The 60040-nt window shown below is 47.5% G+C and overlaps 2 protein-coding genes across 5 annotated transcripts; both read left to right on the top strand.

Annotated features, from left to right (window-relative positions):
- Positions 1–14682: 14682 nt before the first annotated feature.
- EPHA10 (EPH receptor A10) lies at positions 14683–43838 on the top strand. Of its 2 annotated transcripts, XM_053399169.1 has the most exons (17): positions 14683–14771; positions 17012–17076; positions 18163–18832; positions 25489–25644; positions 26011–26346; positions 29383–29507; positions 30709–30877; positions 32866–32977; positions 33910–33965; positions 35879–36004; positions 37360–37545; positions 39337–39398; positions 39516–39719; positions 41578–41727; positions 41948–42141; positions 42309–42473; positions 42786–43838. In XM_053399169.1, the coding sequence occupies exons 1-17, from the start codon at positions 14711–14713 to the stop codon at positions 42898–42900; spliced, it is 2952 nt and encodes a 983-aa protein (XP_053255144.1). In that variant the 5' UTR covers positions 14683–14710; the 3' UTR covers positions 42901–43838. The 2 variants fall into 2 exon arrangements, 1 of the variants encoding a protein (XP_053255144.1); XR_008331793.1 differs by lacking the exons at positions 35879–36004; positions 37360–37545; positions 39337–39398; ... (3 more) ...; positions 42309–42473; positions 42786–43838 and having other exon boundaries at positions 30709–30858.
- Positions 43839–49551: 5713 nt separating this feature from the next.
- C8H1orf109 (chromosome 8 C1orf109 homolog) lies at positions 49552–54962 on the top strand. Of its 3 annotated transcripts, none has more exons than XM_053399166.1 (5): positions 49552–49769; positions 51819–52100; positions 53030–53209; positions 53827–53945; positions 54743–54962. In XM_053399166.1, exons 2-5 carry the CDS (start codon positions 51820–51822, stop codon positions 54889–54891), a joined length of 729 nt encoding a protein of 242 aa, XP_053255141.1. In that variant the 5' UTR covers positions 49552–49769; position 51819; the 3' UTR covers positions 54892–54962. The 3 variants fall into 3 exon arrangements, with proteins under 3 accessions (XP_053255141.1, XP_053255142.1, XP_053255143.1); XM_053399167.1 differs by having other exon boundaries at positions 49553–49721; XM_053399168.1 differs by having other exon boundaries at positions 49561–49769; positions 54768–54903.
- Positions 54963–60040: the final 5078 nt, after the last annotated feature.

The raw sequence follows: 60040 nt of genomic DNA, 5'->3' as shown, positions 1-60040 counted from the left end.
TAACAAAAACAAAACAAAAAAGCCGCAAAAACAAAAACGCAAGATCATTAACAAAAATAGACAGACCTCAGTGTAACACTCAAAACGGAGCATGTCCAGGTTTGCAGTGTTTGGGTTTGAGTTCCAAGACATTTGAGAATCAAGGTACCAAAGGACTCAGTTTAATGCAGCAGGAAGGCATGCTTTATGCCCTTACTATAACCCTGGAGTTCCAGATACAGTTGGACAGTAGGCCAGAGGGCTGTTAAGCTCTGCTCCCAAGCCTTGGACACCTCTAAAAGCAACCTTGAGATGGAGGATCAGTATTGGGACCAGGGCTTTTCAGTTTGTTCATAAACCATTTGGAGTAAGGAATGAGCAATGAGGCAGCCAAGTTTGCTGGTGGTAGTAAATTGCCCAGCCTGGTAGCTGTTGTGTCCTTTTGAGGTGGCAGGTAGTGGGGTCCGCTGGTGCTGGGAGGTGGACTGCGAGCACACCATTTGTCTCTGTGCTCTGCACTGTGCCTAGTTTCCACAGCCTCCATATGAATCCAGAAGTCTGCTGCAATCCTCTGAGGGCTGTTGATCATTGTTAAAAGTCTGTCAGCATCGCAGAGATGTGATTTATACTTGGTAATTTAGATCATGAATTGCTTCTGAAACATCAAGCTGTTCTTATCCCAAGCCCGTTGCACAGTTTTCAAGGTATTAGGAATTAACGATTCATATAATATTCCCAACCAGTAAGGAGAGATGATGAGTCTAAAGGAGGCTCCCTTATGGAGCCCCTGAAAACTGAAGGCTCTTGTCCCACGCATGGGTGTGAGTGGTTGCATGCTTGCCCCATGTTTTCTAGGCATGGGTTTGAGCAGTTTTGCGTTTGCTCTCAATGCTTTCCTCTGGAAAAGCCATTCTTTAGTACTAAATAGGAGCAAACATAAATCCAGAGAAAACCCAATTGACGTTTGCTCTGATTCAGTGAAAAACAGTGTGTTTTCTTGGGTGAAAGTGATGGGGCAACAGAAGGATGGGTGAGCTCTCGCAGGAGGGCGTGCTCACCAGTTCTCAGGCTGTGCATGGTTAAACTATGGAACTTGTTCCCAGAGGAGGCCATGATGGCCACCAACCTGGGTGGCTTGCAATGACAAATTCATGGAGAAGAGGGCTATCAATGGCTGCTAGCCATTATGGTGGTGCTCTGCTTCCACAGTTAGAAGCAGCAATGCTTCTGAATACCAGTTGATGGAAATCCTGCTGGTGGACATCACTTTGGGGCATCTTGTGGCGGGAGCAGGATGCTGGTCTAGATGGGTCATTGGCCTGTCCCAGCAGACTCTTCCTCTGTTCTTATGTAATGCACTGTGTAGGTTGCCACTGCGTCTCTTACATCTGGGTGGTGAAGACATAAGGCAGGCATTGTGCTGGCAAGTGAATTATTCAGACTTCCAGAGGAGACATGCAGCAAAACGGCAACAGCTGCCGAACGGACGAAGCAGGTTTTGCATAGCTTCATGAATGAATCATGAAGTCCTCAGTGAAGATCTTCAAAGGTCTACATCCGACTGACCCGGTTGTCCAAATTGCCTGCTCAGCACATTTCCAGGGCTTTCTGTTGCTATCAGAATTATCATATGAGTGTGTGCGAGCAATAGCACTTTTTGCAGAAGCATAGAGCAACCACATCACCTGTATGAGCCTGCCCAAGTGCTAAGAGAAGCCCCAGAAGTTCTACTTGAGTGACCACCAGGTGGGATTATTATAAGTAAAGAAGTTACATAGTTTGAAAAGTTCCTTTTGGAGTTCCTCACAATCTCCTTTTGTGTTTACCACTCTGAATATATCCCAGATATTAGCTAGATTATGACATTCATTAATTTATTGGGTTCAAAACAGGAAGATCTTTGTGGTGCAGCAATAAAAGTGCTAGCACGTTTAAGCTAGCTAGGGTTTCAAATTGAGTGGGGAAGGTTGGACTTGGGGTCCCTTCCAACTCTGTGATTCTAAGGAAGAGATGGCTCTTCCAATTGGCTGCAGCATTTCTGTTTAAATGTAACGGAAAAGCAGAATGTATTGTGCGGCATTATTGTCTCTGGGAAGCAATTATATCCCCTAATGGAAATTAATTGAAATCTAAAGCGATCAGCTGAGCAGTTAATTGCAGCTCTCTTTAATAAAGGTGGAACAAGTGAGAGAGAGAGAGAGAGAGAGAGAGAGAGAGAGAGAGAGAGAGAGAGAGTCATCATGGAGGCTTTCCAGATCTAGTTTGGCATATCAGGTGGGATATTGTCAGTCAATACCCCATTAAAATTCCTGCTCCCCGAAGCCCCTTTTGGAGCTGTTCTTGCACAACAATAATTCTTGCCAGCCTCACTTTTAGCTGTTGCCTGTTAATGGATTATTGCAGAAGGGAAGTCAATTCATTAGTAACACAAGACAGGCATTAGAGGGGTGAAGGAAGAGGATGTGTGAAGCAGCAAGGGACCAGTTCTGCTGAGCCTTCATGCCTTTGGGTAGAGGGTGTTTGAGCTCCGAACTGTCATGATCTGGAGCACAGGAATCAGGATCAGGGCCTTGAATGCTGTGCTCTCCACTCTGGGTCCAGCACCTCCTGAGATCAGGTTGACTTCTTCCCATGCATTGCCAAAAAAAAGAGGACATAAATTTACATAACATTTGCATATGCTGAATAAAATGGTATAGCTGCAGATTTAGGCAGAAATGCCAGGGAGACAAGGAATATCTCCAAATGCTACTGTCTGGAACTGACGCTACAGGTAGGACTGGAACCACTGTAAAACAGGACCTGGCATCTGAAAATGAGCCATTCCTGGAGGACTCCCTGACCATGGAGAGATCAAGCAGAACCAGCAAAGTCACCCCTCCCCCTGTCCCTCTCCCAATAAAGATCCCCCAAAGGCTGATTTGGTCCACAAACCACATCTGAACCCAAACTGAAATGGGTCTATGTAATGTTTTATTAGGCCGAGTTGTTGTCTATAACGACTAGATGTTGTTGTTGCAGGTGTGTGAGAGTGTGTGTGTTTTAATGGTAACCTGTCAGAATAGTCCTCTGGGTTGAAAACACAGTGTAAAAAAATAATTTTAAAAAAATCTGAGTGGTGATAATAAAAAGAGAAGCAGGAATTCCACAGTGGCTGTTTCCTCCTCTTTCTGCATCTCATAAAATCATAGAATTGTATAGTTGGAAAGGGCCTTCAAGATTCATCTAGCCCAATTCCTTGCAGTACAGGAATCGCAGCTGAAGAATCCCTGACCAACAGCCATTCAAACACTGCTTAAAAACCTCCACTGTCAAACTTACCACCAGAAAGTTCTTCCTGATGTTTAGTCTGAATCTCCTTTCTTGTAACTGGAATTCATGGGTTCGGGTCCTCCTCTCTGGAGCAGCAGAAAACAAGCTTGCTCCATCTTCCATGCGGTAGCCCTGGAGCTCTCATATCATATTGGCATGTGTGGAAAAGCTTTCCTCACTGGTTTTGTCTATATATTCTGCTTCTGATGATGCCTCTCTGGTCCCCTGCAAAAGCTGGCTATGAAGGGCCTCCCCCCCTCCTGTTCCTGCCTTTTGCTTCAGCTCCCCTATCTGGCAACTGCTCTGAAGTGGGGATCATGAGGCAGAGGCTGCCTGATGTCTCCTTCAGCAGCAGGGAAAGGACGGGCGGACTCTCCCTGTCCGGGCTGGTGCAGGTGCTGCTGGGTTTACCAGCTTCAGTCTGGAAGGATATCCAAAGGGCTTGGCAAGCCATTGCATCTAATCCCCTCCAAGTGGCAGGAGATTCAAAGGGCAAAGCAACCAGTGCTGGCTTAGGCAGGGATCCCAAGAGGGGAGTGACTTTCCATCATCTTGGCATCTTGAGCAGCTATCAGAGGTAGCAGAGCCAGGGAGGGGATTAAGAGCTTAGCAAAGGAAAGGGAGCAGAGCAAAATGGATTAACATGCCCCCACCCCACGCCACAACCTGGTTCTGTTGCCCTGCGCCAAGAAGAAGAGCCCCCTGGATCATGGCTGTTTCCCCAAGGCTGCAATGAGCGGAGAAGGGCCGCAGGACAAATTAGTTAAACCCACATTTTGGCATGAATTTGGGGTGTTCTGGCACCCCAAAGGCTGCCTGGAACAAAGCCATTCCTTCTTATTTGCTTTCTCATTTGGAGGAGGAGACTGATGGTGCTCTTTTTTTGGCACCACAAAATAATGTTCCATGTTATGGAGAGAGAAAGAGACAGAGAAGGAGCTAAGTGCAAGGCTTTCAGTTTTGTCTTTCCCGTGACAGCCCCTCTTTTCCTTTGCATATGTTTTTTGCTCTGTTGCTACTGAGAGGGAGGAACTTTGTCTGCCATAAGTGAAATATGGGCTAGGTGTGGGAATGTTAAGGAAGGTAGGAGAGGATATATTGTTTTGATATTATCCCTCATCACTCATGCCAGTGAGTAAACAGCAGAGCACATTCCCTTTGCAACTTATTGGAAGCAAGTTGTTGATTTGTAATTAAGCAATCCGGTCTGGCTTGTCCAGTCTGGCTTGTTCCCGGTAAGTTTCCCCTTTATTTCCCTCTTAATATAATACTGTAACAACACAACACAGTCTTCTTTAAAAGTAAGAATAAAGTTATAAGATTTTTACTTGCATTCAGTTCACAGCAGTAATCTGAAGGCAGGCTTTATCTTGTGGTTACAGTGAAAAGAAGTCTGAGCTACATCTTAGACTTTCTGCTTGTGGGCTACATCCTATGTGAAGATTGAGCCATGCACTGTTTAGAAGCCAGGAGAGCAAGAGTCCAAGACCAGGAGAGAGATGGTTGCATGGCTAGCCTTTTTATTTGGTCAGCTAGGGTCATGCCCATCTACCTGGTCCCAAAAAGGGGAGGAAGCTCCAGAGCAGGTATGACAGGAAGTCCTCCCTGTCTGGAGCCACAGACCCCTGTGTGTCCATTCTAGGCAACAGGGAAATGATGTACTTGACTGCTCTAGTAATAATACATCCTCCAGTAGGAACAGTTGCCAAACCCATGGGGTTGTTTAATCTATATCAATTTGCGTGATCTTTTTTGTTGTTATGTGGGTATTTGGTTAAATTGGAAATATTATTTTTTGCTGCTGTAGTTTTGCTTGCTTGGCATATGATAGAATCATTTTGCTGTTTCTTAATCCTGTTTATACAAGTTTGTAATTTTTGTACATTCTCTGTTTGTTCATCTTTTTATTTTCCTCCCCACCCTGGGATTGAATACATACAATTAAGAGTGAGCCATAAATACTGTTACTAACTAACTAACTAACTAACTAACTAACTAACTAACTAAATGTTACAGAACCTCTTTTTATAGTAAAAATAAATAACTCAGGCATTGCTTTCCAATTCACTGCTGTAAACAACTAAGTTTCTCAAAACTGAGTGGATTCCTGAAAAGGAAGCTGAAAGGGCAAGTCAAGAGGGTCAAATCACTCAAAAGCGCTTGGGAGTTGGTTTTTTAAAAATACATACATACAATATTACAATCTCAGCTGGAATGTAAACCTCAGATCAGGAAGGGGACAACCAGAGCCATGAGGATACCAGTCAAAGAAGTCATTAGAGGCAAGAAGGCTTCCTTCCAAAAACAAACACTGTAGGAGTCTGGCCCAAACAGGAAAACAAAAAGGCACACAAACAGGCAACCCCCCCCCATAAAAACCCCACATGCAAACAAATAGTAAGGAATGCTTTTTAAAAAATGAGAAGCATGTTGCTAGAAAGATAAAGTGATCGTTTTAAGGTATGCAGCTAGTCACCTTGGGTTCATTGAGGAAAGGTAGGGCAATGAATGTTTAAATAAAGAAATCAGCTCCCAGACTTGTGGCTCCACAGCAACATTGCTCAACTCCGGAGTGTGCACAGATCAGCAAAACTTTCTCTGGATTTAATCCATTAATGTGGAGCATCTCCCTTGGCTTGGCTTTCAGATGTTGAAAGTCAAACTCAGCCTCTCATCTCTGAAGGAGAGCGCTGAGCAAATGGTTCCTCTTGGGGAGGAAGAGCTCAGCTCCCTGGCCCCGTCTCCTGACCTTTGCCTTCCTGCGGAGAACATCACCGATACGCCCGCTTTTCCTCCAACCTCCTTGACATCCTTTGCGAGTGAAGAAAGAGACTTGTTAATTACTATCTCTTTTGCAGGCTTAAAAAACTGGATCATCTCCCATTTGGCAAAGCAGGAAGAAAGAAAAAAGCTCAGCTCTTAGATCATGTCACTTCTGCAGGAAGAGAGCTGCCTAAGCGCCTCGCCGGATTTTGCCCTCCTGAGGGTTTCAGCGGCCTAAAGGTGGCTGCGCGTGAGAAGGAAGGAGGAGGCAGCAGCAGCTGTTCTCCGGTGAAAGTCAGGAGCTGGGGATGAAGGAGCTGGAGACCTTCGGGTCATTGTGGGTAGTTCAGTGAAGACATTAACGCAGTGTGCAGTGGATGTGAAAAAAGTAAAATCCATGCTAGGGATCATTAGGGAAGGAAATGGAAATAAAACTGCCAATGCCATAATGCCATTCTACAAATCTATGGGGTGTGACTGTGTTTGGAATAGTGTGTTTAGTTCTGGTCCCCTCACCTCAAGAAGGATATTGTAGAGTTGGAGAAGATTCAGAAAGGGGCAACCAAAACGATTAAGGGGGTTGAGCCACTCCCCTATGAGGAAAGGTTGCAGCATTGGGGACTTTTAGAGAAAAGGTGACTAAGAAGCAGCGTGATAGACGTTTCTACAATTAGTCATGGCATGGAGAAAGCGGAAAGAGAAAAGTCCCTCTCCCCTCCTTCTCATAACACTAGAACTCATGAACATCCAGTGAACTGGATGGTGGAAGATTCAGGACACATAAAAGAAAGGACTTCTTCATGCAACAGAGTTAACAGAGAGTGTGGAACTTGCTCCTGCAGGAGGCAATGATGGCCCTAAACTCAGATGGCTTTAAAAGAGGATTAGATGAATTCATAGAGGAGAGAGATATTGATGGCTGCTAGCCATGATGGCTATTCTTTGTCTCCACAGCAGTGCTTCTGAATGCCAGTTGCTGGAAACTACAGGAGGGGAGAGTTGCTCTTACGTTCAGATCCCACTTGTGGGTTTTCCATAATGGGCATCTGGTTGGCCACTGTGAGGAGAGGATGCCGGACTAGATGGGTCATTGGCCTGATCCAGCAGGCTCTCCTTATGTTCTTATGAAGGTTTCTGAGAGAGAGGGAGCTGCCTGTTTGCTTGGGTGCCCTGTGTCCTGTTGTCACTCCAGGCAGATGCTTCATGCTTCAGCTGCAGGTGGTCCAGGCCTATAGGTGGTGGAGGAAAACTGTATCTCCCTAAAGTCACCCTTCTACTGTTTCTGGTGGAATTGTAGCCATAGCAAAGAAGCAAGCCCTTGCCCAGGGACAGGCTCTCTTGCCGACCTGCCAAGGTCCCTCTGCTGATTCCTAGAGAGATACCTAGATGAGGGCATGAGGAATCAGAGCTCTCCTCTCATTCTAGGTCTGCTGTTGTCATTTGCTTTCACCTTGGGATAAATTCTGGCACTACTGCTCTTGCCGTGATTTCTTTGATTCTTTATGTGTTTTATATGCACACATCAAATGCCCCCCTGGCCCATCCCCCTAGGTTGCTCCCATTCATTTGCCCCAACGCTGACTTTCATTTTAGCCTGGGCTGTGCTCTGTCTGATGCTATCAAAGCCAATGGTGCTCACCACCCCTCTCCTGGGTCTTTTTGTGCCAATAAACACCATTCAGGCTCCAAGTGTTTACAGCTCCAGCAAGAGAGTCCTGTAGGAAGCAGCTCAGCTGGGCACAGAAGTACTGCTGCGCACTGCACTTCTCATTGCAAAATCTAGCAATTAGCATTATATTTGCAAAACCTCCATTAGAACCTGCCACAGGCTTCCTAACTCACAGACATACAGGAAGGAAGATTCAAAGGAATGCAAAGGCAATGTAAATACAGCCTCTTGTAAGGGAAGGGAGGAAGGGCCACCAGACCTAGGAAGTGCGGGTGCTAATTATTTCTCTTCATTAGGCAGCCACTGGGGCTGTCTGCTGCTTAGGGACCCCCTCCCATCCCTCTAGGTTGCAATGCCTGCTGCAGGCTGACTTTTCAGATGCTGAGAAAGCTTAACTGGGGAAGGGCTGTCATATCTCACCTGTTCTGTATGCAGAATGTCCCTCGTTTAATCCCTGGCATCCCCAGGTAGGACTGGGAATGGCTCCATCTGAAATCCTGCAGATCTGCTGCCAGTGAGAATAGACATTACTACACTGGATGGACTAATGGCCTGGTTCAGTTTAAGGCACTGTCTGTACCCCCAGTGTTCAGTGGAGAATGCCCATCACTATCCCTTGACATATTACATCAACAGGTTAGGTTCACCTGAACTTTGGAAAGAGAATTGGTGGTGGTGGTGGGGAATCCTTACAACCATCAGCTGGTAACTCCAGAAAGCAATTGCAATTGTGCTTCATGATCTCTGGGCCCCTTAAAATTGTTATCCCAATAAGATGTAGAACTGTAATAAGTTGCTTTTGGGGGGCCCTTAAGGTTACTAGCTGTAGGGACATGGGGCAGATTCCTCTTAAACTATGGTCCCCACAGGTGTCTTGTACAGGCTGGCAGAGAGAGAGAGAGAGAGAGAGAGAGAGAGAGAGAGAGAGTGAGTTCTGTAGCCCAGAATCCCAGCTCCTGTCTAAATTGTGTTAGTCCTAAGAACACAAGACGAGCCTGTGGGCTCAAGCCTATGGCCCATCTGGTCCAGCAGCCTGTTCTCACAGTGGCCAACCAGATGCACCCATGGGAAGCTCACAAGCAGAACCCACGCACAAGAGCCCTCTCTCCTCTTGTGGTTTCCAGCAACTGGTAATCAGAAACACTGCTGCCTCCCACTGTGGAGCCAGCATTGCTAGTAGCCATTGATAGCCCTCTCCTCCATGAATTTGTCTAATTCTCTATTCAAGCCATCTTGGTTGGTGCCCACCACTACCTCCTGTGGGAAGGAGTTCCATAGTTTAACTACACACACAGCATGAAGAAGGACTTTATTTTGTCTGTCCTGATTATAGTCCCATATGGCAGCAGTCAGGGTACCAGTTTCTGGCAGATAACTCCCTCCTCTTGCCTTCTGCAATACTGGGCAGGCAGGAGCTGTCTCAGGTAAGGATGGAATTCTCTCTTTGATCCATGACACAGATAATTTTGATTCCATTGTGTGTCAGCACCTAAACCCTCTTATCAGATAATTGATTCCCTTTGTTTACCCCTAATCCCTGTCAATTGTCTCTCAGATACCAATTACCTGTCTGGGGATTGCATTGTCTCATGTCTCTTAGGGCAAAGAGCTCCCCAGAGAGGTTCATTCTCTTCATTTCAATCGGGGCTGATTCAACAGAAGCAGCACCAGTCAGTCATTTGCCCAGGGAGAAAAAAGTGTGAGTCTTATTTTGGGATGGATGCAGCTACAACAGGTAGACAACAGAAGGCAATGCCCTAGCAAGTGAAAATAGGGCACAAACACCACAAATTCCTAGAAAAATCTGGATCTCTCTGGAAGCTTAATCCAGACTCCATATTCACCTTGTATCTGTAGCACTGAGAGGCCTCCCAATATGTTTTGGATGCTCTCTGCCTTGTCCCAATTTAATTCATTATTCTGGTCTGAATTTGTTCTGTTAGATCTGAGGCTCTGTTTTGCCCATGTTTATTGTAAGAGGGGATCTAAAAATGCCTGCATCCTTTTTTCTTTTCAGATATGCGGGTGAAATTTGCAGGCAAGGAACCTCTAGAGTGGATTAAGCCTGTCAAATCCTGCCTCCTGGGATTGATGGGGGGGGGTGTCTCTGAGCCTTAGTAATGGGGCTTCCCTGTCCTGCTTCAACTCTTGTTCTTATACCTAAAGGAGCGTCTCTACCCCCATCATTCAGCACGGACATTGAGGTCCAGCTCCGAGGGCCTTCTGGCGGTTCCCTCACTGCAAGAAGCGAAATTACAGGGAACCAGGCAGAGGGCCTTCTCGGTTGTGAAGACCGCCCTGTGGAATGCCCTCCCATCAGATGTCAAGGAAAGAAACAACTATCTGACTTTTAGAAGACATCTGAAGGCAGCTCTGTTTAGGGAAGTTTTTAATGTCTGGTGTTTTATTGTATTTTCAATATTTTGTCAGAAGCTGCCCACAGTGGCTGAGGAAACCCAGCCAGATGGGTGGGGTATTATTATTATTATTATTATTATTATTATTATTATTATTAATGCATTACTCCCTAAGGAAAGGCAGGTGCTCATCTGCCTCTATGATGATGTAGCCTAGAGGAGATTTGGGGGGTGTCAGGCTGTCTGAGCCCCATTTTCTGCTCCTCCATAGCCCCACCATCACCAAGCTCACTTTGTACCCTTCCTCCCTTCAAGGCAGGCCTCTACAGCTGCTTTACCTGGCTGACTCATTTTGCAGCTCTTACACTTGTTAGGGGAAAAGTCATCTGTCAGCAAAACTAGTCAGTTTAGTTCTGTACTCCCGTGGCTTCAATTTCCCTCTTCTCCCATGGAGGCTTTCAGCTCCTGTCTCTGGAATTTATGTCCTCAAAGTCTCCTAGGGGTTGGTATTGATTTCTGAGTGTTATTTTCACAGTTGTTTCAAACACTCTTTCAGAAGCAGCTTAGAAAATCTGTGCCTATGGTGGGGGTGGGGAGCAGAGGAGCTGCTCTTGGTCTCTTGGGTCTCCATGCCACCCTCTTAAGAACACAGGAACATTACGAAGAATGTGCTGGATCCGGCCAATGACCCATCCTAGTCCAGCATCCTCTTCTCATCATGGCTGACCAGATGCCTGTGGAAAGCCCTCAAGGAGGATTCAAGTACAAGAGCCCTCTCCGCTCTTGTGATTTTCCAGAAGCTGGTATTCAGAAACATTGCTGCCTCCATCTTATAAGGCTATAACTATTGACAGCTACTCGTCGTGATTGATACATCATTTTATCTGTATGCCACCTTTCCATATTAAAAACCCTGCTCAAGCATGATACAACATAAAAAAACAACATAATTACAAACATAACCAAAGCAGTCATAAGCAATATATGATGGCTATGCTCTCCCTCCATGTTCAGAGGCAGCAATGCTTCTGAACAGCAGTTGCTGGAAATCACAGTAGGAGATAGTGCTCATGTGCTTGGGTCCTGCTCTCTGATTTCCCACAGGCATCTGGTCGGCTACCAAAAGAACAGGATGCTGGACTAGATGGGCCTGATCCCAACAGGCCCCTTTTGTTCTCATGCAAAGAACTGACAGTAGAGAATATCAGAGCAACTGAGAGATACAAAAATCCATCCCTACCATGCGGTTGCTGTGTTAACCCAAGGGCATCTTTTTTGCCCATCCAAAAATGAGGTTTCTGTCCAAACCACAGCATGGCACAGACATCTGCATGGGTTTCTAGGCAGGTATTCCTCAGGTATGTTTAATCAAATGGGGCCCCAATGAAAGGAGGAATGTAAGCCATTTAATCTGGAAGTGGCAGTTCATCACAGCAGGTGGACTGCATTTTTTATCCTGAAGTGAGAGTAGCAGCACCAGGGTTGCTTATTTTATAGAAATATAATCATTATTCCTGCCTTCTCAAAAAAGAAGTTGCTCAAAGAGGCAAAGGAAGCCTAAAAACAAACACCATTATCTCATAATTTAATGAAGTTACACAAAAAACCCCACAAGACTAAAACAGCATCAATAAAACAAAGCTCTCCAGAGAGGCAGAACGAACCACAAATAGATTCAAATGAAATTAAGATGCAGCAGAATCAAATGTTTGTTTTAAAAGATATGCTTTCAAAGGCCAGCAGAGAACAGATGGAGAGGAAGGCTTGGACCCTCATGATCTCCCAATGCTCGCCTCCACGCCGACCCCTCCCACCCCAGCTTCAGCCCCTGGAAGCAGATGGGCTGCTTTCCTTCTTTCCCCTCCCTGCTGATCTGGGAGTCCTTCCACAAAATCCCCTGGATGTGTGGAAAGTGTTTTAACTCACTCAGATGGAAATGCACTCTGTACTTGCACACACGATTATGCAGATGGTGGATGTGAAGACCAGATCCCCAAAGAGCAGGTCATGTGAGTTTACTGCAGTGGAAAAAGACGGATCAATTTGTATGTGATGACTTCAAGGGTGGATGGATTAAACGGCAACTTTTCCAAAGCTTCATCCTACTTGTGATGTTATCTCAGTACAGCTTCAGCCTGCAAAACCCACTGAACGATTCACCTCTCTTGTCACTCTGACCACAGAAGCTTAATGCATCCTGCCACTGGTTCCCTGCTCACTCCTGGATCCAGCGCAGTTCAAAACCCTCCTTGGCAGGGTCTCTTTATTAAGAGATTTGTTAATCCTCCTCATCAAATAATCTTTGTGTTTGTTTGTTTTTTAAAAAAATATATGGATGAGTTTATTCTATTGACAGTATCTGAGTACCAAGACCAGTGTTTCTCAACCAGGGGAGTATATGTATGAAGATCGGCAGGGGAGGATGAGTGCTTCCAAAAAATATGTACAATATAACTTAAAAAAAAAAAACCCATCCAAATTAAAATATGAAAGTGTGAAGTGGTATGTGAAGATCACGTGCCGCTTATTACGTGATCAGCATGCCATCATGGGTGCACAGGAGTTCAGCATTACCTCTCGGTTGGTGTGATGTACAATATATATAGCACAGCAGTGCATCATGCAGGCTGCAGTGAATTGTGAGAATTTCACACATACTATATATGCCATTGCTATTACCTATAAAATTATCTTTGATTTAAGGGAGATATTTTTAGTGTGTGGTTGAAACAACAATTGTGCAGCTGGAAAAGTGGGGAGGAAATTACACATGCCAGGTGGATGTAGATAGGAAGCACTTCAACGACTGGCAACAGCTGTCATTCTGGCATTTCAGGGGTTGGACTAGATGATCCTTTGGGCAACTTCCAACTCCATGGTTCTATGTTTCTATAGCTCAGGCACATCCAACTCCCAAGAGACTGCGATCTACTCCCAGTATAAAAAACTGGCAGTGAGCTTTTTTGGGGGGAAGGATTGACCAGAGTTGTTGAGCTTTTTTGGGGGACCAATAACGATCACCCAGAAGATCACTAGTATAAGTGGTACCGTGATCAACCACAAACATCCCCGCAATCAACCAGTAGACCGTGATTGACTTGTTGGACATGCCTGCTATAGATGATTAAATCAACTTAGCTTCCTCTGAGTTAAACTGCTGAAGCCATGCTAATATGTGTCCTTTTTCTTTGGGGCAAGAAAAACAGCCTCTGCTTTACTTACACCTTCAGGCAGGCATTTTCCCCTCATATCCTTCTCAATACTTTTCAAGTCCTCCTGTTTTTGCACCGTTGCCTTGTCTAGCACCCCATGTTCCTTCTTCTGCAGACAATGCAAAACAGAGCTAGTCTAGGGTCCTTCTCAGCCAATGGTGGCATATTATTATAGATGTAAAGTTAATAAGTTTTCTGTTTCTACAGGTAGTTGGGCCCTGAACTAAACATTTTTTTTGTTTTTGTTTTCTTAGAAGAGTACTACACTCACAATTCCCTCCCCTGCCACTTCAGCTGGGCATGAGAGACAGAGGAGCTCCATTAGCAAGCCAATCCAGGAAACTCATACTAATTTATCAATTCCTTTTGGCTTCACTCACCAAATGCCTCCATCTCCTAGTCAGGCATCTCAGAGTCACCAGACCTGGAGTGAGACCATCTAGAAACCCTCAGGGAAAGCAGCCTAGGTTGGCAACTTGATTCTGCACACAATGAATAGCTCAGTTGGTTAGAGTGTGGTGCTGATAACACCAAGGTTGCAGGTTTAATCCCCATACAGGACAGCTGCATATTCCTGCATTGCAGGGGGTGGACTAGATTACCACCTAGGTCCCCTTCCAGCTGTATGGTTCTGGTAGAGGGAACTGAACAGATCAACCTGCCAATTGTGCAGCACCAGTGTGAGGAAGCCTTTCATCACTACCCTTCAGTCCTTGCTAGAGCATCTCCAAAAGGAGTTTTGGGGAATCAAGTGTGATTCAGCTGTCAAAGACGTTTTGATCCAAATGTCTTTGTGAAGCTGGTCTTCCTGCTCTTATGGCTATTAAAACAAAGGCATTTGACAAGCGTGCAACATCTGTGCACAGATTAATAATAATTAAAACAGACTCTGAAAATTAAAACTTCATGTGAAGTTTTTGATTTTTTTAAAAATTGTAAGCACTTTGATTCATTGTTATTTTTAAAACCCCAAAACATTGGAAGGCGGCGGATTCTCCTCTCTCGGAGGTTTTTTCAACCGAGGCTGGTTGACCATCTGTCACGGATTCTTTCGTTACGATTCCTGCATTGCAGGTGGCGCGGCTGGGCTAGATGACCTGGGGGAGGGGTCCTTTCCAACTGTGCAATTCTATGATCTGTAATTAAAACTCCCGGTATTGCAGTCGTTTAACCTAAGGGGAGCTAGGTTTCAAGATGGGGGCGGGGGATTTTTATACTAGCTAAAAGGGAGAAACACTGACGTAGCCAAACTACTGACCACGCCCCCGGGCAACCCCGCCCGCCAGCCCCGCCTCTCTCCTTCGCTCGCCGACCCCTATTGGCCGGTGGGCGTGGCGGCGCGCGGAGGCAGTTGCCTGGCAGCAGCGGGCAGCTGGAGCGGGCTGGCAGCATGAGGAGCCTCGCCGGCGCGCGGGGCCATGGCACTGCCGCGCCTCGTCCTCCTCGGGCTGGTCGTGCGCGCTGCCTCCGCGGAGCAAGGTAGGGGGGAGGACTGCGCCTAGCCAGGGAGGCTCCACCGAGGGGACGCCGCCCTCCGCCAGGGCCAGGCAGTCCCATTGGAGAAGAGCCACCTCTCGGAGGTAGAGTGCCCATGAGCATAGATGCTCTGCTGGGTTATCAGCCCCCTTCTCCCCCCCCATGGGGGGTAGGCGGCGGGCGAGGCTTTCCTAAAGCTCACCCCCCGCCAGGGTACCCCAGGAAAACCCCTTCCTCTTCCTCTTCCTTTCCTCCCCTCCCGCAACCTTTTCTTGGTGTTTCGTGGCCCAGACGGGGTAGACTGACCCGGGGTAGACTGCGGCGGCACATGGAGGCTCCGCTCCGAGCGCTGCGCCGCCGGAAAGCCCGTCTCCTACGTCGAACGTCCGGAGGGAGTCTGGGGGGCGGCTGAGAACGGGGAGCCCGTCGGGAGACCCACCGATCGTCGGGGGTCCTTAAGGTCGCTCGCTTGCTTCGGGAACCCTCTTCCGGGCCCTGGCAGGAAAGTGGTTGCGGAGGAGCGCCATCTCTCCTCAGTGGGCTCGGCGCGCCCCTTCTCGCCCAGTGACCCTGGCAGGGACGCCGCTGCCCAACGGCGCTCGGGGGGGGGGGGCGGGCACACGACCGCACAGCGCCAACAGGGCTCGACCTCGACGGCTTTCGGATGGACTGACTGTCGGTGGGCTAGGCTTGTCACTCCCGCAGGTGTTTAGAAAGCTTCCCTCCCGGGCTCAGGCAGGCAGCTCTCGCTTGCTCCTTGTTCCTTCCTGCTGCCTCCGACACCCCCCTTTCCCCAATCCCAGTCTTTGCCGGCGGGCAGGGACAGTCCTGGATGCTGCACAGAGCTGAACCTCCCATGCCCAAGAGAGGCTGCTTCCAGAGATGCCGGCCCTCAACTCAGGGCGGTTTCAATGGCAGCTCCTAGCAAGAGGGTCCAGTAAGGTTTCCTTCAAGAAGTGAGAGTCCTGTTGGGGAGGAAGATGGTCCTCCTGCCAGGTAAAGCCTCTCCTTTGTTGCCTGCTGTCAGCTGTGGGTTTTGCTGCTGCCTCCAGATGAGCTTTTGACTGCAAATATGCTGCCTGCTATGGCTATCATCTGTTCCGTTTGGCTCTAGAATTGCTTTTGATAAAACGGGCTGGTGTTTTGTTTCCTTTTGTTTTTTGCCCTGAGAATTTTATTTATTTTATTTATCAAATTTATATCCCACCTTTCCATCACAAGATCGCAGGGCGGTTTGCAGAATAAAATACAAGATAAAAACACAAGTAAATAATTAAAACTAAAACAATGACCCAATCCCCTCCCCACAAATTTAGAAGACCGTGGAATATTAACCAGCAAAAGGCCTGGCTGAAATGATTTTTATTATTTAAAGAAAGAAGTGTGTTACAAATAGGGAATGAAATAACCAGAGCACGCTGCTTCTGTTCCTGCGCTAGCTGCCGTCTGGCTTGCAAAGAGCAGTGTCCCTGGCAGACGAAAGCATTCACTGCTTGAACATTGCACTGCTTTGGTCTTGTGGGAACGAACTGGCTTGGATTGGCAGGAGCGTCCTACGAAATCTTTATTATAGTCACTGTGGCAGCTGCTGCTGCTTTGCTTGTCAAGGGGAGGATGTGCCCTGAATCTCTTGGTCAAACAGCTTCTTCTGTGAGATACCTGGGCAGGATAATGAAGCTGTCGTTGGATCAAGATGACTCTTCTCTTCTCTCCACCAGTCTCTGCCCCGCAAAACTGCCACTAGGGGACGGAGGGGATTGATTGAGAAAAGGAGCCTTGGCTCAAAGTGGGAGCATCCATGTTCAGGGTCACAGAGCAGAAGCAGTTACCGTAAATCACATGACTGGCACGTCTGGGCATGTAAGGCAGTCAGGGCTTCAGAGCAATGAGCAATTGGCAGAAAGGAAGGATTAAGCCGTTTGGGGCCTCACCACAGAACCGACTCTGGGTGGCCTAGTCCTTCCAAGTTCTGGGCCTTCCCTCAAGTACTTTCCGGCTCTGAGGGGACCTCTCAGATATTAGCAACAGGCCTACTGGGAGTTCTCAAAAGCTCTGGCAGGCAGCAGCTGAGCCCTCAAGCCCAGCTCTGGTAGGCAGCAGTCAGGCCATAGATTTGCTAGTTTCCTTTTGGATTCCTTCCCTAAAGATCAACCAGAGTGAACCCAAGGGTGCCTGTAAGGAAGAGTTCAGGGAAAGGCTCCACTGCATAGTCTCCTTCTAACGTTTCTCTCTTTCTCTTTCAGTCATTTTGTTGGATTCTCAGGAATCGCAAGCTGAACTGGGATGGACGTCACACCCTTCCAATGGGGTGAGTGGCTGTTCTGCTGCATTTGTGGTTCTGCAACACACTTGCTGAGCCTGGCCTGGTAGGCTGGCTTGGGAGTGGTGGTAGTGGTGCTGCCACCAGCAAAGCCACTGAGGACACCCAGGCCCAATCTCTTCTCTTTGGCCAGCTGGTAATCTTTCCCCCCAGGTTAGTTTTGTTTACTGATTAAGAGAATGGCTGCTTTGCATCTCCCTCAGCAAGGATCCTGCCTGCTGCCTGAAGTCACTTTGGTGGCAGAGAGAAGGGCACTCATGGTCTCCCAGGGTAGGCAAGCTGTTTCACTCTACTAATGGCCAGGCAATTGCAAGAGGATGGCTCCCCATTGGCTTTAACTGTTGAAATCTGGTTTGAGAAGCCCCAGGTGGCCTCAGAAGCCTGCTAGGCTTTTTCTTTTTAATTTTTAATCTTTTAAAGTTTGTTATTAGTAAATAAAATAAACCAAAGAAAAATTGTGTGAAGAAGTACTCGTAATATTACAGCAGGGTGAAAGCATAGAGTCATTATAGTTAAATTTATTGCTCCAAAACATTACATAATATACTCATTTCTCCCCCATAAATCTGTTAGGCTGGTTTATATGTATTAGTTTGTAATAAGTTAGCTTTAGTTACTATAGCCCAAATTTAGCAATCTATTTGCATGTAGCAGGAAATATGCCTCCCCCCTCATTTTTTAAGCTATCATAATCTTAACAGCTGTTATAATCATTCTGCAGAATAACATTTTATAGATAACCAAGTAGAAATCTTTGAGGTTCTAAGGGTATACAATACCCTAGCTTCATTTAATCACTTATCTTCCTTTTTTCTGCCAGTTCTCATGGATTATGAAACACCAGGCCACCAGTGCTATTTTTCTAGAAAAAAGAGGTGCTGGAATTCACCATGAACACCTCCCTTGTTCTCTTATAAGGGCAATGGAGCCCACCTGAGAGGTACCAGAACTGAGTTCCAGCTGGGAAAAAAAGCCCTGAGTGGCACCAATGACAGGTGGGCTCCTTTGCAGGGAGGACCCCAAGTAGCCATTTCCATGGAATAACAGGTGTGTCCCCTTTCATATTCTCTGCAGTGGGAAGAGATCAGTGGGGTGGACGAGAAGGACCGGCCCATCCGCACATACCAGATCTGTAACGTCATGGAGCCGAACCAGAACAACTGGCTGCAGACCACGTGGATTTCTCGGCAGGGTGGCCAGAGGATCTTTGTGGAGGTGAAATTCACCCTCAGGGACTGCAACAGCATCCCAGGGGTGGGGGGCACCTGCAAGGAGACCTTCAACCTCTACTATGCAGAGTCCGACTCCAGCCTGGGCCCCAACGTCAGCGAGCAGAAGTACGCCAAGATAGACACCATCGCTGCTGACGAGAGCTTCACCCAGGGGGATCTGGGCGAGCGGAAGATGAAGCTCAACGTGGAGCTGAGGGAGATCGGGCACCTCAGCAAGAGGGGCTTCCACCTGGGCTTCCAGGATGTGGGCGCCTGCGTGGCACTGGTGTCCGTGCGGGTCTATTACAAGAAGTGCCTCTCCACGGTGCGGAACTTGGCCGCCTTCCCCGACACGGTGGCGGAAGCTGCCTTTGCTACCCTGGTGGAAGTGAGGGGGGCCTGCGTCAACCACTCTGAGGTGGAGGCAGATGGCCCTCCCAGGATGCACTGCAGCGCAGAGGGGGAGTGGCTGGTCCCCATTGGGAAGTGCGCCTGCAGGGCTGGCTTTGAAGAAAAGGGCAGCAGGTGTCAAGGTAAAAGGAACGGCTGTCTGTACCCTTTCCCTTACGCTGAGGCTGCGTCGTCCACCCACCCATCACCTGGTTCTAACGGGCCAATCATGTGTTTTGTAGAACTCGCCATTTGCTGTAACCAGCCCTTACTGTGTATGTGCACCCAGGGCCTTTGGGCTAAGATATGATGGCATCTAAAGGCACCTGAGATTGTGGAGCCTCTTCTCTCCATGCCAATAGCAATACTCCCATTGTTGGATTTTTCTCTCTTGAGTTGTGGAATCCCTGAATCATTTAACAGCCATCCTTAAAAATATTACGAGACTGGACATGATCTCATGCGCTGCAGTCTTAATGAGCCTGCAGATGTAATCATTTTCAGGATCAGCAAAAGCAGGAGAGTCTTGTCAAGGGGCTTGGTTAAATTAAAATTACAATAATTTAGAAACATTTTTTTTGAGAGAGAGGGAGGAAGTGGAAGTGGATTTCTTTCAGTCTTTGCTCTCTTTGTTGATTTACCCGCACGCTCTGAGGGCAACTGCCCTAGGTCCACCATGTGAGGCTGACACATCGTCCATCAACTGCCCAGCTTCTCCTGTCAGGGTGACCAGAAACCTGAAGGGTTTGCAAGGTGGTTTTTACCCCTGCCTGGTGTCCTTGCTTCTCGCAGTTGATCTCAATGCTCCAGGCTTGTGGGCTGCTTTGTTTTGCTTCTGCCTTGATGCTCTCCTTGCTTCTCTTCATTTGGAAGTGGGTCCAGAACCTGAGCAGGAAGACAACTCTGCCCTTCCAGATGTGGTTGGTTGGACTCAGATTTCTGCTGAGCTCCATTCAGTCCCAGCCAGTGATTGGCAATGATGGGAGTTGTAGTCCAGCAACATCTGGCCTAGAATGAAGGTGCAGGGCAGTTTAGGGGACTTGCAGCATTTGCTAAGGGGGGTGGAGTCAGGAAGGGGCAAACGGGGTGTTGTCCCTCAAAGTTATTCTAATTGGTTGAGAGTTTCCACAAGTCTTATCATTGAGCAACTGTAGATGAGGCATTAACTCCAATGACATCTTTGGAGAAGCTTAAATTATCCCAGGGCAAAGTGGTGATTCTGGCCTCAGGGCCCCCCAAGTCCTTGGCAGGTGTTGGGCAACAGCCAGTTCTAACACACAACTTTGACACAACACTTACGGGTTGCCAGGAAGGCTTGAGAAAAGCACACAGTCTTCCCAGCCCCTCAAATTGGCAGCAATCATTTTTCTCTCTCAGTGGAATGTGACTTTTGTGCATTTTAATTAAAAATGGCTTGGCCAGCCCACCCCACCCCCCTCATTTCTTTTCATGACTGGCCTGGATTTGTCTGCAGAAAAACTGTGTTTAATAAGCATTTTTCAGTTTTGCATATTTGGCTACTTGGGAAGACACTCCTCATTTAGTTTTCTTCTCTCTTTTTATTTTGACTTCTTCCAATTTGGGAGCCTGCTTGCAAAACCCAATGCACCAGCAGTATTGACCGTCTCCTGGTTGGTTTTCATGCCCTGCTTTGACCTTGTGGAGATGATGGGTGTCTCTCCCCTCCCCCCTTCGCCTCCCCTGCTCCATGCAACAGTTCCCCCCTAATGACATGATCAAACACCCCTGACACATGTATGCTAACTAGGGCAATTTCCTGATTAAAGAAAGTTGATTAACTGATTAAAACTGCATATATTTGAATATGAATGAATGAAAATAGCCCTGAAAGAGAGGCCCATTATTCCTTCCACTTTTTTTGGAGGCTATATCTAGGAGGTTTGAGGTGGGATTGGAAGAAGGGAGGGAGGTGTCCAGTTCTGCATATTGACAAGCTAGAATGTATGCAGAAGAGGGTGGCCAAGCTGATCAAGGGTCTGAAAATCAAGCCTTGTGAGGAACAGTTGAGGCATTATTAGGCTTGACAAGAAAAGACTGAGAAGGGGATACAATTGACATCTTCAAATATCTGAAGGGCTGTCCCATAGAAGATGGAGCAAGCTTTTTTTCCAGCTGCTCCAGAAGGTAGGACCTAAACCAATACAATCAAATGACAAGAAATGAGATTCCAATAAGCATCAGGAAGAAGTTTCTGATGGCATGAACTATTTGATGAGAGATGGGCTCCCTTGGAAGGTAGTGGACTCTCCATTGGAGGTTTAAAGCAGAATTTAGATGGCCATCTGTCAGGGATTCTTTAGCTATGATTCTTGCTTTACAGGGGGCTGGACTAAATAATTATCGTGATCCCTTCCAAATGTACAATTCTGCGATTCTGTTCCCATGATCATGAAGTGAAGTCCATATCCTGAGGACATTGGCAAAGCAGGCATTAGGTGCCCTGATGGTGACAGCTCCTCCACTAGCTCAGCAGACCAAAAAATTTCCTGCAATCCATCTATTTTCACAGTTCTCTATAAAGAATGACATATGGAACCTTTTGTGGAAATGTTTGCATGATATTGGTTCAGCTGTTTACTGTTTTAAAACTTGTCTCAGTTGGCCAAAGCAGCCACCTTAAGGATGTGGCAAGTTTATTCCCCACTCCCCCCCAAAAAAGTTAAGAGGAACTCTGTGACTGTGTGTTTGCAGGCAAATGCTCCTCTGTGCTTATTTGGGTCTCAAACCTCACCCTGGTTCCCTTGGAATGTAGGGGGCGATGAGCCTGCCTAGCTTTGTGGCTGCTCATCTGCTGGTCTCTCTCTCTCTGCTGAAGTCACTGGCTGTGCTTGGATGTTACTTCATGATGAAGTACAGTGGTACCTCGGGTTACAGATGCTTCAGGTTACAGACACTTCAGGTTACAGACTCCGCTAACCCAGAAATAGTACCTCGGGTTAAGAACTTTGCTTCAGGATGAGAACAGAAATCGTGCTCCGGCGGCACGGTGGCAGCGGGAGGTCCCATTAGCTAAAGTGGTACCTCAGGTTAAGAACAGTTTCAGGTTAAGAACGGACCTCCAGAACGAATTAAGTTCTTAACCCGAGGTACCACTGTAGATGAAGGAGAAGCCTCCCCTCCCTTTTGAGTTCTGAACTCCCACCTGACTCTGATGCAGTCACAAGGAACCTGAAAGATTCAACTTCACTTATTGATTACCCATGGTTTAGCATGTCATCTGAAGTTGATAAACTGTGGTTAATCTTAATTATAGTTTTAACTATGGCTAGTGCAAAGGAGCCAAGATCATATCATACATGGTTTACACTAGCCATGGTTAAGACTAACCATGGCTCTGGATGATTTGTTAAGCTGCAGTTAATATAAAACAGAAGCAAAGTCTTCTGGTCTTGTTGCAGCTGTGCTGGAGGGGAGGCACACAAGTCCCAAAATAGGATAGGGTCATTCTCATGCTAAACTATGGTTAGCAAGCTAGCCCACTGGGCCTTCCATCATTGGCTATTAGGAAGAAGGCGAGAAATGTTTTCGCATCCTGCTGGGCACGTACTTTTGTGAATCTGGAGCCCTCCAGCACAAGAAGCAGCTGACAACTCTTGCAAACACTGCCCATCTTTCTCACACCCTTCGCTCAGCAGCAGCAAGGAGACTTCCAGCGAAGTCCAAGGTTAATATTTATCAGCTGGGTTTCTTGCAAATGAGACAACTTCAACCAGCCATCAAATTAATATGATGGAGATCCAGTTCCAAAAATAACTGTCAGCCACTTCTCCTTGACAGAGGCATAAATTGGTGCTGCAGGAGAATTTCTATTACAGCATGTTCCTCTCTGGCTTTGACAGCAGTGGTGGGAGGCTGTACTGTGTTAATATTCTGCTGGCTTTGTGGCAGGCAGGCGTGGCTGAGGAAAGTGGCCGCTTTGCAGGGAGCCTCTGTTGCAGAGGCAATTGCCAACCCTGTGCCAAGAAATGAAGAGATAATTTGTTGGCTGTGCCTCAGGCCTCTGAAAATCTTCTGAGCAAAGGTAGTGGAAGAGCCTGAACTCATTTCAGGGTAGACTTGGAAAGAGGCTCAGAAATTAATTTCTTTCCTTTGGGTTAGGGAAAGGAGTTCTGCTTATCAAGTCCACCTTCTCTGCGAGAAGCGCTTGCAGGATTTGCCCCTCCTGTGACGTTACAGACAGAAGTCGACTTGCTGCTCACAAAGGAAGGACTTCCTCTTGTTCTGCCTGCTGTTAAATTTGGCACTAGACAGTTGGAGGAGGGGGGAGAAGGAGGAGGAAGGATCCTGCCTCTTAATGGCTCCTGTGCCCATTAAACCAGGGGACAACTTTAATTGGCTGATGGATTCTACAGAAGTGTCCAGGAACATAATTAAGCTGCATGGTGTAATTGGGGTTAATAATAATTAGGCAAGATGGAGTGAATGGCTGTCTGGGCCCTTCTGTTTCTCTCTCAAACTTGACCTTCAGTAACTGATAGCAGTCTGGAATCTGCATAATCCTCTCTTGCAGAAGCCAGTGTAGCTGAAAGGCCCTGCTGGGGCAAACCAGGGTTCGTCTGCTCTAGAAGTTTGCCTGGTATCAGTATTGAACTCTCTGGTCTGTAGTTTCTGCACTTTTCTCTTTTTTGCAGTTAGAGAGTGGAGGACATTCACCCATCTCCACTTCTCAGGCAATTCTCAAAGGCTACAGTCAGTGGCTCTGAAATATCATAATAGCCACAATCTGCTTTCGCAACTGAGGGTGCAATTCATCTGGCCCTGTAGACTTAAAAATCATTTGTTAAAATTATCAGTATACTACCTTGTCTTTCAAAGGACTATCAAGGCAGTTTACAGGGCAAAACAAAACTAAACACAGAGCATAGTATAACAACAAAAACCATGTAATTTATAGTAGTCTGGTTTCTCTAACAATCTCCCTATTTATTCTGGGCTACAAGACCCTCATTGTGTCATTCCTTCCACTTTCAAGATCAAGGCAGGATCTGGCGCTAATCCCTGGTGATTTGTCTATCATTCCATCTCCTGCCCCTCTCCCATCTTCCTCTCAGCTCTCCTGGTCAGATTTCCTGGTCAGGTTCATGAAGCTTGTCTTCTAGGAGAAAAAGCCATTCAAAGCACCTGCTTCCTCTTAGGCCCTGTCTTCATAATTGTGCATGTGTGCAGATTAGACAGTGGAAGAAGAGCTGTCTGCTTTCTCTGTGTCTGCCAGATGGTTGCAAGAAAGGCACCCCTGCGACTGTGGAGCTTTCCCGTTTTCCCTCCTGGACTTGGCAATGCATGAATTGGCCCTGCCAGTTTGTGTGAACCACAACTCTGCATGTAACCATAGCTGCTCTGATCCTGCAAAAGACCAGTGGCCTGTCCCTTATGGAGGAGTTTCTTGCATGTCCAGACAATGGCAAGTCTTGCCTGATGTATCAACCATGTCGTTCATTGGAAGATCAACAGGAGCTGCAGCTCAGGCCTCATGCAGCTAGACTGTGGACTCAGAACAGCTGAAAGAGCCACTTCTCATCTCAGAATTGCATGAGTGACGTCTGCCGCCCGAGAACTCTGTAATACCAGAGCAGAGGCATCAGGGACCTGCTGCTCGCTTTTGCAGCATCTCACTGATCCTGCCACTTTCTCTCCCTCTTTGTCTCCTTGGCGCATCCTCCCTCTCATAGAGTCCCTCAAGCCTCCTGCTTCATTATTGTGCTGAGCCACATATTACATTGCCTGTCTGAAATAATTACGGGTATGGAAATCACAGCAGAGGCTCACACAATTTTCCCCCTGACACTTAATTTTCAAGGAGACAACTCTGAAAATTACAAGCATTGCTACTTGTTTTGTGCAATCCTTGTCAAGCGAATGGAATCTTTGGCTGCCCTGGGGGGGACCCATTTGTTACACAAGCGCAGGGAGCAAATGTAGTGGGTACCAAGTGAGAACAAAATTGGTAGGTGATTTTCTTCGGGGGATTAGACCTATCCACACCAAGAGCTTGCTATTTTCTCTGCCATGCTACATATTGCATGCAATGACTTGAAGAGGCAGAAGGAGAAGTTGCATTTTGTGTGTGATCTTCCTCTCCTGACATTTTGCTGAGAACTCTGTGGAGAGTGATGTGTCTATGCTAGGGTTGCCTGATTTCTCCCATAACCAGAATACCTGAAGCCAGCCTTCTGCACTAACTCTCCACAATTTGTTTCTCCTGTGTAAGGTCTTGGTAGAATGGCAAGGAAGATGCATTATCTAGTAATTTGTCGCTGTGATGCACAGTTTTACAAGGGACAAACCTTAAGGAGGTTTTGCATTCAAATATTTGGAATGTATAGCTGAAAGACCACTGGCAGAAGTTTTCATAGTTTCCCCCAGATAGTAAGTTGAAAGAACCATTTTAAATGGAGACCCTGTGATGGGCAAAGGCATCTCTGACTCTTTTGATTGCTGGTTTGTTGTCCTCTTTCTGCAAAGCATGAAGAGAAGGAACAAGGTTTGCCTTCTCTACTGCTCCGTGGGGTTGCAGGGCTGGAAAAGTCTTCTGCCTGGAACCCACGAGAGCTGCTGCCAGCCAGGGTAGGCAGTCCTGAGTGAGATGAACCAATGAGCTTCATGTGTTCCTCTAGGTGCAGCAAGACTTTCCCCAATACACCTTTTAAATATATTCCCCTCTTTGCAACTCATTGCCTGTTTTGTGCTGGGTCCTTCCCCAGGAATGCCTTTGCCTTTGCCTTTGCCTTTGCCTTTGCCCTTGGCCTCAGCTCTGTTGCCTCTTGCTTTCTCCTTTCAGCCTGCTCCCCTGGATATTACAAGAGGTCTGCTCGGATTCTGCGCTGCTCTCCCTGCCCTCCACACAGCTTTACACAGCAGGAAGGTTCCACCTTTTGCTTCTGCCAGGCGACCTACACCCGGGCCCCTTCAGACTTGCCGTCTGCACCCTGCACCCGTAAGGCATCCTTTTCTTTCTGGTAGTAGAGATTGCAAGGTTGGCTCATCCATCAGTGAGGGGTGCTAAGAGGCATCCTCAATCACACAAGCACCTTTGTAAGCAGGTGTGTGTGTGTGTGTGTGTGTGTGTGACCAGTGGGGTTGTGGCTTTTCTGAATCTTGGGCCTGGAGTTGCAGCATGCCATGATGGCATTGCATGACAGCTCCAGAGGTGGAATAGCAAGAAAACTAGTCGCAGAATGGCCACCTGTTTTGCTTATTTAAAAACAGGGCTCTACCATTTTAAGTGCCCTTTGAAGTTAGGGTGCCATGCAACATCCCCACCCCTTGTCGCTGATATGCCTAACCACCGTCTTGTTTGCAGGACCCCCATCGGCACCTGTGAACCTCGTCTACCGCTTGAAGCAGTCCACCCTAGTCCTCGAGTGGAATCCCCCAGTGGACTTGGGGGGGCGCAGCGACATCTCCTATAACCTCCTGTGCCTTCACTGCTCCCCCTCTTCTCAGTGCACACCCTGCAGCCATGGGGTGAGCTTCGTGCCCCAGCAGAGGGGCTTGGTGGGCAGGACAGCCACCCTCATGAACTTGCTGCCCCAGGCAAACTACACCATCCGTGTGGAGGCTGTCAATGGTGTCTCAGGCTTGGGTAGCTCATCTGAGCAGCCATATGCAGAAATGACCATCTTTACCGGGGTGACAGGTAGGAAAGCAGGTGGGGTGTTTTGTGTGTGGGGGGGGAGGTATTCTCCCTGCTTGATGTGCCTGCCTTTCAGCCTACTGCTTACGAAAGATTTTATGGTCTATTTATTTAATGCATTTATATATTTCCTTTGAGAAGCCTAAGGGGACACACGTGGTTCTTCCCCCTTCCTCATTATTCCCCACAACAACCTTGTGAAGTAGGTGAGGCTGAGAAGCAGTGCCTGGCCCCCAAGGTCTCCCAGTGAGCTTCATGGCTGAGTGATGATTCGAACCCTGGTCTCTCCCAGGTCCTCGTTTGACACTCGAAACACTGTGCCACACTGGCTTTCAAGATGGCTTGTGGGTGGAGGGGAGAGAGATGGCCTCAGAACTAGCTGCAAGTTATCTTGAGAAACTAAGTACTGATCTTGTGGGGGGTAGGGGAGGGAAATCAGAGGCTGAACCTGGATTTACCTACCTGGCTTCTGCAGGGCCCTCACCACTTTTACCCTGCACTCAGTACCTATTTGCAGGGCCACAACAGGGCAGCAAAGAGAGAGAAAGAAACTGTTCAGAGTTGCCTTGAGTTCCTCTCTGCCTGGAAAACAAGGTCATAATAGATTATTAATAGACAAGGTTGGGCATTATGGGGGGGGGGAGCTCATTGCCCTCTTTTCAGCTTAGTGGGGCCCATCCCTGAGGCTCACCCCACTGCTGAGCCAGAATCCTCCTATGGCCTATGTGAAACCAGTTCACAGGCAGGGTCAAACTCCTTATGAAACATTTCTTCAGGTCTCTGCAGAGCAAGAGATCAGAGTCTTCATTGGAAAGTGGATGAGAAAGCAGCGGGGAGCTGTTCAAAATCAGAGTTGAAAGAGCCTGTGACACAACCTCTGCTTTCTCGGCCTGTTAGATAGCAGTTGGGGTGGCGAGGGGAGAGATTTGGTTTGCACTTCCTGGAACAATATGTGAACTGAAATGCAGCTCCCTTTCAAAATTTGCTATGCCGATCTTCAACAGAAAGGCTGGACTCGCTTCCTGCGAAGCATCTTAAAGTGATTTCACAACACAATAAAAACATATATTTTAAAACGGCATACCTAAAAAACCTATTTCAAGTCCAATATTAGTGAAAGCATTATGCAAATACGCATTGGAAGAGATTCCTTTCACTAGTGTGCCTCTGCTTGGGGAAATGAAATGCTGACAAACGCTCAGGCTTGACATTAATAAATTGCAAACTGATGTAGAGAAAGAATGAGAAGCTGAAATAGGCTGTCCTTTGCCCACCCTGAAGGCTGCAGCTGCCCAAGCTGCCCAGAGTGGCTGCGGCAACCCAGTCAGATGGGCAGGGTACAAAAAATAAATTTTATCATCATTTTCCTCTGCCACCCCTCAAAGCTAGGCTCACTTGCTCAGTTTGTTTCCTTTCCCATTCATGCTCCTATGCTGTCCTTTTCCTCCCTCTTGGTTGGCTTCTTAATTAAGGAGAGCATTGGTGTCCCAGGGAGCCGGAGTGATCAAATCAAGCCATGGGGTAGTGAATAATTTAATGTTTGCTTTTCCGGGATATGGGCAATGTGGTGGGAGGGGGAGGGGGAGGGGTGTGTGTCTGAAATATGAATGAGCACAGAGTGTATTTACAGCAGTAGTTCACAGCATGAAAGCTTGTGTGGTGGTTTTAGCCTCTTTAAAAGAGCTTGCATACTTTCTGCTTTCCAGCTTGTTGGTGTACGTCTGTCTCAAGAGATAGTGGAGTGCACCTCTGTGGGTGAAGTCAAACCCGATGCGTTAGCAGCCCCAAAGTGACCTCCCTGGGGTGCAAGCCTGGGCAGTGTGTATGGAGGCTCTGGGCTGCCCAGACAACAAGACTCCCCTCTTGGCGATGCTGATGTGGTTCAAAGGAAAGCAGAGCAATACGTTTGGCACTAGCTTGGCTGCAGGAGCTGTCAGAGGCATACGAAGCGTCTTAGGGACTCCACTATGGGTTTATGTAGGGTTTACTGCAGGGGTCAGCAAGCTTTTTCAGCAGGGCCACTGTCCCTCAGACCTCGTGGGGGACCGGACTATATTTTGGAGGGAAAAATGAACGAATTCCTATGCCCCACAAATAACTCAGAGATGCATTTTAAATAAAAGCACACATTCTACTCATGTAAAAACACGCTGATTCCCGGACTGTCCACGGGCCTGATTTAGAAGGTGATTAGGCCAGATCCAGCCCCCCGGGCCTTAGTTTGCCTACTTTACTGCTTGGCCTTTTCTTGTCCCAAAGGTGTCCCGCAAGGCAGTGGAGGTTTAAGATCAGAGTTTTTCTCTTGGGCTACCTTCCCAGGTTGAAGGGCCCCCTCACCCCCTCACTTCCTTCTACAGCATGTGCAGAAACAGCCTTCTTAACTATTGGTCTTATCTGCTCAATCCTTCACAGCTTGTCTTCACACACAGGGGAAGTCCCTAACTTACTGATGGTTTGAAACCCATCATCTACCCTCACTTGGTTTAGCCAGCCAGCCAGCCAAAACCATTCCTTGGGTTTGGCCGCTATCACATACTGACAACTTCCAGGAGCCACAGGTGAGAGCTGAGTGCAGAGTGGGGACCAAAGGAGGACTACCCCAGAAGTAGCACAATGTGTCCCCCCCCAGAGATACTACCCCCTCCCCTAATACCCCCCACCCCATGCTTTCTAGATTCTCTTCAGAAAGTTTTGTTCCTTTTCAGACTGGACTTTTGGAGCCTTCCAGCACTTTGCTCCCAATCCTGGCACAAATAACTTTGACTGGCACTAAACTTGATTTATTTATAGGAATAGCAAACTGGACTAGGCTTGTGGGTTATGCAAATTGCCATTCTGAATAATGGTTTTTATGGGGTTGAATAGGGGGAGGAGTTTATGGATCCAAGGGTGCAGTGAAAAAGTTTGGGAACAACTGTCCTACAGCTTCATGGCAAAAATAAGGAGCCCTACAGGGGCTGCCTAAGGTCTTGTGGGCCAGTCATGCCCAGGCAAAGCTGCTGGCGACCCACCTGCCTTTCTTCTCTTTGGCTTTCTTAGCCCAGAGGCTCGTCACTGACATCCGCGCTGAGAGAATTGAGCAGAAGAGCATCTCCTTGTCCTGGCAAGAGGCCAGCGCCCTGAGCGCCAATGACACAGAATATGACATTAACTTCTATGAAAAGGTAACTGTTTCAGGAGGGGTGCTGTTGTCTTCAACTCTGAAAGGCAGATCCCTTCATTTTCTGCACTGGAGCTGCTCTTTGGGGCATAGTCTCTCACCACCCCACCACCCAGCACTTCCACCATTGCTGCTTAGAAGAGTTCAGGGATGGTGAGAAAGAATATGGAATCCACACACTAGCAGGGTGGAGAGGGACAGCACCTCCATCTCTGCTTGACTTAAGCTAGTTCCTGGTTTGTTTTTTGTTTATTTACAGCATTTCTGTACCGGCTCTTCACCAAATTCTTGAGGCTGTGTACATATTAAAAGACACAGCAATATACACAGTAAATATGTTATTTTTAAAAAAAGGAAAATATAGCTGTGCGCCACCCCAATTTCCGAGCAGAGAGAGACCCTGGGGGTTCCAGGCTCTTACCCAGGTTCAATTTTCTTGGAATGAAGGTTGGCAGAGACAATGTCCTTAGGATATGTGGTTTTATTTACACATATATACAACCTGAGCATAAGATGGAGGGGCTTTAAGCATCAACACCCCAACAGATCTTCCTTCTCCATTTCACTGTGTCTCCAGATTCCACCTTGCTTCTGGCTCAGCTCATACACAACCTCTGGCTATTGTTTCCCTACCTAGCAGCTGGATTGGGGTGGGTGGGTGGAGAAAAGGCTCACCCATTAGCCTGGAGGGGACCATCACTTAGTTGTAGCTCTCACAACCTAGCTGATTCTTTCGGAATGTTGATGAGGACACTTGTGGCCAAAGAGACTTTTCTGACCAGTTCAGCTATAGAATCTTCTATTAGATTTTAACCCTCATTTGATACAGGACTCCAAGAACTGGAAGGGACTCAGGGCATCATCCAGACTGACCCCCCAAACTCACAACTATATATAGAATAAAATGCAGCTGTAGGAGGGCAGAACACAGAGCCCTTTCGTTTTGTAGCTTGCCTTGGCTGGAGCCTCCACATACAGCCTCTTGGCTGAGAGTGTTAGACCTTAATTTAACAAAGCCAGACGCCTGTGTCTTTTCCTTGCGGATTTGATTTACATTTGGCTTCTAGCAAGGCCCGTCCCAAGTGCCTTCTCCCTTCTTAACAACCTAGAGTGGAGCAAAATACCAATCCTAGAAGAATGAACTAGTCTCTTCTCAGATCTGGGGAGCAGTGTCTCACCTAAACTGAAACTCTGGGGTCCCACAGGGTCAGAAAGAGCAGAGCTACTCATCCCTGAAGACCACCTTCCCAGCCGTGACAGTGGACAACCTGAAGCCCAGCACACTCTATGTCTTCCAAGTCCAGAAGTCGTCTTCCGCTTTCCAGGACCACGGGAACTGCAGCCACAGCATTGAGGTGGAAACGCTGGGGGAGAGTGAGTGTGCAAGTGTCTCTGGAGAGGCTGCAACAAAACCACTTGGGAGGCTTGCACCCTCTGTGACTCCAACTGGCTTACTCTTTGCAGCTCTTACCTGGCCTAGCAGCCCCTCAGTCCCCCAGTGAACGCGGGGGGGGGGGGCGAGAAGACCAGGTTTCAGCTTGATAACTCTGCCTAGCTGGAAATGAAAGCACTGGGGTGATGCACCCAGTAGGAATTCTACAGGCTGTGCTTAATGGGGCTTTAAATTGCATCCATTTGCCACACAAGATGCTTTTGAAACAAACTGAATTGAATAAAAAATTTCTCATAGAACGTAGCCATTTGCAAAAGCCAGAAAGCCAAGTCTTAAAGTGTTGAAGGAAAACCACTTTGTAAGCCATACATTTTAATGCTTCTCTTCTAAAGAATATTTCATTAATGCTGCCTAACAGACCATGAGGCAGGGGGTGGGAGGATGAAAACAAGCTCCTGGCTGCTTGCCCACAATGCTTTCACACTGCCCTTTGACCCATTCATGAAGTCACTTACTCTTGAAATTAAATGAAAATAGCAGAGAAAGCAATAAGTACCGTAACTAGTTTATGCCAAAAAGAGTTTCCAGAGGTAGAAGGAAATAAGTCTGCCTGGGTCAAAAAGAAGAGGGTAGGAGCATTAAACCAAAAGTCCTAAAAGGCTCTGACTTGCATTTCCTGATGCATCCAGTGACTTTTGCCCACTGTGAGTTTGCCCAGAAGTCAGTCCTTAGTGGCAAATGGATTCCTTTCCCACTCCTTTAAATGCCATAAAAGCCCCTTGCTGAGAAACTTCTGTTTCTTGGACCACCAACTACAGCAAAGTGATCTTGGTTTCCAGGGGCAACATGCCTGATCTTTATTTATAAAAAATATTTGTGCCATAAAATATATATATCAAAGCTGTTCACAGCAACAAAACCATACAATAAAAACTATAAAAAGTTATAAGCAGACATCAACTAACCATTATGAAAGGATGTATTCTTAGCTGCCTGCATAGGCTTGGCAGAATAGGAAAGTTCTCAGAAGGAGAGACATACAAAGATGTCTCCTCTCCCAAGGTAAGGAAGAAGAAGGAAATGAGGAAAGAAAGTATGAGAGTATCAGTCTAGCACCCAGGGGAAGGTCAGCACAGGTTAAAGGGCGGTCTGGGAAGTCTGGAGGTTCCTCTTACTCTCTGATTTCTCCCATGTATTCCAACACCTCCAACAGTCACAGCTTGCAACAAGGAGTGGGAGCTGAAAGCTCAGACCGTTTCTGCATCTCCATCCTCTTGGGACTTAGGACCAGGCCAGATATGGCTTCCATTGCAGGACTAGCAGTAACATTGGGAGATTTAAAAAATTATGTTAAGGCTGCAGCATGCAGAGAGGGGCGTTTTATCACCTCCAACCCCAGCTGTGATCTTGACAAAAATGGCCTCTTTGACAGTGGGAACTTTTCACTATAAAGCTAACTAGGGCATGGGGTATTTCCATCAGGATTACAAGTGGAGAGGGACAGAAAAGCAGAACTGTGGCCCTAGGCCTAGAATTGTACAGTCGTACCTTGGTTCTTGAACACCTTGCGACTCAAATGTTTTGGCTCCCGAACGCTGCAATCCTGGAAGTGAGTGTTCCAGTTTGCGAGCATTTTTTGGAACCTGAACGTCCAACGCTGCTTCTGCGGCTTCCGATTGAGTGCAGGAAGCTCCTGCTGCCAATCAGAAGCCGTGCCTTTGTTTTCAAACGTTTTCGAAAGTCGAACCGACTTTTGGAACGGATTAAGTTCGAGAACCAAGGTACGACTGTATTGTTAAAGTGTCCCAGCTTTGCTGCTTGCCAGCCAACCACACAATTAAAGCAAATGAGGTTGTCTTTGGCCCTTGAACAGGCAGTTGCTCAAGATAAGCCAGGCCCTGCCGCTCTTGGCTTCTGTGGGTCTAACTCCCATTTCCTTCTATTTCTCCCCCCCAACTTCTTCCTGCAGCCACTGCTGTCGCTTTCCATGAGCAGAGCCCCATAGTCCTTGTGGTCATTGTGGCGATTGCTGGGCTGATTGTGTTGGTCTCTGTGATCCTGGGCATCCTGACCTGGAGGAGGTAAGCACATGACCATCCCATGTTGACCACTCCCTCCCACTCCTCTGCTAAGAGGTTTCTGAGTAGGGCAGCTGGAGCACGATCATACTAGCTTAAAAAAAGAGAAGCACATACCCTCCAACATTTCTCTGATGAAAATAGGGACGTCCCATTTCATAATGATAATTTTTCTGTTTATACACTACACATCTTACTGGGTTGCCCCAGCACTCTGGGCAGCTTCCAACATATATAAAAACATAATAAAACATTAAACATAAAAAAACTTCTTTATACAGGATTGCCTTCAGATGGCTTGGGGGTCGAATAATTCCATACCCTACAACATTTCTCCAATGAAAACAGGGACATCCTAAGGAAAAGTGGGACATTCCAGGGTCAAATCAGAAACCAGGACGGCTTCTCTAAATCAGGGACGTCTCTGAAAAATAGGGACACTTAGAGAGTGTGGAAGCAGGACTTCTAGCAAGGTCTGCCTGCTAGAATTTTGCTCTCCAGAGTTAGGAGTCCTTTGTGACCTCTGCCCTTTTGATTCTTAGATCCAGGTTTCTTTCCTGCTCCTTGGGGACTATAATGCAGAAGCCCTTGTACTCTGTGGGGCAGGAAGTTGCATCCAAGAAAGCCCCCCTGCTGGAGGGCCCCTTTTGCTTGGGGCTGGTGGCCCTGGTGGTGGGAGCCTTGCCCAGCATGCCGGGGGGCTCTGTTCCTGGTGTTCTGTCTGATGCCCTCAGATAGGGCCACCTTCTTTGTGTGTATCCTGCCTATATTTTGAGCAAGCAAACAAGTGAGTCGGGCTGGGGACACATCCCACAGCTCTTTTTGGGACTTGATGCCTTTCTTCATAGCTTACATTGGGGCTTTGCTTGAGGCCACTTCTGAGGCAGGTCCTGGCTGAGAGGGTATAATGTGGCTTTTGCTTCTCCCCCTTGCAGGCAGTGTGACTACAGCAAGGCCTACCGGGATGGAGAGGAGGAGCTGTACTTCCACTGTGAGTTGAAGGCAGAGGGAGGAGAAAGGGTAGGAGGTTTCCTGCTACTAGTGATGTAGGAGTGGCAAGAGGCTCTCCTGGAATCCAGCTTCTGAGATGAACTACAGTGGTGCCGTTTTAGACTCCAAACATGACAGCCATCCTGGGTTTCCCTCCTCTCCTCTCTAGACTGACTCTGAAGTGTGCATTTGCAGGGCCCCCTCTTCATTCTGCCCAGGCAGATGCCCTAAGGAACTGCTCCTGCAAGGAAGCCTCCAGGGCCTTATGAGGCCCTCGTGAGGCTCTCGTTTTCATGTACTCGCAGACGGCTGCAGGTCCCCAAGTGGGCACATCCTGCTCTGGGTTAGGCTTCAGCAACTGCTCTGAGCTCCACAAACTGTGGCACTGGAGTGGTAGAAGGAAGGCACCAGAAATGCACGCTGGATTCAATACTAAAGCTCAGGCAGTAATGGCCACCGACTTGGATGCCTTTAACAGAAGATTGGACAAATTCATGGAGGAGAGGGCTATTGATGGCTACTAATCATGGTGGATATGCTCTGTCTCCATGGCTGAAGGCAGTAAATGCTTCTGAATGCCTATTTCTGGAAACCACAGGAGAAGAAAGGGCTCTTGTGTGCAGGTCCTGCTTACATGTTTCTCATAGGGGCATCTGGTTGGCCAGGATGCTGGACTAGAGGAGCCATTGGCATGATCCAGCACACTCTTCTTATGGTCTGATGTTAAGCTACAGCTTGGCCCTTCAGAGGACTCCAAGGCAGATGGAACAGAGGCCATCAACAGTCGAGTAGCAAAAGCATCTGATTTCTTGGCTATATAGAAAAGCAGGAGACCAAACAGTAGGGCTCATGAATTTCAGACCCCCTCAGAGGGTCCAGGCCAAAGGGAACCAAGGCCGGTGGGTGAGACTAATGGTACCTTTTCTCACCAGTTCCAAACCTTCCTTCAAAGTGTGTCCAATGCAAGTTAAATACCGTATTTTTCGCCCCATAGGACGCACTTTTCCCCCTCCAAAAATGAAGGGGAAATGTGTGTGCATCCTATGGGGCGAATGCAGGCTTTCGCTGAAGCCTGGAGAGGCTTCACGCAGATCTCCGCAAGGCGCGGGAGCCCGGGGCTGGGCTCCCGCGGCTTGCGGAGAGTTGCCTGCATGCCGAAGGCTGGACGCGCTGAGCTCAGCGCGCCCAGGCTTTGCGCAGCTCTCCGCAAGGCGCGGGAGCCCGGTGCTGGGCTCCCGCGGCTTGCGGAGAGTTGCCTGTTCTGAGGGCTGGGGTCGGGGGAAGCTCGGGCTTCCCCCACCCCAGCCCCGCGCCTGGGGGGAAAATAATCCCCCCCCTTTATTCCCCCCCGAAAAAACTAGGTGCGCCTTATGGGACGGTGCGTCCTATAGGGCAAAAAATATGGTACTTAAGTTTGCCAAGGCATCAAATATAAACTAATTTCCTTCATGAACTTGCAAGTTTTAATACAGTCACTTACAGGATATTTTCGGTAAGTGGTTAAACTACAGCATTGCTCACACACATGTCTACCTGGTCTGTGCAGAGATGTCTGTGTTCCAGCCAGGAAGGAACTGTTGCTATGTATTAACTCCCTAGAAAGATGTTAAATGAGACTGGTTTTCCCTTTCCCCTCAAGTAAGGAGAGAGATCCTCGCTTCTTGTCTAAACTGCCACATTAGTGGGTTTCTTTCTACAGGTCCAGCCTCAAAAGTAGCTTTATTCTGGATGAGTGACAAAAAGGGCTGGACATGGAAGGCAGGTTTCCACGATGGTGAAGACATAGGGAGGGGGTGGATGGCAGGAGCAGGGGGAAATATTTGTTTAATGGCTGGATTCTGCCAGGTTGGGGAAATTTGCAGCACCTCAATGTTGGCAAAAGGCCTTAACGCCATCTCTGCTGCCCCATTGTAGTCAAGATACCAACCCGGAGGATGTATGTTGACCCCAAGACCTGTGAAGACCCCCTACAGGCTGTCTCTCTCTTTGCCAAGGAACTTGATAGCTCCAGCATCAAAATGGAAAAGCTGCTTGGGACAGGTGAGTGTTGTGGATCCAGGCCTTTTGCTTTTCAGTGGGCCTGTGGGGCAAGCTGCCCGACGGTCCCTTCCTTCCATGCTTCATTGTGCTGGGGAAGCAGCTGTGCACCTATGTGGGAGCCCCTTGACCTGGAGAGGGCACAGCCCTGCTGCTGTCTTCTCCATATGTTGCATGCCCCCCTCCTCTTCTTAAAGAACCTAGGAAGCTACCTTGTACTGAGTTAGGTCATCAGTCCTTCTAGCTCAGTACTGTCTACAATGGTAATTGTGAGCACTGAGAAAAGGATGTTGTGATTGCTTAAGACCCAGCATGAGTTTCTCAAAAATAAGTCAGGTCAGACAAATCTTATTTCTTTTTTTTTTTTGATGGATTTACACGCTTGGTGGATCAGGGGAATGCTGTGGACATAGTGTATCTTGATTTCAGTAATGCTTTTGACAAAGTCCCTCACAATATTCTTACAAGGAAGCTGGTAAAATGTGGGTTGAACAAGGTAACTGTTCAAGCAGGGGAAGCCTCCAGGGAACCTGAGGATAAACTGTAGGAACTGATTGCATATGGTTAGGTATTAAAACAATGGTTCCCAAATGGGGGCAGTGGGATTACCTCGGGCGGGGGGGGGAGTAGAACTAGGAGACAAGGGGGCAGCAGGGGAGCACTGGAGTGTGAATTTGACTTTGAAAAGCTCATATCACTGAATCAAGTTAAATTAGACTTTGAAAAGCTGGTATCACTGGATCAAGTTAATCAGGTTTGTTGAATTAATTAAAGAGTGTTAATTAGATTTTGAGTAAATGTGCAATTAATTGTTAGTGTTTTCAATCTTATTGTGTTATTTATTATCTTCCTTAGTGGGTCATGCAAACTGCTACTCCGAATAACATTTTTTACAGGGAAGGGGGCACTGGGGATGAATTTATGGAACCAAGGGGGCAGTGGCCCCCAAAAGTTCAGGAACCACTGTGTTAGAACAGTTATGGGTCCTGAATCATAAAAGGCGATAGATAATCTAAAACAGCACAATAGCACAAACTAGATGAAATTTAAGAGAAACAACAACAACAATGGCATTGGGTCTTCTCCCAGAGCTGCAGCAGCACCCCACCCCCACCCCTTTTCTTCCTTTCTCAACTGGCACATGCCAGCTTTTTCCTTTCTCTGCCATTCCTCGTTGCTAGACCTTTTTCAATAAAAAACCCTCTGTAGGAAGCCATGAGCCATGCAGGGGGCCTCATATTTTGGAAGTGGCTCCCTTTCCACTTTCAGAGTCTGGAGGGGTGCTGCTGTTGCATGTGGATTTCTTGCTTTCGCAGAGAGGGGGTTTGGTTCTAACTCCGGGTCCTTCTTCTGGGCAGGAGAATTTGGAGACATCTGCCAGGGGTGCCTGAAGCTCCCCAGTAAGCGGGAGCTGCCTGTGGCCATCCGGACCCTGCAAGCCAGCTGCTCCGCAAAGCAGGTCCACACCTTCCTCACTGAGGCCAGCATCATGGGCCAGTTTGACCACTCCAATATTGTCCGCTTGGAGGGCATTGTTACCAGAGGTAAGAAGCACTTATGAATTCTGCCCATTTGCATGCCAGAAGATGGTGCTTCCTTCAGAACACCAGGCAGTCATTCCTTGCATAGCCCCTTGAAGCACCTGTGTTGCACACCTTCAAGGGAGGTCCAAGACTGTGTATCAGGCACTGACCTCTGCTGCCTTGCCAAGTGTATGTTGAGAAGATGCCCAAGCTTGATTTCAACCGTGTGTGTGTGTATGGGGAGGTGGCTCTCTTCCGCATTTGTATTCTGGAACCTCAGGCTGCTCTACCTGGGGTTTGGGATTATTTCCAGGCAGTGCCCCTAACTGTTCCTGCTTGAGGGCACTGGGAATCTCCTTGCTGTGGCGATGCCTCTTCCTTGCTAAAATGGAGGTGTGGTGTGTTTGTGTAAAAAAAGTATGCCTTTTGTGTGGATAGAATGTATCCTATTGCCATGGGCGTAGCCAGGATTTTTTTTGGGGGGGTTGGCCTTTTGTTTTTTGGGGGGCAGAATCTGTTAGCTATGTATTTTTATTGATTAAGGGGAGCAGCTGCCCCTCCCTGTCACCCCTTGACTACGCCCATGCCTACTGCACAAGGATAAGGGTCACATTCATTGCCGTGCCCATTACTAGTGTGCAGCCCCAAGACCTAGGAGGGAATGCAGCCCTACAAGTGAGAGAACCTGCTGTCTTTTTTCTCCTGTGCCCCCCACCCATGGGGAGCGAAGAACACATGTTTCTCTCTTCCATATCACTAGAACTCATGGACATTCAATGAAACTGAAGGACTATTGAGGCCTACTAGATGGACCATTGGTCTGATCCAGCAGGTTCTACTTATGTTCTTAGAAAATACAGCTTTGCATTGAGGCAGTGGTTGCTGGTCCTCCTGCGCATGGCACTCCTTCTAGGAACATGGTGTCCTATGCATGAAAAGCAGCAGGGACTACCAGGTTTGGTGTTTAAGGGCATGCTGGTTTCACACTGTGAGGCAGTTCAGGTGGTTCTGTGGACAGTTTACACCAAGGAAAAGTGTGATCAGGCAGGCAAATGCCCCAATGCCCTCCCTCTCCTTAACAGTCATTAAGGGACTGGAATAATTACGCACTTACTTGTGGCCAGCAAAAATGAAAGCAGCCGCTGCCTGGCTTGGGTTTTTTTTGTGTGTGTAGCTGCAGTTCTGCCTAATTGCCTGGGTGATTTAAAAGCCATCTCAGGAAAGTGACTGTCCTGTGTGAAGGCAGGGAGAGAATACTGATGGTTTTCTTAATTGCTTGCAGTGGAGTCTGTGGTGGTTAATGTGGTTTAGAAAGACGATTATCCAGAAATGCTGGGACTACTCTGGAGGCCAAAGGTTCATTTATGTGTCAGTTCCAGCCCACAACATTAAGATGCTTAGGGATTCTGTAGCTAATTTAATAAGCTGGGAAGCCAGTCTCACTGCAAAGGGTTCATTGAGCAGCTGGTCTTCATTCATCAGGCTAGTCCAGAGAGAGGAGAGTTTTAGGGCAACAACATAAGCAGGTGGGCAATTGATCCTTGCATGGCATCGCTTCATGGAACTGCCTTACTGGGACCAAGCAATTGCTTCCTCCCACAAGGGTGCTTCAAAGGTAATCTACTCCAATTTGTTACTAGTGCAGGAAGTACAGCACTACAATACTGCCTCTGTGTGAACATGAATGTGATGTTGCTACCGGTGCATGATTAACATCTTTCTGACCTAATGTCACAGATAGAGCCCTCTGTCTCATCTAGCTGGTTTTCAGACAGACAGACACAGAGACTAGATTCTTGTTTCTCTGTGTAGGGAACCCGATGATGACTGTGATGGAGTACATGGAGAATGGGGTGCTGGACTCCTTTCTGCGGGTGAGTGAGACCTTTCCCTGATAGTGGGATGAGCTATATGCCAGCCACCTGCCTGGTGGAGTCCTCTGCTGATGCGCCAGCAGCCAGCCTCATGGATTTTTCTCTTCCCACCCATAGCGGCATGAGGGGCAGCTCATGGCTTCCCAGCTGATTGGCATGCTGCAGGGGATTGCGTCCGGGATGAAATACCTGACTGAGATGGGCTACATCCACAAGAAACTGGCAGCGCATAACATTCTGGTAAATGGGGAGCTGGTCTGCAAAATCTCTGGCTTCAGAGTAGGCCAGGAAGAGAAGATGGAGACCGTTTTCAGCACGCTGGTATGTATTTGGGAGGGGGCAGGAAGAATAATAGATCCTTGGAAGGGACACCAAGGATCATCTAGCCCAACCCCTTGCAATGCAGGAATCACAGCTGAAGAATCCCTGACAGATGGCAATCCAACCTCTGTTTAAAAACCTCCAAGGAAGGGAGAGTCTTGGAAGACCACCTTCTGAAGTAGTCTGTTCCACTGCCAATGGTGGTGGATTCTCTTTCATTGGAGGTTTTCCACCTGTCAGGGAAGCTTCAGCTGTGATTCCTGCATTGCAGGGAGTTGGACTATATGACCTTTGGGGTTCCTTCCAACTTTATGATTCTGTGAACATTTAAAGTATCAAAATACACACCAAAGCCTTTGCATGACACCTTCCAGATGCCACCAGGATGAGCATTTTTGGAGCATTTTGATGAAAGCAGAAGAGAAGGCAGGCAGCGGATATACAGTATGCTGTATGTGCAGAGGCATAAGGGGAGCACTGCAAGGGGCATTGGCATCACCCCTTGGTGCTTCCTGTGCTTTGAATGGGGAAGCCCTCCTGGCTTCCCTGTTCTTTCTCTTCCTGCTGCTGCTGTGATCTTCCTTGATGAAAGACATTAAATGGGTTGTGCTGGGCAAGCGACAAGCTGCCTCATGAAATATTAATTGTAAACCATCTAGCAGGAGAACTTAACTATTGCCTGAATATTTCAGGACTTCCCTTCCTTTCCCTACACACACACACCTTGCTTTGAGCGTTAACTAGCTCATTTTAAATGAATTTGGGACAGAGTTTCCCCTGAGCAATCCAGCTGTGCTGCATGTGCAGTATAAAGGCCAGCTTTCCAGTAGCAGGTGGGGAAGAGAGAGAATGGAAACAGGGATCTGGCAGCAGGAAAGACGTGAACTTTGTTTCTCATTTTGTATTTTTATGCTGTGAACAACCCTGTGATCTTTGGATGAAGGACAGTATACAGATTTAATACATAATAATGATAATGAGGCAGACGTGTGTGTGTGGTGTTTTCTGTAGAGCAACAGAATTGTAGAGCTGGAAGGGATTCCAAGGGTCATCTAGCTCAACCCTCCGCAAAGCAGGAAACAGAGCTAAAGAATCCCTGACAGATGGCCATCCAACCTCTGCTTAAAAACCTCCAGAGAAGGAGAGTTCACAACCTTCCACAATAGTCTGTTCCACTGTCAAACAGCTCTTACCATCAGAAAGTTCTTCCTAATGTTTAGTTGGAATCACCTTTCTTCTCATTTGAATCTCTTGGTTCAGGCCCTCCCGTCTGGAGCAGCAGAAAACAAGCCTGCTCCATCTTCCTTGAGACCACCCTTTAGATATTTGAAGATAGTTATCATAACACTTCTCAGTCTTCTCTTCTCCAGGCTAAACATACCCAACTCCTGAACTGTCCCTCGTAGGGCTTGGTTTCCAGAAACTTGATCTTCTTGGTCACCTTTCTCTGCATATTCTTCAGCTTGTCAATACACTTCTTAAATTATGATGCCCAGAACTGGACACAGAACTCCAGGTGAGGTCTGACCAAAACAAAATAGAGTAGTACTAAAACGTCCCTTGATCTGGACACTATAAATCTGTTGATGCAGCCTAGGATTGCATTAGCTTTTTTTGCTACATCATCACACAGTTGACTCATGTGACTCATGTTAAGGTTGTGGTTTACTAAGACCCAGATCCTTTTCACATGTACTGTACTGCTGGCAAGTCAGGTGTCTCCCAGCTTATATTTGTGTATCTGGTTATTCCTGCCTAAGTGTAGAACCTTACATTTGTCCCTATTGCAATTAATTTTGTTTCTATTGTTACTTATTTTCTGGTCTTTCTTCAATGCCTTTTCTTTATGCATGCCCAGGGTGGGAAAAGCTTGGTGCTGTGGTTGGCCCCCGAAGCATCCCAATACCACCGTTTCAGTTCAGCCAGTGACATGTGGAGCTTTGGCATTGTCATGTGGGAGGTGATGTCCTATGGAGAGAGGCCTTACTGGGACATGTCGAACCAGGACGTAAGTGGCTCCCCAGTGTGCTGAAGGTGGTGGTGTGGACGAGGAGCAGAAAATGGGCAGGCCAAGACTCCCTGGGCCTCTGCCTTTCCACCACTCTGTTGTGCTTCGTGGTGGGAGGGAATGTGGTGGGTGTGGTTGTGCTTTTGGTAAAGGTTGCAAGTGAGAGCATCCTACCACACTCCTGCTGGGTGTGGCTTCCATCTCCAACAATTGCTTCCAGGTGATAACAGCCATTGAAGATGGCTTCCGGCTTCCTGCTCCTGCAAACTGCCCACCGGCTCTGCACCAGCTGATGCTAGATTGCTGGCAGAAGGACTCTACCGAGAGGCCAAAATTCTCCCAGGTCCATAGCACACTTGGCAACATGCTTCAGGCCCCAGAGCTCTCGAGAAACAGCACCTTCACCTATGCCAGGTGATTGCATTATCCCCGACCCTCCCACCTTGAAGCCCATGTAGAAAACAGCAGTGACAGAGGCTGTATTTGCACACATCTGAGCTTAGGGGGAGGTGGAAGGTTCTGGGGCATAAGACCTTCCTTCCTGTGATGTCCCCACATAGCTCCTCTCTCTTTCTTTCCAGGACTGCCAGCTGCTCCCTCCCTCCCTCCGACTGCCCTTTTTCCTCCTTCCCGTACTTCAGCTCTGTTGGGGAGTGGCTGGAAGCCATTGAGATGAGCAGGTATAAGGACAGCTTTGTGGCTGCTGGCTATTGCTACCTGGATTCAGTGGCCAGAATGACAGTACAGTAAGTGAACCTCCTCTCCTCTAGAAGGATGCTGCCAGCCAGCCACACATAGGCTTGGCTACACCCAACTATGGCCCCTTGTAACAGGGAAGGGCCCAGAGAGCAGGGCAGCAACCTGGCTCTGGGGTTGGCTTCAGGCTAACCTGAGAAAGCTGCTGCTGCTGCTGCTCCTTGGGAGGCTTTCTCTTTTGAGTGGTGGCAGCCCCATCAGCCCCATTTCCTAGTCTTAGTTGCTTGATGGGACTAGGTGAGCTGCTGTGCTCAGACTGACTCTGGTATGGAGTGGGCTTCTCACTTTTTTTTTTATTCCAGAGATGTTCTGAGCTTGGGGATCACCTCTGTGGCACACCAAAAGACTCTCCTAAGTGGGATCCAAGCGCTCCGGGCTCAGGTGATCCAGATGCATGGCCACGGAGTGCAGGTGTGAAAGCAGGGCAGCGGTGTGTGTCTGCAGAACCAACCTGAGCTGCCCACTGGCCCTGGTGAGGCCACGTCTCTGAGACTTTACCTGAGAGCAGAGGATGTTGGCAGCTATGTCCTGGAGACGCAGGAAGGTGGTGGGAACCAACTGCCCCCTTCCATGGGAGGTCCAGAGCGACCTCTCTGCAGCAGCTGAAGAGCTGGTCTTTTTCTTCCCCATCTACCCCAATGGCACCTTGGAGAGGAGAGTGAGCAAGAGGGTCTGCTGGTGACCCTTAAGCCCCCTGAGAGTCTGAACTCAGAGCAATGCATCTTCTGAGAAGCTGCCAATTATTGAAATTTCCTCAGTGGGCAGTAGAGTGACTGTTTCTCCAGTGAGCCTCCTTTCCCAGCCTCCTTCCACCGCTTCTTGGGCAGATGGGAAGACTGCACACTCCACCTCTACCTGGAATGACGGCTAAATGGGCAAGAGCAGGAAGATGCACAACTGGGAACAGGTTTACTGCAAGAATATGGGCTACTTTGATGCTACTGTGTTTATGCCAACCTTGTCCAATATGGCGTCTTACCTGTGCACAGCCAGAAAGAAAATCGGTTAAAGGGTGGAAGGATGATGGCTCCTGCCCTGGAAATCCCATCTCAGTGGGCACTGGAATCCTGCCTCACATGTTGCTGAGCTCCAGCCCGCTCAGCTCTTGAGTGCCAAATGCTTGCAGCAGTCAATTCTGATGGCATATCTTCCAGAAGTCATTAGCCACAGACAGCTCTCTCTCAGACACCCATTGTTCCTGACTCCTCAAAACAGAACAGCCTTCGCAGGATGCAGAGAAAGTATCACAAGCTTCAGCTGACTTAGCTGGTCTCTGCAGGACAAGCAGAATTCAGGAGTCCTTCCCTCATTCCTGATCTCAGCCAACAGCAAAGCTGCAGGTTAGATACCTACTTGCGCTCCTAGCACTTTATTGGCTTGGGAGCTTGCATTGGGTGATGGGAGATCTCCCCAAACTCTGGACCAAATGAACAGAGCTGATGGGAGGTGGAAGCAGAGGCAGGCCTCTAGGCTGTCCTAGATCAGGGACCTTTCCTTGCTGGACATTGGGTTCTTTCCCAGGTCATGAGTTGGAGACAATATACGTTGCAGGCAGCAGGATAAGAAGCATTTGTGTGTGCTGTCCAGCAGGTGGTGGTTTGAGCCATGATGGAACCCCCTGGCTAGTCTTCAGAGGTCACACTGGGCACCCAGGCAGGTATCCTGATGCAATTTTGAAGGCCATGGCAGGGACTCCTGGGAGAGCCAGGCTCTTCTTCCTCCTCCTGTGCTCGTGGGTTTTTCCCTTCACTGCCCACTCCTCTTTGTCTCAGTGTGGCATTTGCCAAATAGACTTATGCTTTTAGATAGACTAACTTAAGTGGGCCTCTGCAATCCTCCTTTGTTTGGGTACACAGCAGTTTACTGTATGCTTATCAGTGTACATGGTTGTTGTTTTTTACAACTCCATAATCACTGGAGACAGACAGATTTGAAAGGTAAAGGAGTCCAAAGGGGAGGGCTCTCTTGCTCCACCCATCAGTGTTCCCAGCTCTGGAGCACAGACAGTGGGCATACTGCTCTGAATGGCACCACCGCACCTCACGTGGGCTGCAGCTGACATTTCTTTGTGGTGGGGATTGTGGAGATCCATGTCCTTCCATGCCAGCGGTGCTTTGGAGAAGAGGCCTCCTTCCGTCAGGATGCCCACCTCTTCAGCCCAATACACACAAGCTATAGAGGCTTCAGACTCAAGGGAAGCTGCAGGTGAGAACTCACAGCTATCCCTTGTTCTAGAAGAATACAGGAAGAGCTGATGAACGTTGGGAAGGAGAAGACCTGCTCTTTTGGGCAAGCCAACCAAGTACATGCCCTAATCATTGGCTCCACTCTTGGCTACTGAAAATATTAGTGCCTGCTGGACTTGAAAGACAAGTGGGTGGTTCTCACTTGCCTTGCCAGCCAGTTGGTCCAGATCCTCTGTGGAACGACTACCTTCCCTTTATGAGGCACCATCTCTCTGAGACTGTGCAACTTGAATATTTTTGTTTGATCTAGAGAATAATATATTTTAGAGCAAGAAATTGAATCACTTGATTCCTGTTCACCTCACCAGATGGGGAGTTTGGGTGACCTTGGGCCAGTCACTGTCTCTCAACCTAACCTACCTCACAGGGTTGTTGTGAGCATAATATGGGACGAAGAACTCTGCACACCACCTTGAGCTCCTTGGAAGAAATGTGGGATATAAATGCAATAATAAAATAAAATAAAATACAGTATGCTTGAATTAGCTGAAAGACACATGCATGGCTGTTAATGCAGTGTTTCCCAAGAGCAAGAATCCTTCACCATTTTATGTGTTCCCTAGCAAGCACCTTGTCTCCATAGTTTATTTTTTACCTGTAAAGGTGAGCTAGGAAGGATCTAACTACACAGAGCAACTCAAGTTGCAAGTTTCCTACGGAAACTCTCTATTGCCATGGAGAGAAGAGTAACTCCCATCTTCTAGTCAGCTTGTTTGGGACCTCCCGAGATCACAAATGCACAACTTCCTCCAGTTCTAATCAAATCTTCACCCACTGATTGGTCACTGGGAATGCTGAGAAGGGTGATATGCAACAAGTCATGTAAAACTCCCACTGTAGCCTAAACCCCTTTTTTCTTTTATTAAACAGAGGCCTCTCCTTTGGGGCATATCTCAAAATTGCTTTCCCAGGACAGCTCCCTTTGTGCAATAAGCCTCCCCCACCCTCCAAGTCTAATATGCCCTCGCATGCTAGAATCCCCGAGTCTGCCCATGCCCTAAAAACAGTTCTGTCTCTCCGCCAGTTCCCCCCTGGGCTTCAACTCCCGCCCCCAGTTTCTCCCGTCTTTTCCCTCCCTAGAATTCTTGAACTCCCAGGTGGTGTCCATCCTTGTGCTCTCTTGAATCACCACCTCCTCTGGTGCGCCTGACACAGAGTGGAAGGATGTGTGAGAGAAGGAGTAATTCTCCCTTCTTTCTCATTGAACCTCTCTCCTTACCTTTCTAAGGCTGTGTACACACTCCTGCTTACTCTGCATCCAGTGCATTCCCACTGTTGGTTTGGGAAGTGGGGTACACACTTTAGTTACAATCCATAGCTATCCTGTATCTTAGAAAATACCGTGTTTTGATGCAATCAGCTTAGATTCAAATTGAGAAAAAGAACAAGCCTGCTGAGTTTTAAGCTGGTAATGTTTATGCTACAGTGAAGTCATCCTGGGCCACTGTGCCATGGATTCACTCTCAAGTCCTCTTTCTCTCTCCCTGGGAAGCCTTCCCTGGCTTACTGTTAATTGCTACTTTGTGGTATTTTTCTCGATAAAAATAATTCATGGAAAGTTTCTGCTATCATACCCTTTGCTTCCTTGAATACTAAACGATCTGAATGTTAGCCCAGCTTGGGTGTCTTATATTTTGGCTAAAAAGTGCCAGCTCTGGACTAGCTTTAATCAGACTGACAGCAGCCTGTTCTCTGCAATGAAGCCCGGATCACATTGGAAAACAGTCTCCTGGCACAAGATCAGAACTAAATTCTCTCATGAACTGTGTTTGTTAGCTTTTCCAAAGGCCCCTCAACAGGTCAGAGGGAAGAAGCTCTGAGCACTTCATCAGAAACAGCTGCTTGGGAGTGTGCTAATGGCACAAGCTCCAGGAGGCTGCTTGCTCCGCCCCAACAGTTGCTTGCAATGATAAATGCTCACTTTGTGCCATACCCGAAATAGCTCTGCAGCCAATGTACACATCCATCACGGTGCTCTGCAGAGAGGCAACAATTGAAGTCATTATCTTACCGAAGGTGGCTGTTTGGTGCTCAGTGTCAGCCACAGCTCCTTATCTTTCTCATTATGTTTGGAAGATTAAGTGTTTCAGTTCCCATCATGAATTCTGGAGCCACAAAAAGACATATGGCAAAGTGCATGCATTGCTTATACATTGGAATGGCAAGGAAACAGTCTAGATTGGGTTTAGCTGGATGCATTTTCCTCCATTAATAACATTATCATATTCCTGTTGTCTAGATACAGTCACACCTCCTCAGTTTGCTCACCCACATGCTTGTTTATTCTGCAGCAGGAATTAAGCTTCCAGGTTCTTGCTGTTCCTGCTATCAACATGCAAGTATTATGGAAATGGAGAGGGAGGCAAACTCTGGAGCCAAAGGAAGGCTTTTGGCTTCTCTTCATGCAGAAGGTTCTAGACTCAATCCTTAATGTTTCCTGACAGAGCTGGTCAAAACTGCTGCCACGTAGTGTAGACAAGACTGAACTAGGTGGGCCAATGGTTCACAGCTATTATTTGCACCACAAACCAACATCTAGAACAACAGACTCAGCTCTTTGGACTCCCAAAGACTAACTGTTATCAAGACTGCAAGGTAGGGGGGATCAGGCTAATTCTAGATGTGCCTGGGACAATGCGTCTGGGTAGAAAGATGTGAACTCTGAATCTATGAGATTTCATCCTTCCCCACCCTGTGGAACGAAGGGAGGGAGGAGGGTGACTTTGGCTTTACTGACAAGAATGCAGATCTGTGATATTAGGAGGATGAGAGCAAAGGCATGCTCATGATGGTATCTGACAGCTATACAGAATCCCGCTTTCAAAACTGCACCTGCAGACCTTTCATGGTGAACGTACTGCCTCATTCCCAGTCAGTGCAGGTGCTGTAATCTCTTGCTGAAATCCTATTACTTTTTATACTATGAATGCCCCACTTTTGTTGGGTGATAGTGCAAGAGTCCCAGTTCTGAAGGCAATAATGTGGCAACATTTGGGGCCGCATTGCAAAACACAGAATACCGTAGAATGGCATGTGGATGGTAGGATGGCATGTGGATGGTCCAGTATAAAGATGCCGCTAATGCTCTGTTGTTCCATCAGTACACAAGTCTTGAGAAACATGGAGAATGTTCACAACGAGGGGCAGGAGTTCCCTAGTGATGACCAGCTCTGTTTCTCTGCAGCATCTGCGTGTCAGGAGTGGCCCAGAAAAACCTGGCCCAGGGCCTGGGCTTTGTAGTGGGTTGAATGCGACCCAATAGGAAGTTTCTGGTTTTTTTGTGTTTTTTTTTATAAATTTTTTATTGATTTTTCAACATATATTATAAGACATTACAAACAACAATACAAAAACAAACAAACATATAACATGTATAATTTCATAATCTTTTTTTCTTATACCCAATTTCAACGACTTCCCCATGCCTCCCTTTTCTGCATCCCTGTTTTAAACTTTTTCAGCAACCCCTGATCTAAATTACTTATAATTCCCTTTCTTTAACCCTTTTTTTCCTCTTATCCAATCATTTATCGCTGCAAATCTGCTATGCTTTACCCACGACATTTTAACACTCACTAATTTTACAACAATTTTTAAGATAAAATTTAAATTTCTTCCAGTCTTCTTCCACCGTCTCCTTCCCTTGGTCACGGATTCTGCCCGTCATCTCCGCCAGTCCCATATAGTCAATCACCTTCGTCTGCCACTCTTCCAGCGTGGGTAGTTCTTGTGTCTTCCAATACTTTGCTAGTAAAACTCTTGCTGCTGTTGTAGCATACATAAAAAACGTCCTATCTTTCTTTGACACCAATTGGCCTACCATGCCCAGGAGAAAAGCCTCTGGTTTCTTATGAAAGGTACACTTGAGCACCTTCTTAATTTCATTATAAATCATTTCCCAGAAGACCTTAATCCTTGGGCACGTCCACCAAAGGTGGTAGAAAGTACCTTCAGTTTCATTACATTTCCAGCATTTATTATTGGGCAAATGATAGATTTTTGCAAGCTTGACTGGGGTCATGTACCACCTATAAATCATTTTCATAATATTCTCTCTTAGGGCATTACATGCCATAAACTTCATTCCGGTGGTCCATAACTGTTCCCAGTCAGCAAACATAATGTCATGTCCAATATCCTGTGCCCATTTAATCATAGCTGATTTAACCGTTTCATCCTGTGTATTCCATTTCAACAGCAAGTTGTACATTCTTGACAGATTCTTAGTATTGGGTTCTAACAATTCTGTTTCTAACTTTGACTTTTCCACCTGTAAGCCAATTTTCCTGTCCTGTTTGAATACTTCATTTATCTGGTAATAGTGAAGCCAGTCTCTTACTTTGGACTTCAATTTCTCATAGCTCTGTAGTTTCACTTTTCCACCTTCTTGTTCTATAATTTCCCAATATTTTGGCCATTTAGATTCCATATTAAGTTTTTTCACTTCCTTAGCTTCCATTGGTGACAACCACCTAGGGGTTTTATTTTCCAACAGATCTTTTCAATAGGAAGATTCTGAATCCTGGCAACGGGTGGAGGCGCTGTGGGCGGATCCCCAAGTCTGGGCCGCCTGCTTTGGGGATCCCATTGCAGGAGCAGGAATCATAGCCTGAGATGCTGCTGCTGGATCCATTTATTCACTTCGAGCAATTTACAAACCTGGCCTTGAAAGAGGGAGGAAAGGAGCGCTCTGCACATGCTTCAAGGAAGTGTGGTGGGCGTCCCCAGGCAACAGTCACCTCGCCGCTGCCGTGTCGCCATGGCAACCGAGAAAGAAAGCGGCGCGCGAAAAGCCCCTTCCCATCAGCTTCGGAGCAACCAGCCAATCAGAAGCGCGGGAGAGTGAGTTGGACCAATGGAAACTCGGCGGGAGGTGGCAAAGCGCGCAAGCGCAGATTGAAGGGACTACATTTCCCAGCACACCCCACTCCCCACCCAGCGGAGTCCAAGGCCTTAGCGGCACCCGCGTAGCGCCGGCGAGGAAGGGCTGGGGTAGGTCCTTGCCTGGCAGCAATAGGCTTTTGTGCCGGAGAGAAGCAGGTAGGTCAGGAAAGCTGTATTGTCCCTGCTCACCACCACCACCTCCGTCCAAGGAAGGCAAAGCGCTTCCTGTGCCATCTTGGGGCGGAGGGAGGCGTGTCAGCTTCACCTACAAAATGCCGAATATTTTCGGTATTTAAATCCTATCAGCCTCGTAAGGATTTTCTAGGCAGGTGCTGGTGAGGAATAACATGTCCAGAAGTCTTGAAAATTATAAATTATATGAATTTTTTTTTAAAAAAATTAATCATAAAGTTTAATACACCACTTGATCGCAGAGAAAACTAAACCCTCAAGGCAGTTTAGGGTGCAGGAGAAAACACGTGGCAGTTTGCTGCTGACTTGGTGGAGAAAGGAGAGCAAACAGGTTAAAATAAAAAAGCAGCGCTTCATGAACTTGCACCAGGGATTCAAAATAAATAAAACCAGAGCAAAATTAAGGATGCAGTTCTCTGGACACTTGCTGGGCGGTGCTTGACATCTCTGCTGCTCACCCAAATGCCTGATGGGGATCAGAGGGGGTTTTGCCAGCCTGTGGAAGAAGGAGGAAGATCTGTGTGTGGACCTTCCGGGGCAGAGTGTTTCAAGCCTTGGCAGCCACTGTGGAAAAGGTCCTGTTTCTGCTGGATAGCATAAAGGGAAATCAGTTGCTTAATTTGGGAGTGTGCTGCATTGGGCACCATGGGGCTGCGACACTTGAAGCATCCAAGGCTAAAAAGCTGAGCAACTTTATTCTCAGAGTGTCATGCAAACACTGAATGCTCCAGAAGCTCACCCAACACTTCTGGTATGATCAGCGTCCTGACACCTAAAGTGACTGCTGGATGGCTCTTCAGTGGAGGTGGCAAAGTTGTCATTCTTTCCTGCCTTCAGCACTTCTTGGTAGGCAGAATTATGTAAACTACCAAGCACTTGGTCAGCTTTAGTACAAGTTTCCTGCCACCTGCACTCTGGTCATCTACCAGCTGCTGCAGCTCAGTAAACAAGGTGCAGAGCAGACTCTGCGACATCAGAGAGGACTCCTGGGAGCAATTGTGTCAATATCCCATCTCACCGCACTGCCCCACAGTGCGACCCAGGCTTTGACTAGATCACCAGCTCTATCCACTGGAAACCCGCACCGTTCCAGCCTGCCGAGCATTCAGGAACCTACTAGGTTCCATTAATCTCTGGGGGCAGACCATAGAATTGCTCTGCAACCCCTGCAGAGTGGGTCTGCTGCCCAAAGTTCATACATTCTGGCCATGACAACAGGGTTACCATCATCCTTCCTATATCCTCACCATCCCTCTCCCTGCTAAGAGTAAACACTAAATCAAGAGTATGTTGGGATGGGCAGATGGCAATGTGAGACATTCCATGGAGGCCATGAAATCCAGAGCTGGCCCTGAAAAGTACCCATAAGGATAACTTGGTGATGGAGCATTATCTGCTTGTAGCAGTTAGGCCGTGCTAGCATTGCTTCAGAAAACAGTATTAAAATGCACTGTAAATGGCTGGCATGATAGACTGTGGCTGAGAAGTTCACCTAGGAAATCCAGTCGGCTATAGGACTTGAGAAGGAAATTTTAAAAAATGAAAAATCAGAATCCGTTTATTAACTTGGTTAATGATAGCATGAGGAAATCCCAGCTAGCAACCTTCAGCCCTTCTAGAAAAAGGCAGGGAAGATGGGTTTGTTCTCCTCAAAGCTTTACCTAAACTCTGAGGGATGAGGGACATAGTTGGCACCCTCCTGGTGTTGTATTAAATTAGGATTTCATTTTAAACCAGGTATTCTTTTTAAAAAAATGATACACAGTAGTGTGTGTGTTTGTATGTGTATGGTTTTGAATCAGTTTTGATTCAGCCTACTGCTATGACTTAACTAACTTGTTTTGAGTCCTGCAAACATGTTTGATGTTCTGCAAAAGGAAATATCTGCTTTGTTTTTGATGCAGAGGTGTGACAAGCCAAGTGAGGGGAAGGGCAGGTTGAACCAAGCCTGGTGTTGCTGGAGTCTTGTTACCTGGGCTGCTTCTTGACCTGACTTCTGTGTTTTGTTTCCAGGATGGCTTCTGGGGGCTCCAGTTCCCTGCACACCATTCATGGTGCCCTGCAGGAGTGTTTCCGTGCTCTCCAGGAGCAACATGAGGTTTGGAAGAGAGTGCTAGCTGCCTGCACACCTCTTCTCAGTTCCTTGGCCAACCTGGCTGAGCAGATGCAGGCCTCCCAGAAGGTCTCCTTTGCCAACACCCCCCTGCGAGACTTCCCAGATCTGCCAGAGAGGCTGAGGCACAAGCAGCAATGTGCCATGGAGGCTTTGCTGGAGGTGCTGCAGCAGGACCACCTGTAAGGGAATCTGCTTTGCTTTGTGGGTAGGGCAGAGGGGAGGGGGAATTGCAGCTCTCTGGGTCATTCACAGTGTGAAAAAAGTTCCCGTCAAAATTATTTGGCAGCTGACAGTTTTTTGCAGGCAATGAACAATTCTGTATTATTACTCTATAGCTTACAACTATGGCATCTTAAAAGTACATCTAAATTTATTTGGGTTGGAGCCAGATCTTAAGCTAATTGAACTTAATTCCCATTGAAATCAAGTAAGTTCAGCTGACTTTGTCTGGCTCCAGTCAGTTATTTATGTAGCACTTTCCCAGTTAAAAAAAGTAGTTTCATGTTTTTACTTATTTTCATAACAGCAGCCCACATGGGGTAGTTCAGTTTGGCTTCCCTTGGCTCTATCCAGTGAGCTTTGTGGCAGTTCCTAGTGAGCTGCCCAAGCTCAGCTCACCGTTCCCATTGCAACAGGGTGAATTTAGGTAAGACCTTTGTTCAAATTAGCAACGTTTGTCTTTTGCTTAAGTTGTCTACACAGCTTTTAGAGCAGGCATAGGCAAACTCGGCCTTCCAGATGTTTTTGAGACTACAATTCCCATCATCCCTGAGCACTGGTCCTGTTAGCTAGGGATGATGGGAGTTGTAGTCCCAAAACATCTGAAGGGCCAAGTTTGCCTATGCCTGTTTTAGAGAATCAGCCAAAAATTTCTCACCTCCAACCTGAGCTTGGGCAGCAGAGATGTGTAGGCCAGATTCTCACCCCGTCTTAAACTTGTGCAAGGCCCTTCAGACAATATGGCGGAAGTGCAAACAAGAGAGAATGTAACAATGTATGATGAAAGCCAGTATTAGCACACTTAAAATGAACCAGTAGTTTCTCTGGGTGATTGATCTGTATGGAAACCACCCCAGAGTGTGACATGAGTGGTCTTTGTTTTGTGTAGAATGGAGCTCCAGAAAGTGAGGGATACTGTTGGGGTCCGTGTGGACAGCGTTTTCCGGCTCTGTGAGCAGCCAGGAGATGGCCTAAGCCTGGAGACGACCTTCCAACGCTCTGCATCATGCCCCTCATTGGCGGACATGCTGGAGTGGCTTCTGGATGTTGAAGAATTTTACCATCGTGTGTATCCTTTGAAAGAGTTATGCATCTGCAAGGTCCTCCTGTTCTCCAGAAACAGACCTTTATTAAAATACTTATCTATGCAGCCTTTATGTCTGTCTTGAAAAAGACCCCCAAGATAGCTAACAGTTCAGTTTAGCAATAAACACTGAAACACAAGCCAGTAAAAGAAAACAACATTAGCACTCCAGAATCCTTGTTGCCTCCAGCTCTGGATAAGATGCCTCACTGTTGATTCAGTTGTCACTTGTGAGAGTTGCAGGGCCCCAGCCCCAAGGCCATTCTCCCACAACTTTTCAAGCTGTGCAAGTGTGGAGGAGGCAGTTTCGAGCCCTCTGCCCCCAGAAACACTCTCATTTCCTTCCATGGAGTTCACCTCTTCTCATCGCCCCTGAAAAGCTCCTGTTGAGAGCATCTGGCAAGATGTAAATTTACCAAATAATCCTGTGCTGGACTGCTCTCGTTTGCCCCTCTGATTTGTGTAGCTTGAAGTTATTGTGCCACCTCCTTTGACTGAGGCCCTTTGGGCTTTCCCCATTTTCATGGAGCAGGGTGAGTGGAAATGCGTCTCTGTCATTCCACTTTGAGCTGGCTGCTTATCTGTCCTTAACACCTGAAAAGATACTTGGGGCTCAAGTTTCTCCTCCTTCAGGTTAGCTACACGAATCTGATGGAGATGCAAGCTCTTCCAAAGGCCTGGGAGCAGGTGCTACAGCAGGGCCTCCAAAACACAGTAGAAGGTAATGACACCAATGTGGAACATGTCTTTGGCGATGAGGTGGGATCAATAGCAAACACAAACCCTCAGCTTCTAGTAGCTGAATAGAGGTATAGTACCATGAATATGGGTAGGGACGCGGGTGGCGCTGTGGGTAAAACCTCAGCGCCTAGGACTTGCCGATCGCATGGTCGACGGTTCGAATCCCCGCGACGGGGTGCGCTCCTGTTGCTCGGTCCCAGCACCTGCCAACCTAGCAGTTCGAAAGCACCCCCGGGTGCAAGTAGATAAATAGGGACTGCTTACCAGCGGGAAGGTAAACGGCGTTCCGTGTGCTGTGCTGGCTCGCCAGATGCAGCTTGTCACGCTGGCCACGTGACCCGGAAGTGTCTGCGGACAGCGCTGGCTCCCGGCCTATAGAGTGAGATGAGCGCACAACCCTAGAGTCTGGCAAGACTGGCCTGAACGGGCAGGGGTACCTTTACCTTTACCATGAATATGGAGGCTTTATTTTTGGGTGTCATAAATGTTAATACTGGGAGAGTGTTCAGTGCACCTTCACGTACACTGCCTTATTGTGATCCTTACACCATTCCTGCAAAATAAGGCAGTGCGCTAGTGCTGATGCAGGGCAAGGGTTCATGGCAGAGGTAAGATTTTGACGGGAAAGTCTTAGTCACTGGCAAATAGCCACCAACAGGCCCATCATCTGTGAACAGGTGCACAACTGAACCAATATTGCCCTATAGAAAACGACAGTGCTTTGCACCTGCAGTATCCCTGCTTTGAAGTTTTACCCATGACCTGTTCCTCACAAAGAGCCCTCTTCTGGTCTGTCTCTCAGAAGTGTTGCTGAAGGTCTCCTACTTTCTGGAAGCGGTGTAAGGACATGGAACTTGCTCATCTTCCCAAGAGAGGCCAGCTTTCCCGGGACAGCTCACCACCATGTGAAGAGGCCCAGACCTTAAGCAGGGCTGCTTTTTGTTTTCGGATGGAGCTCCCCAGCCCCGCAGTCAGAAGATGCACAATTCCGGATCCTGGGCTGGAGCTGGCCCTCAGATTTGAAATGAAGAGTATGTGAACCAGTAGCTGGGGATCGTTCCTTATTGAGCCACATGCCACCATTTCTGGTAGGCGTCTCTTTGTAAATTAAACTTGATGTTGCACCCTTGGAGTGCAAAATGTTCCTTTTCCTGTTGTGCCTGTAGCTGTCCAGAGTGGAACAGCTGCAAGAAGCATAGCCTGGGTGAGGGTCTGTGGGGTAGTTTCTCCAGAAGATCAACCAGGTGTCCCTTTTTCAGCACGTAGCCTGGCTGAATTTGTATTTAGCCACAACAAAGAGGCAACATTTCTACATACTCTAATGACAGTTGGTCATGGCACCAAACAGAGGAGAAGTAATGTGCATCATTTAAGTGGCACTCAGAAACGAGTGTAAAATATAAGTGTTGGTGAACTGATTTGGAACAGTGACCACAGTGCTATCAAATTCAACAGATGGGAAAGAATGTCTAAGATAGAAGGAGATGGAAGAAGGTCAATATAGCAATGCTGTTATAAAAATCTATGATGCAGTTGCACCATATGCATAAATGGAAAAGGTTCAGAAAAAGGCTACCATAATGATCAAGGGGATGTAACAGCTGCCCTATGAGGAACAGTTACAATATTTGGGGCATTTTAGTTTGGAAAAAATGCAAGTAAGGGGTCTGGGGGAACTTGGGACCATCCAACAAAGCTGAATGTTGGAAGATTCAGGATGGAAAAAGAAAGTACTTCACAGCATATAGTTCAGCTATGGAATTCATTGCCATAAGATGTAGTAACGGCCATCAAATTGGATAGCTTTAAAAGAGGGTTAGACAATCCGTGTCTCCTAGCCATGATGGTTATGTTTTACCTCTACTGTCAGACACACTATTGCTCTGAATACCAGTTGCTAGAATCACAAGTGGGAAGGGTGCTATTGCATGCAGGTCCTGCTTTGGCGCTTCCTGTGGGCATCTGGTTGGTCACTGTGAGAACAGGATGCTGGACTGAATGAGCTCCCTTTGACCTCTTAGAGTTTTAGGAATTGCCTTGCAGGAGTTGTTAGGAGCAAAGATGAAAAGGGTTGTGCCTTATCCCTCCCACAGCTTTCCCCCACTTTTGGTGGAAGTGCCGTTCCCCTAGAGAAGCAGGCTTGAGCAGTCAGCTATTGTAATTCAGTTTTGTATGTATTACTTCAGTAATACTGTTAAATTGCAAAGTGTTTTGTCCCAACAGCCCTGTGAAGAAGGTTGGTAATATTTCCGTTTCTATACTGTGGCATCACTGTATCTATGGAAGGAAACTATTCAGCTTTTAAAGTGTCTGTGACTGTATAACAAAATGTGATTGAGTTCTTACTGCTTCCCTGCATGCTGTGTGTCCACTTGAGGGCGCTTGCAGACCTTCCTACAGAGGGAGCAGCTGGGGCGAAGCAAAACCCTTTGCCTCTCTTACTTGGCATATTAGGTCACTGGTCGTTCCTCATTTCATACTCTGGTATTTTAAACAGCCCTGCTGCGCACCTGCTAGAGGAAGATCCCACCTCTGCGCAACGGGGGAAATCGCCTGCCTTCAAATATAATTGGTTTATTTTATTATTTATAACACTTTTTTGTGAGTTGTCTTGAAAGCTGGGATGAAAGTCATTACAATAGCATTGTAACATTACAGTAGCATTGTAAACTCACCTTGGTTTTATTCTACCTCCTCTGTGCTTGTTTCTCTTTTTGCATTTCTTAAAAGGCTCCTAAAAACTTCTTAAAATTAAATAGCCCAGTGCTTTTAGCTCCTGGTCCTCCTTTACTGCATTTTCCATCTCTTTTCTTTTTACCAAATGCATTTTTATCATCCCATGTGATAATACTTAAAATACACTAAGCAGCTTGGAGTGGGTGATGGCAGCTGGTTTACCATCTCGCACAAACACACCCTTGCTGCCTCCAGGAGTGAGCAGCACAGGGCTCCAGCAGGACACGTGACCAGCAGGTGCCTTTGATCCCTCCCATCTGGACAATCTGCATCAAAGCTGTGCATTCCTACGGTCATCTGGTGCTTGTGCTTGTTACCCACAAAACACCTGTCACTGTTAACATTGCACGGCTCTACTAATGTAGTGTTTCTGGCTGGAAATGGTGATGGATGGGTTTGAGGCAACACACATTAAGGCAGCCCAAGAGCATCCTGCACAGCTGATGCAAGGAGTTGTAGAGGAGCTTCCCTGCATTTGGTGTTGTGGCTGTTGAAGCGACGAGCTGTGTTTCTGCCTCTTGTGCTCAGAGCATCAGCTCTTCCACCGGCTGAGTCTGCACTTGGCTGTAGCTTTCTCACTTCCATGTGGCCTCCAAATAAATCAGTCAGAAGAGCAGCCTGTTGCAGCAAAGGCAACAAGAAGCTGAAGAATGCAAGAAGTGGCTGTTGAAGTTGGAGGGTCTACAGACTCTGAAGCTAGAGCAGGGTTTCCCAAACTTGGGTCTCCAGCTGTTTTTGGACTACAACTCCCATCATCCCTAGCTAGCAGAACCAGTGGTCAGGGGTGATGGGAACTGTAGTCCAAAAACAGCTGGAGAGCCAAGTTTGGGAAACCCTGAGTTAGAGAAAGGGGAAAGGGGCTTCTCTTTCTATGTATCTGTCCCAAATGCTTTCTGTCCATCTTCACACATCCTGCAGAAATATGTCCTTCAGGCCAGTTGTGAGCATGGCTGTGTCATAGTAGCGAACATGCTTAGCTTGCTTTCTCATTTGCTTTGGTGGATCTGGCAGGGTTTATCACATCTTGCCAGCAGTGCATGGAAATGGCAGCCTTGTCACATTTCTGGGGCCAAGCCCACAGCTGACATTTCTGGATCGCGCCCCACCCCCACCCCACACAATCGCTCTGGGGCGATGTCACCCAAGGAATCATTTGTGATTTCTACTGGAGGGCCTTTTGGGGAGTGGAGGTTGCCTGAGAGGTGCCACTCACCCCAGCAGAGCAAAAGCCAAGCCCGTCTCAGACTGCACCCAGCTGCGGACCTGAAACCAATTAGGCAGGGCAGTGTGCTTTTCCGAGGCAGTAACCCAAAACCGTCACACACATTAGGCTGAGATGGACGTTGAGAAGCGGTTGGAATTCGTTACAGAGCAAAACACACAACTTGTGGCGCTGAAATAGAACCATCAGGTTCCGCTCATACAACCCCTTCACATCAGAGAACTTAATAGAATTATCCCATCAGGGGACATTTGTTGAAGGTCAATTTATTAAAGACAAATGGAATCCTATAAAAACAACAGAGTCTTGTGGTACCTTAGAGACTCACTAATTAATTATGGTGTAAGCCTCTATATGCCATAAGAAGGCACTTTGTTGGTTTTTGCGGCAATGGGCTGACACAACTATTCTGTCCTGGAAATGCCAAAATGTGGTTTGTTCCAGAGTGGCTGGAAAGGGCAGCTGGGAAGATGGGATTTTGAATGGACCCCTCAGAACAGGCACCCCTAACCTTCGGCCCTCCAGATGTTTTGTACTACTATTCCCATCATCCCTGACCACTGGTCTTGTTAGCTAGGGATCATGGGAGTTGTAAGCCAAAACATCTGGAGGGCCGCAGGTTGGGGATGCTTGCCTCAGAATAAAGGAACCCCAAAGAGCCACTCTAAGCCACCTTCTTGGATGAATGAGAAGATTAAGCTGCCTTACTGTGAATAAGGCCATCTAGGTTAGTTTTCTTTACTCTGGCGGTGGCAGCAGCAGACCCTCAAGGACTTGGGCAGAGGGAGGCCTTTTCCAGCACCTGCTATTGATTCTCTTTAAGTGCAGTTGCTGGTTCTGGACTGGGAAGGTCCTTTGCATTCTTGGTGTGCAGGAGGAGAACAGTGCCATTTTGACCAGGGACATCTGTGTGGTGAGCTGAGCTTCCTATTTGTTCCACCCATCTCTCCCCCTTCCTCCCTGGCAGGAGCACCCAACCCACCAGAGTACTGAAATAGGTCATGCTCCTTGTTTGACTGAGTCCCACCAGAAAGCCGTTGGGGGAGACGGAGAACGAAGCCTTGGTTTGTGTAGGATTTCTGATGCTACGCATGCCCACGAGGTGCTTCCTCACGGCCTGCCACAAGGTGGAGACATCCTGGCTGTTCCTTCGCAGTTTTGCTCCTTGCCCAAAGGCAGCTGCATGTGGGCTGGCTGGAGGCCCAACAGCGGAGAAGGGAGAGGAATTAGATCTCATTTAAGCCCACTTTGGTTGTAAATAAACTATAATCACTTCAAATGTTTTGCTTAATAAGGAAAGGATGTTAACCATTAGGCAAACACTCAGCGAGCCCGTTACTGCCAGACTGGAGATACCAAAGGGGAAGGCGATTCAACCCAAGCTGTTAAAACAAACCATTTGCGGGTCTGCAAAAGGCGGGTTTGTATTTCTTTAGATCTGGCCCCTTTCCGGGTCCAAATAATCAAAATTCACATTGGGGGTGGAGGGGAGAGGAGAGTTAGTATCACTTCTGTAATGCCCCAAGGGAGAATTGCTGCATAAACCAGGATCTGCACATAAAGAACAGCTGATTCCCCCTTTCCCCACTTCTGTGGCAATTCCGTACCTCTCCCATCCCAAAAGCCTTTCACTAAGAACTTTAGTCCGGCTCAAAAATGGGGGCAGATGACCTGCAAGGGTGAATGATGCCATTTCATTAGGTTGTGACAGAGGGAGAGAACGGAAGGAGGGCTGCTGCTCCACTGACTCTGCTGAGAGACTAGGTCTCTGTCTCTTCCTCAGCCATTACCCAATAGCATCCACTCTGTCAGGTTGCAGCAGTGTGAGAGATGGGAAGCAGGGCTACTTTGCTGGCTCCGCTGAGAGAACAGCTGCTTTGGCTAGAACATCGCCTAGTGGCAGCCATTCTGCCAGGCTGCAGAAGAAAGGGAACAAAGGGAAGCAAGGCCACTCCACTGGTTCTACTTAGAGATTTGGCTACTTTTCTGTCTCTGAACTGACCTATCCCAGCTGGTCCATGTCGGTACTTCGTAACAGAACTGGTGCTTGACTTTGCTTTTCTCCCTCTCTCCCTCTGCCTTTGCTTATGTTGTGTCCTTAAGGACAGGAACTGGTG

This window comes from Podarcis raffonei, chromosome 8 (assembly GCF_027172205.1).
Source record: "Podarcis raffonei isolate rPodRaf1 chromosome 8, rPodRaf1.pri, whole genome shotgun sequence".
Classification (NCBI taxonomy): Eukaryota; Metazoa; Chordata; class Lepidosauria; order Squamata; family Lacertidae; genus Podarcis; species Podarcis raffonei.
Note: the sequence above shows the minus strand (reverse complement) of the source record. Positions and strands in the feature narration are given on the sequence as shown.

What these genes read in the sequence shown, in the direction of transcription:
- C8H1orf109 (XM_053399166.1), top strand. Translation starts at nt 51,820, where the DNA reads ATGGCTTCTGGGGGCTCCAGTTCCCTGCACACCATTCATGGTGCCCTG. An exon ending in GTGCTGCAGCAGGACCACCT is followed by an intron (nt 52,101 to 53,029) that starts GTAAGGGAATCT and finishes TGTTTTGTGTAG; the next exon opens with AATGGAGCTCCAGAAAGTGA. An exon ending in GAAGAATTTTACCATCGTGT is followed by an intron (nt 53,210 to 53,826) that starts GTATCCTTTGAA and finishes ACACCTGAAAAG; the next exon opens with ATACTTGGGGCTCAAGTTTC.
- EPHA10 (XM_053399169.1), top strand. Translation starts at nt 14,711, where the DNA reads ATGGCACTGCCGCGCCTCGTCCTCCTCGGGCTGGTCGTGCGCGCTGCC. An exon ending in ACATTAACTTCTATGAAAAG is followed by an intron (nt 29,508 to 30,708) that starts GTAACTGTTTCA and finishes GGGGTCCCACAG; the next exon opens with GGTCAGAAAGAGCAGAGCTA. An exon ending in AGCACCTTCACCTATGCCAG is followed by an intron (nt 42,142 to 42,308) that starts GTGATTGCATTA and finishes CTTTCTTTCCAG; the next exon opens with GACTGCCAGCTGCTCCCTCC.